This window comes from Quercus lobata, chromosome 7 (genome assembly GCF_001633185.2).
Source record: "Quercus lobata isolate SW786 chromosome 7, ValleyOak3.0 Primary Assembly, whole genome shotgun sequence".
In the NCBI taxonomy this organism is placed as follows: Eukaryota; Viridiplantae; Streptophyta; class Magnoliopsida; order Fagales; family Fagaceae; genus Quercus; species Quercus lobata.
In genome coordinates, this window is record NC_044910.1 from 34004497 (window position 1) to 34076585 (window position 72089).

The 72089-nt window shown below is 36.7% G+C and overlaps 3 protein-coding genes across 6 annotated transcripts in view; all 3 read left to right on the forward strand.

The window, feature by feature from the left end:
* The first annotated feature begins 22293 nt into the window (after positions 1 to 22293).
* Positions 22294 to 23084, forward strand: LOC115951942. The gene is made up of 2 exons (XM_031069056.1): positions 22294 to 22884; positions 22968 to 23084. Exons 1-2 carry the CDS (start codon positions 22294 to 22296, stop codon positions 23082 to 23084), a joined length of 708 nt encoding a protein of 235 aa, XP_030924916.1.
* Positions 23085 to 59144: 36060 nt separating this feature from the next.
* On the forward strand, positions 59145 to 59747 carry LOC115951943. The gene has a single exon (XM_031069057.1). It carries the CDS (start codon positions 59145 to 59147, stop codon positions 59745 to 59747), a length of 603 nt encoding a protein of 200 aa, XP_030924917.1.
* A 6788-nt stretch (positions 59748 to 66535) lies between these two features.
* Positions 66536 to 72089, forward strand: part of LOC115953826 (protein BREAST CANCER SUSCEPTIBILITY 2 homolog B) — an 8981-nt gene continuing 3427 nt past the window's right edge. For 3 of the 4 annotated variants that reach the window (XM_031071628.1, XM_031071627.1, XM_031071626.1), the window contains exons 1-12: positions 66537 to 66837; positions 66923 to 67069; positions 68040 to 69089; positions 69171 to 69295; positions 69384 to 69538; positions 69963 to 70085; positions 70169 to 70366; positions 70449 to 70530; positions 70628 to 70678; positions 70769 to 70844; positions 70961 to 71072; positions 71151 to 71222. In XM_031071628.1, coding sequence (XP_030927488.1) covers positions 66693 to 66837; positions 66923 to 67069; positions 68040 to 69089; positions 69171 to 69295; positions 69384 to 69538; positions 69963 to 70085; positions 70169 to 70366; positions 70449 to 70530; positions 70628 to 70678; positions 70769 to 70844; positions 70961 to 71072; positions 71151 to 71222 — 2336 coding nt within the window. In that variant the 5' untranslated portion in view covers positions 66537 to 66692. Of the gene's footprint in view, positions 66838 to 66922; positions 67070 to 68039; positions 69090 to 69170; positions 69296 to 69383; positions 69539 to 69962; positions 70086 to 70168; positions 70367 to 70448; positions 70531 to 70627; positions 70679 to 70768; positions 70845 to 70960; positions 71073 to 71150; positions 71223 to 72089 lie in introns of all 4 variants that reach the window. The other variant, XM_031071629.1, reaches the window with a different exon arrangement.

Here is a 72089-nt window from a genome sequence, read left to right on the forward strand (position 1 = left end):
CGCAATGGGGGCTGGACATTGTCGGCCCTTTTCCTAAAGCCATAGGAAACAAGAAGTACCTGCTGGTTGGCACAGACTACTTCACTAAATGGGTTGAAGCTGAGCCCTTGACTAACATCAGGGACGTAGATGTGAAGAGGTTTGTCTGGAGGAACATTGTTACGCGATTTGGAATTCCCCGAACTCTTGTCTCGGATAACGGACTCCAATTCGATAGCAATGCCTTTAGGGAATATTGTTCAGAACTGGGAATAAGAAACAGATATTCCACTCCAGCTTATCCACAAAGCAACGGGCAGGCTGAAGCTGTTAACAAGGTAATAGTCAATGGGCTTAAGAAGAGACTGGATGACGCAAAAGGAAAATGGGTGGAAGAATTGCCACATGTGCTTTGGACGTATCGGACAACACCACGATGTTCGACAGGAGAAACTCTCTTCTCCATGACCTATGGGGCAGAGGCCGTCATTCCCCTGGAAACTGGATTCCCAATGTTAAGGACCAGTACATACTCTTCGGGTAATAATGATGCGATGTTGGAGAAAAGTTTAGACCTGATTGAAGAATGAAGGGAGAGCGCGATGGTTCAATTAGCTTACTACCAATATAAACTCAAGCAGGGCTACGATAGCAATGTGAGGATGAGGCCGTTAGCCATAGGGGATCTGGTGCTGAGGAAAGTCCTGGGAGCCACTAAGAATCCAAATTGGGGAAAACTGGGACCTAATTGGGAGGGGCCATATCGGATCACTTCTATAGCAGGAATAGGAGCCTACTATCTAGAGGACCTAGATGAAAAACCTGTACTCCATCCTTGGAATGTAAATAATCTCAAGAGGTATTATTATTAATAAAAGTGTTTCAATTCAAATATTTTCTTTTAAACTTACGTCAATCATACATCCTGTACTTCTGCATCCTATGATTTATATTGAATTGTTAAACAGAAACTAAGTTATGACAGGTCCTCGGATCGCAAACTTAGTGGAAATTAACATCCTATGACATATATTGAATTGTTAAACAGAAACTAGGTTATGCCAGGTCCTCGGATCGCAAACTTAGTGGAAATTAACATCCTATGATTTATATTGAATTGTTAAACAGAAACTAGGTTATGCCAGGTCCTCGGATCGCAAACTTAGTGGAAATTAACATCCTATGATTTATATTGAATTGTTAAATAGAAACTAGGTTATGCCAGGTCCTCGGATCGCAAACTTAGTGGAAATTAACATCCTATGACTTATATTGAATTGTTAAATAGAAACTAGGTTATGCCAGGTCCTCGGATCGCAAACTTAGTAGAAATTAACATCCTGTGACTTATATTGAATTGTTAAACAGAAACTAGGTTATGCCAGGTCCTCGGATCGCAAACTTAGTGGAAATTAACATCTTATGACTTATATTGAATTGTTAAACAGAAACTAGGTTATGCCAGGTCCTCGGATCGCAAACTTAGTGGAAATTAACATCCTATGATTTATATTGAATTGTTAAACAGAAACTAGGTTATGCCAGGTCCTCGGATCGCAAACTTAGTGGAAATTAACATCCTATGACTTATATTGAATTGTTAAACAGAAACTAGGTTATGCCAGGTCCTCGGATCGCAAACTTAGTGGAAATTAACATCCTACGACTTATATTGAATTGTTAAACAGAAACTAGGTTATGCCAGGTCCTCGGACCGCAAACTCGGTAGAAATTAGCCTTCTATGTTGTGTATTGAATTGTCAAAAGGTCATAGAGTTGTGATAAATCTTCTAATCATAAACTTGACGGAAATAATGCCCTATAACATTTATTAAGGAGTCGGACAGAGAGCTTTGAACGCGAGATTGGCGCACAATAACGAAGGTGGTTAAAATGAACCCATGCAAAATTACAACGATAAAGTGAATGACTGCAAAGATAACATAGAGTCGCCAGAACGATAAGAAAATGAGCAAAAAAGTCCTCTATTAAGTGTCTATTTAAAGTTACAAGACAGATTCTACTTTTTTAATTTCAACTAGATCTGCGGGGTCTGGCTGGTGGGTAGGTCTGCCTTCGAAGTTGCGATTCCATCTTTGGCTTTGGTAATGGCCCCAGTTGGTAGAACCGTGGAGTCCAATTCCTGTTGAAAACCCTGGGAGGCCGTCCCTGCCTCCAAAGCGGTGGTGATCTTGTCTGGGGAAGCTCCTGGAGGGGCTGATCCCTCTTTAGTTGTTCCCGGTTGGCTGCAAGGAGGAGAATTTCGAGGCAAAACCTCCTCGTTAAGGTTAATAACTGGAGAAGGAGCGTCAGCCTGATAGGGTTGAGGAGCGGAGGGGCGTATCGCCTCGGGGTAATATACGTTCTCTAGCCTACGTAGCTTAGATGAGGCTTCAACCCTAGCACGGTTATGAGCCTCGCTCCAAGTTCTCGCACAGTAGATGCAGCATACCTCCGGCACCTTGGCTCTCAAAGCCTTTTCAGTTTCAGCTATCCCAATTTCGTAGCCTCTCTGCTGGGCTTCGTTCATTGCCTGTTCGGTGTTGATTTTCGCTTTCTCGGCTTGCTCTTTGAGCTTTTCAGCTTGCTCCCTTAGCTTCTGAGTTTCCTCTAAGTGCTTCTTAAGAATAAGAGCTTGCTCCTGAGTCTTCTTCAGCTCGGCATTCGCCTCGCGCAGAAGCCTTGCTTGTTCCTTGGCCTGCTTCTGGTAGCTTTCTGATGTCGATTCAGCACTCTTGCGAGCTTCCTCTTCAACCTGTAGTTTTTTCCTTGCGTCGGCCAAATCCTGTTCAGATTTGGACAAGGTCTGTACAGCCATTACCCTTCTTTTCCTTTCGCCATCTAGCTGATTGGAGCAAGCATTAAGCATCTCATCTAGCTTGAAAGTATTTTGGATGATCTGTAAAAAAAAAAAAAAGGGGGGGGGGGAGTTAATATTATAGTCAATGAAAAGTGCGTATTAGTGAGTAACAGTCATAGAATGAAACAGGGTAAAAGACAGCTTCTCACCATGCCCAAGTATCGTTTGTTGTCAAGGATGAGTTCATTCTTCCTCATATTCTTTATCTCGGCCATATCTTTTGGGAGCAATAAGGCTTCCTCTATGGCCGAGGCTACGTGACACCCAATGCCGCCGTTAAAGTCCCTTATAGAGGCATCGGCTCGCAGGGGCTCCCTACCGTGTATAGGTGCTGGCAACCACGCTTGTGGCTCAGGATGTGGGGAATCAGATTTCTCTTGGCCCCGCGTAGCTGGGTGCTTAGTTTTCTGCTACCTTGCAGCTCATTGGTCATCCTCCTCTCGAGTGGGACGAGACTTGCTCGTATTTGCCACCTCCTTGCCCTTCTGTTCCTTGCGTTTTTTCTGCTCGGCAGCGCTGAGAAGCGCTGGTTGTGGAGATGAACGAGGAGGGTGGCGAGGAGCTGGAGGAGGAGACCTGGCTGGAAGAGATGAAGCCTGGGATGGTATTGTTTTGGCAGGTGCAGACTTTCCCGGCTGACCTTCCATCAGCTCCAGCAAGCTTTTCTGGGGTTTCCTTTGTATCCCCATCTCGTCAGGGTCTTCCTCGGGGCTTGTGGGCTGATCAAAAATCTCGAAATCGTCCGAGGATTCAGATACTGTTACAATGGTTTCCTCGTCTTTTCCCTTTTTCCTTTCCCTTTTTGTTCCCTTTTTCTTGAGGGAAGGTAAGGGTGAAGAAGGTCCCACCGAGACGCTGGCCACAAAAAGAGGCTCTGTGCAAGGTGTGTATTGGGGAAGCGGAATACCCTCTGGAATGATAAACCCTTCGTAGGCAACACTGATACGGTGAAGCCGAGGATCACGTACTCTAATCACGCACTTCGGCGCCTGAAAGGCAAAAGAAATGGGTGTATAGCCAAGAATTAAATGTGCTGCCCGGAGCTGACCATCAGCTTCGTTTACGTATATTTCAGCTTTCAATAACCTGTCTAGGCTCGCCTTATTGACTAATCTGAGATTGGGCTTCGTGTAGCGCCTATCTGCAAAACCGTTGATTCTAAAGTTAAAGTTGTAGGATACAAAGGTAATAAAAGTAAGTAAAATGTGTTCACGAGCTAAATAGTGTAGATCTATAATTTCGCACCCACCTGGTGTTCCCTCTACTGTCGGACAAGGTAAACCATCGTGTCATTCCCCGAAAAAAATAAGGAAATCCTCTTTTAGGTTCATATTTGAAGTAGGGAGGCACTGAATTAGCCTTACTTCAGGATATCTCGACTTGAGATAATAGCCCTGGTCAGCTAGGTGGTGAAGGTTGTACACCCAATTCACGTCATGGTGGGTTAGCTTTAGATCCATTCTCTTATTCAGAGCGTCTATGCTTCCTAAGACCCTAAACATATTGGGAGCACACTGGGTGGGGGATAGCCTAAAAAAGTTGAGATAACTCCTAGTGATACTACCCATGGGGATGGTCATCCCGCCCTCAATAAAGGCGATCATGGGGATGACTACTTCCCCAATTTGCCTAGCATCAACCCACTCCCCTTGGGCTGCGTACCTCATCCCTACCGTTGGGGGGATCTTGTACTTAGAATGAAAGTTTCTAATACTCTCCTCGGATTCAACGAGACATCGAAATGGATTCTTCTGTTTCCCCATTTTCCTAAAAAACTTAGTAGAAAAGACTTTTGGGCTTGAAATGAAAGTGGTAAAAGCTTCAAGAGGACTTACAGGTTCAAAGGAAGGGCCTCGGACAACGTATGATTATTTGTAGTCACCAGGAGAATGACGAAGACTAAAAGAAGGCAAGTTCAATGTATGAGCTCTGGAACCATGTAACCATCGAAAGTAAAGTACGAGTTTAATTAGAGAGCGCCTTTATAGTCATGTGAGGGTTGTGAGCGGTGAAATTCCCGCTCACAAAACAAGGGAAGCCCTCTGCCGTTTGATTTAGATCTCACCGTCGAACGTGGGAGACAGTGGAGTTGTCAAAATTTAATGTTGCCAAAATCGGGATGCTGAAGCGTCAGGGGCATGCCCCAAAACGCACGCAGGTACAGGCTTATGACGTCAAAATCCACATTCTCTCCCGAGGAGTCGAAAAGTAGGATTTTGAGGGGCTATTGTGGGGACCGTTTGATCAATTGGCCCATAAAGTTCAGAATTGATTCAGGATTGTTGGGCCTGTGGCCCATCCAAGGATACATATCCGTTCGAGGACACCCTACTCCTCAGCAGTATGCGTTCGAGGACGAGCAGGACGTGGTCTTATTGCAACCAGACCTCAGAATTAGGTCACCGTAAAGGATAGAATAACCGACCAAGGATAAAAGAGATAAGGTAAACAAATATCTATAACTACAGCTGCCTCCGCATTAATGACCTCTCAACCAACTCTCTGGCCGCATTAATGTGGAGGTGATACCTGAACAGTAAGGAAGCAGCCTTACAGCTGCCCATAGGAAGTTCTAGGAGGTGCTAGATGGGACAGAAATAAATCCTCCGAACCCAACCTACACGTGTGCGGCAAGGATGGAACGAAAAGGGGGGTATATAAACTAAAAGAAGAGCATGAAGAAAGGAATCGGAACAGAAAAAAGAGAGAGGAGATAGACGTAAACAAAAAAGAGGATAGCAAGAGCAGAGAAAAAGAATTGCATTGATCACAAAAGAAAACGATCGTTGTACCGACTTTGGACCTTTAACATACTTGAGAGTGAATCTTTTGGGGAGAGACCACAGTTAACCTAGTTCTTTACACCTACGCTCTACAAATCATATTGTTTGAGCTTTTTTACGAGCGAGCCCAACACCGTTGCGGTTCATTACGAATCGTGTCCTTACAATATCTATTTGTGTTATTGCTCATATTTAGATCTGTAAGTTATTCCTTTTGCTTAATCAGAAAGTAAATTGTTGAAATATATCCAACAATCTTAAAGCATATTTTTATATTTTAATTTATTTTGTGATTTACGGTAAAAGGAATTTTGTGTTGGTTGAAAAATACTAAGGGTACGTTTGGTACACTGAATGTGGATTACAACAGGAATGGTAATCTTTATTACCAGGAATAAAAGGTGTTGTAATGGAATAACTAAACCTATTCATTAGTTTAGTTGTGACTTCTGACATTAGAATAAAACTTATGATCTATTTTAGGAAATATCTCATTCATACAAATATATTTCCTAAAAAATAATATATTTTAAATTTTAGAGAGATAAGTTATTTTTTGATGATTTTTTATTTCCATAATTGTTAGAAAATTTATTTATTTGGAAATATATTAATGTTAGAAATTATTACATCTACTAAGGAATAGTTATTACAATCCTTTTAGAAAGGAATAGTTATTCCTTATTTTAAAGAATAGTTATTCATAAGGAATGACTATTCCTTGTAATAAAAACATAACCAAACTACTGAATAGCTAAACCATAAGAATAACTATTACATTACAGTACCTATTACAGTCTACCAAACGTGCCCTAAATCGGCAGTTGTATAGACTCTCTGCAATATTTGGGAAAATTGGGTTTGTGTTTATCGTTTAGCATAAATATTTACTTGTTTATATTATAAATGGATTTTACTAAGATGTGTCTTAAAGGCACACAATAATATACCATTTTTGGAAAAAAAATTTATCGAAAATTGAAAAAAATTTGATAACTTTTTCAATTCCCCATTAATTTTTTTTGAAAACGGATTTATTTATGTATATGCTAAAGACATACATCAACTATACCCATTATAAAGAGTCATGCTAACAAATGCCCTAAGGGCACTTGTTAAGAATCTATTATAGGAAAATTTTGACATCACTTTTATTGGAAATGAAAAAAACTATTAAAACATTAATTACTTTTTTTTCTATAAAAACTTTATTTAACTGGATTCTTAATGAATGTTCTTAGGACACTCGTTAACATTCTCCCATAAATTAATTGTGATCTTCTAAAGTTGACTATTTGTTTATCTGTGCGGGTGATATTGATTTTTCAAGGCTATCCATCATCTTTTAATATTATAAAATTAATATGATCTTTGCTTTTTGATAAAGTTGATTCGTATCCGACAGTCGGTGGTTTTGTTTATCCAATGTCTTCCATCTTCTTTAATTATATTATATAATATTAGGATATTTGCCCTTTTTGGATTTGTGGTTGACTGGGCTTTGCGTAGATTTATTTGCTGGTTAGTACGTATTGTGCCTGCACTGTTTCTGCAATTTGGTTTTGAAAAATAGTTGAGTTGAGTTGACTATCTTTTTTACACAGTAACATATTTGAAAGTTAATAATTATTTTTCTCTCTTAAACTTGGCCGATGAGTTAAGTTCAAGTTGAACTTTGGCATGGATAACTTCAATTTTTCCATTGACCTTGCAGTTTCAATCTGTTTTGATCTTTGGTAGATTGATACATGTATATTATTTGAAGATAAATAGTGCTAGTCATCAAACATGACTTTAAGCTTGGAATTTCATGTTTAATAATTGATTTGAGAATTTTTGGATTTGTGTAAATCTTATACTATAATTCATTGTGTGAATATCCTTAGTATGTGTTTGGATCCGGATGAACCTGCGTCTGGCATTTTGCATTTTCCCCTTCTTTTTTTTTCTTTTTTTTGCATGCGTTTCAGCTTTAGGGGACAAAGTGCAATGTTTACGCACTGTTAAACACTATTCACACACTGTTGAGCCGTGATTTTTGACTTTTTTGTGCACACCAGTGGGTTTCATGCACTATTCACGGGACCCACAAACCTCACTTTTCAACAATTTTTTCATTAAAAATAGATCCCACGGTACTATTCACACATTTAAAAATTATTTTGCCACAATATTTTCAATTTTCAGTTTTAAATTTTCAACAAAATAAGCTGTATCCAAACGGACCCTGATATACATGATGCTTGACTGGTTTATAGTTCATAGTAATTGAATATGCTGTGAATGTCAATCATGTGTCCTTGGCCTTTTATGTGCAATGGTGTATGGGCTAAATGAATAAAGGAAATTGGGAATTTTATTGGAGATAGAATTTTTTTTTTGAATCCTTTTAAATGCTCTCAGAGTGTGGCTGCCATTTTATTTATTGGTTTTTTTTTTTCTATTTCATCAAGTGATCCACTAATTGATAATTAAAATAGCTTTATGAGAGCACTTATTAATAATTTCAAATGTGTGGATATATGCCCAATATTTGATAGTGTCAAACTTGAAAAAAAGAGACAAATTGCACACTAATGGGGCTGTAATTATGGGGTTTTACTCTTAATTAGAGACTGTATCATTCACCCCTAGGTCAAAGGTGTTATTTATTTATAAAGTTTAAGAGATAATTTTATGTATTGATATGGAGGATACATGATAGTTGTATTTAAGCACGTATAGACTTATTTGATTACATACATGTATATGTATTTTTTGCATGTGTGAACTTGATTGGATATAAATGTGTTTAAACCCAATATATGTTTTGTAATAATTCTTTGGATGATATATATGTTACATGCCTTAGTTGACATACTTGAGTTGTCAAAAATTTGGAATGCACAAGAATCTGTTATGAGTGCTTATTAAGCAAATATGAGACATTAGAGATGCCCAGTGCCGTAGCTAGGATTTTTCACTTGGAGGGGCCGAATCATGTATTTATAGGTTAGTCATAACTCATAACCAATAACCATATTTTATTATTGAAATATAACTATAACTATGAGGGGAAAAAAATTGAGGAAAACAAATTGGTGAAATGAGAAAAATATCAAATTTTGTGGAAAAAAAATGATGATTGTGGTGATAATGATGAGAAAAATAAATATATTAAATTTGAAGACCAAGAATGAAAAAGAAAAACACACCAATTCGAGCAATCCACATTGCATTTCACAATTGTAAACAATTTGTATGCTTAGAAAAAATGAAAAGAAAGGCCCCTGGAGGCTAGGGTTTTATTTGGTTTTGGTAAAAGGGTGTGTTTTGTTTGGGTGTACACTTGAGAAACTAACTAAATATTGAAATTTTAAATAGCTAAACTCGGTCATTGCTAGATTTTAAAGGGAAAAAACATAAAAACTAACACTGGACTAACATTTGTGACATTTTTTAAGGAAAGTCATAAGTTTTCATTATTCAAAAACAAAGCAAAACAATAGTAAAAAATGAGCGTTAATAGACCAAAAATGAATTGAGCCCTTGTGATTAATTAATTGATTAATTAGCTAAGCTTATTAATTAATCAAATTAACATGCAATGTACGTGGCAGCACAAACAAATCACCAATTAAACTAAGTATGCAGCGGAAATTAAATTTATACGATGATTTGTTTATGAATGGGGAAAACCTACACGGCAAAAACCCCACCAAGTGATTTTAAGGTCACCACTCCTGAAAATCCACTATTATCAAAACAAGCGGTTACAAATAAAGGAATCCCAGTACCTTATACCAACCTATAGTTGAACCTTTACCCCAATACCCAATTGGATTTGTTCTGTAGTGACAATCTCTTCTTTTAATGCACGGCTCCCAGTACGTGACTAATCAATTGCGTGGATTCTAGTACGTGACTTCAATCACCAACTAAAGAAGGTTGTTGGCTGCAAAATTCTTCAGTTCATCACACGATGAATATCGAGAAGCTCCTTGGTTACAAAACCCTACGGTGCACAAATACAACAATTTCTTCACAAGAAAGATGAACTAGGGCAAATTCTATCTCCGGTCACAATTTGGTTGAACAAACTTTGCTCAACACTTGTGCAACTTGTGTCACCTTTAATAGCCCTTAAAATAATTCTTTTATATGTCTAGGGTTGTGGGAAAATAAAGCTCAAACATATAATCACGGATTGGATGAAAAACAGAACAGAAAATCTGAATTTCATAAATCTCAACAGATACCCTATCTGTCGAGTTGCTATCGAGCCACGAGCTGGAACAGCTTTTCAAAACTTGATAGATGCTAGCTGTCGAGTTTTAATGAACAGCACTTTTCACACTTGAATCTTGGACAGACTTGCATGGCTTTAACACTTGAACTTGAAGCCTTGTTTCTTGAAGTATTAAACACATGTTAGATCTACCTAAATACAAGTAAAGTGCATTTGTCAAAAGATTAACCAAATACATAAAATAGTGACATATGTTCCTAACAAGTGAATCACATATGTCCTAACAAGCATTAACTGTGAAGATGATGAACATCTATAGCTAATTGGAACTCTAAAACTAGGGTTCTTTTATCCAATAGTTTAGAAAACTCAAGTTTTTTTGGCATGTAATGCAAGTAGGTGGACTGCTTGGTTATCTTTTCTTTTAGTATGATATGATTTAAGCTAAGTTAAGAGTAATCTTGCATTTGTAAAAAAATTTGGAGGGGCCAATCATTACATTTTGTAGAGGACCAATTTATTTTTATACAATACTGTAAGGATTTCAAAAATTTTGGGGCGATCATGGCCCCCCCAAGGCTATATGTCCCTCTGCCCCTAGAGATGTCCATTCATTATAAGAATGAAATTGAGAAATAATTCAATGAATGCAATAAGTTCTTGATTACCATAGAACTTGTGGGGGAAAGCTATTATTTCCACTTTATTTTTTCATTAAAATGCCTTAAAAGAAAACCACTAAGACACCTAGTGAATTATGGAAAAAGTGATCGTCTTTCTATAAATTCTTTAAATGTGGGGGTGTTTGATGAAGGTGGTGATTCCTATTCCTAAAGGATAAAGAACCATTGATTGTGTTTTCATTGGGTTATGGTCATAAAAGTAGTGCATAATGCTTTTCTAATTTATGAGTCTATTATTCTTATATGCATGAAAATTAATTAGAATATATTTCAAGTGTTAAACTTTCTTAAAAGAAATTTTGAGTCTATGTTTAGTATTTCTCATGATCAAGAGTTGATGGAAGAGAGTTTGAGCCTAATCATAGTAAAAGGACAAATGTCATATTCGCTTGGTCTAAATTTTCTAATTTAAATGTTAGAAGATAAACTTAAAGCCTCAAAAAAGCAATATCTTGAAAGATGCCTTCTTAGAAAAAAGATTTGTCAATAGTGCAATAAATTCATCATGGAAATTTATGCATAGTAATTGGTGGATCTAGCACCTAAGAATTTGAGAGTTGATGGAATTATTGACTATTACAAAGAAAGACTAGTTGTAGAAGGCTACAAACAAAAGGAAGATGTGAGTTTTCTTGATATACAATAAACCAAAAGAAGATGTGAATTTATGATTCTTGTACAAGGAAACAAATTGTGTAGGCTTGTTAAATCTTTGTATAGATTGAAGCAAGTTTCAATGCAATGACATGAGAAATTTGACAATGAGATGATGTCAAATGAGTTTAGGTTTAATGCGACTAGTGTGTTATGTGAAATATATCACAAGAGGCTATGTCGTTGTGAAATATGCTCGTGTATGTAGCAATAATAAAAGGCTACCAAGATGATGTTGACCATTAAGTTCAACTTGAAAGATGTAGGTGTTGTAGATGTGATACTAAAAATAAAATTTTCTAATACATCTCATTGACTTGTCTTGTCTCAATCACATGAGAGATGTAACGACAGTCTAATGAGAACACCTTGTGTGAAGATTATATGTGTTTTTGGGAAGTCTTTATAAACCTAAACAAACATGCATTGTTCGAGTGGAGACATAATACCATGAGACAGTTGCTCTCAAATGGAAGTGATTCCAGATTATAAAATGGATCCGTAATCAATTGTTTGAGTGGAGAGTAAGTAAATTGCTCATCGAAGGGAATGGGGTTAAAGCCTATGACCTAAAGTTTCCATGACAGTAACCCCACCTAGTTGATTGGAGATCCCAAGATCTAGGTTTTCAAATGGACAATAAAATTGTGGAGACTTGTTTTTATCACTATGGAGATTACATCTCCCACCCATTCCTATGATGAAATAGTGATGCCTGTAAGCGATGTTCAAGGTAAGTTTTGCTTTTAATGATTCTTATATCTTGTAAATCCAAGTGGGGTATAGCAGGATACTCTTAATAAGAGTCACCTATATGAGTGTGAAGTGGGCTATTTCCATGAGAGTTTGAAGGTTGAATTCCCTAAAGCAATTCATGAATTTACCAGGATATGTTCAGGGCCGAAATGAACACAACTATATGAACAAAATATGTTCGAAAAGAAATTGTGTGAATTCTATTGTCTTGGTATACACAAACGGCTAAACAGTTCAAGACATCATGTTCATTGGTTAGCCAGTATATCCGATAGTCTTTCACAAAGGAAAGTTCAAAGTCAAAAGCTACTTCTCTCGATACAGTAACTTTTCTTCTACTCTCTTTGTGTCTGCATCATCATTTGCATTGTATTTTATCAATTTCCATTCATGTGGGGGATTGTTGGAAAAATAGTATTGAGTGAACAAGAAATTGACGTTTCATTTGTTCACTTGAAGATGTTATTAAAAATGATGAAAATCCTGAGTCCCATATAGGAAAGGAAAGAGATAATATATGAGGTTTTATGCTTATGAGCCGGACATTGGGTTGGGCTTTGGCATATGTGGACTGGGCCCCCTTGTCCAAATAATAATTTCATTATTTTATTTTTTGAGTTAGTCAGTCTGTGCACAGCAGTTTTTCTTTGGACAGTGTGTCTATTCACTAACGTATATAAATTCATAGTCCCTCATTTATGAAAACTAACTTTTTTAAAGAGAAACTCTTCCAAGGAGAAAACTTTTGTGCATTCATTTGAGTCAAAGAGAGAGAAAGAGACATAGAGTAGTTCGCAGAGCACAGACCTTGTATGTTTCTTCTCCATGTTGTAGATCATTTTATCCTGAGAGGTAAACGTTCGTGAGTCTCAAAGCACCACAGATTGTGTGAAGGGCGAAATCTGATTTAAGGAGATTATATCAAACACAAGACTTGATCTGAATCATTCATCCTTCACACATGTCTGTGAGTTTTTAATTATTTGTAGATTTCTTCTTATATATTATATTTTGCTTTTGCCTATCATATCTATTTGTATTGTTGCTTATATTTAGATCCATATGTTGTTCCTTTTACTTAATCACAAAGTAAATTGTTGAAATATATCCAACACAAAGGATAGCCAATCGAAAAGGAAGTTGATAAAGGACCTCAATCAACACGTAACCGAGTTTTGATCGGATCAAATCATCCGGATTTTCTATTCTTCTTTTGCAACGCAAACCAAAAGAAAGGGTTGTACTTGAACTTGTACTTGACAGTCTTGACTCCACCATGGTATGCAGAAGCAAAGATAGGCTACCTTGGAAAAGGAGAAAAACAGGAGAAGTATTTAACTTTTGGGGTTTTTATAGGCAAACTTAAGGGTGTTCAGTTTTCTAGTCCAATCGCAATTGGGTCATAAATAATTAATTAATAATTTTAAAATGATAAATATGGTTAATAAAATAATATAATAGCTTTATTTCTTATATAATATTATGTTCAAAAAATATATAACAAATTTTGTTAAAAATATGTGAATTTAGACATCTTAATTCTTACATTCAAAAAATAAAAATAACCAAATATAAATAAATAATAAAAAAATTATTTTCAAAATATAAAGAGAAACCCTTTTTTATTTTTTCTCTCAAAATGGTATTTAACTTTTCAAGTAAAAGAAAAATTAAGAGAATTTTAAGATTGTTCACTTAATTAATTAATAAAACCATATTTTATTGAAACTTTATCTACCAATGAATTTAACGGTCAGATTTTGCGTTCTCATACAAATATCTTCAAATGTATATGAAGCTATGACTGAGTTGGGATTTTCTTTTATGTCCTCTTCAATTGGGCCACGAAGTTGAGGGGACTTTTTGCCTCTAGAGTTTGAGCCCAAGCCCAATTTTGACATTTTATTTTTGGGCTTTTTATTTTATGTATTATTTGAGGGTTTTGTTTTAAAAATTTTAAAATATAGGTGAAGCTTTTGAGTTGATCAAAAAAGGTAATTGGGCATGTTAGAACTTTTTATTGGGTTATGCACAACCTATTGAAATGCAAAATGCAAAATAGATGACACTAGTTGCATGTAAAATACTTAAAAATGGAATAATATACACACACATACATGTTGGAGTAAAAATATGTATTTTCTCTTGTTTTTTTCAATGGATTTTAATGGTTTTTTGAAAGAATTGGTCCATGTTTATATTTATTAAAAAACTTAAGTTCGTATGTGATTATATATTAATAAAATATGATGTTATTTCTCACTATTATGAATAGTATCAACATCACCATAATAAAAGCTCACATCATAAGAAAAAAAGAAGTCTAATCTCACTTAACCATTACACAATATAACCATTAGTCAACATGAATAAAAAATTTCAAAGGTTGTCATAATTACATAAAAATAAACGTCATCTAACATAATTAATATGAATTATATTGTGTTAATGCATTGGTTTATCTGTGATGTCGTAATGTAATTGTTTTCTCTACACTTTATTTATATAAGATATACAAAATAAACTTTTTGGTTGTGCACATACCCTCATACTCCTAACCAAACTAAGAATTTGATAATTGTAGGGACATGTTAAAGGGTGGTCCTCTTGATTGTTGTGAAAATAATGAGGTTTTTTTTTTTTTTTTTTTGAGAATAAAATAATGAGGTTGATATTGTTATTTGTTATTTTTGATGTTGTAGGAGGTGTTAGTATTGTGGTGATTATTTATTGTTATTGTTATTGTTATTCTTAAACATAATGATGTTATTTATTGTTATAAAATGCTAGTACTTTAATGGAGATGTTATTAAAGTATTAGCCTTTTTTTAGATCATATTCTAATGTTTTTTACTCATTCAATTTGTGTTTAGCTTAACATATGAATCTCATCATTACATAAACATAAACATAATATTAAAAAAAGATAAATTATAACTTTATTGTGTTAATTTATTTGATATTGTGGTGTAGTAATGCAAAAAATGCATTCTGGAGGATTTTATAATTACATAAATATAAACATAATTATTAATAAATTAAATTAGAGTCTTAAATTGACTAAGAAACCATCATAATATCAATTGGAAAGTGTCATCATTGACATATGTTGATTTCTTTTTTTATTCAAAATTTTGTGTTAATTTGATACCATCCTCACAATTATTGTTGAACTCATGCTGTCAACATAACTACAATAAATAGCTTTGAGAAGAAAATAGTTTTAAATTTAAAGAAGTTTAATTTTTTTATTTGGAATTCCTTCACATTTTAACATACATTTGTCTTTGACAATTATGTTGATTATATTCTTATTATTTACAAACTTTTAAAAAAGTCATCTCTCTCTCTCTCTCTCTCTCTCTCAAATAATTTTTTTGTTTTTTTATGTGGTGACACAGGGCTGCAAGTTACAACTAAGTAAATTGATAAACTAACAAAACCATCAATGCAAAATAAATAAATAAAAATAAAATAGGAACAACAAGAAAATTTTTCCAAAATAAGCACAATTCATTTCAATCAAATTCTAATCAAACAAATATCCACAATTGTTTTATAAAAAAAATATCAATACAATAATAATTTACGTAAAATTAATTTTTTTTAATTTAAAAAAAAAAAATCTCTTTTGGGTAATCTTCTAAGTAGTATGATATACTGCTTTCCAATTTCACAAGCATATAAATTAATAAATGATGACATAGGACACATTGATTCGGACTCTCTTATGGTTACTGGAGTCCTAAGCTCCATGTTAGGCACCTTTAAGGATATCTTCATCAATAACCGTAGTGGTCGATTATCGAGCCTAAGGAGATGTAGACATAAAATTCTTCTAATACAAATGATTTATGCTAATAAACATTCATCATTTATTATAACCCACTCTTTGATTTTTTTTTTTTTTTTTTTTTTTAAATAGCATGAATGTTCCAGCATTATATAATCTATCAAAAATTTCTTAAATGTTGCAATTTTATGAGCATGCCACAACCACCTTATATATAACCATCTTGCACAATGCAATTAAATTAAATGAAAAATTTGTCAACAAATATGTTATACATAGTGGTATTGTCATTTTTGTTAATATTATCAAACATCATAATAGAATTTGGTAAATGGTCAGGACATGTTAAAGTGTTGTCCTCTTGGTTGTTGTGAAAATAATAAGGTTGATATTGTTGGTTGTTATTTTTTATGCTGTAGGATTTGTTAGTATTGTGGTGATTATTTATTGTTATTGTTATTATTAATCATATCGATGTTATTTATTGTTATAAGATGTTAGTACTCTAATGGAGATGTTATTAAAGTATGAGCCTATTTTAGATCATATTCTAAAGTTTTTTTCTCATTCAATTTGCATTCATTATAATTTAGAGCATTTATTATAATTAGGGATTACTACATTTTTCAATCACAAAAAAAAAAAAAAAAAAAAAAACTAGGTTTGTGATGAGTATTATGTGTGGTGAAATAATTTTTTCATCACAACCCTAGGTTTTTTTTTGTGATTGGAAAATGTAGTAATCCCTAATTATAATAAATGCTCTAAATTATAATGAATGCAAATTATTAATTTATACCAAAAAATTGAAGAGCCTCACGCGCGTGCTCAGAGGCTAGTTATTCTTTATCATTATACTAAGACACAAACTTTTCACATTAAAAAAAAAAAAGGACAATTGTAAAGCTTAAATAAGAGGGTTAGACATGTAAACGTACTAATTTAAAAAGTCGTAAATTTTAGATAAGTTTGAAAAAATATTGCCTACAAAATAGGAACCGTCTCACTAACCCACTTATTCTAACACATGTTTCTAATATTTTATTCTAAAAAAAAAAAAAAACTCACATTGAGAAAAAAAACACACACACACACAAATAAATAGAGATTAAGAGCAGTTTAGGTATTAAGTGCTAATAGGGTTATACATGTAAAATTACTAATTTAAAACTGCTAAATTTGTACAAAGTACCCTCAAATTCAATTGTTTAGGAAGTGTAAACATGGTTAAACATGTAAAATTAATAATTTAGAACTCCTAAATTGAGATAAATTTGAAAAAACTGTTTCTTCTATCCATGTTTAAATTTTAAACCTTTTTAAAAAGATAATTTTTAAAAAATCACGCATCTCTTAGATCCTCACGTTCTATCAACTCCTTAAAATTAGGCTACAAATTTTTAGCACTCATCCGGACATCTCCAAAATGCTCTCCATGTCTAACCACTAAGCAGTAACCACCTCAAAAAGTTTTAAGTGTTTAACCGGTTTCTATTGCTTTATCCTTTCCCAAAGAAATCACTAATTTCTATATCATCCATACTTACTCTCTCTTCTCCTCCTAAATGAAATTGAAAATAAAAAACACAATCCTCTTACATGTTATCAAAGATAATAGCATAAGTTTGTTAAAGTTTGTGTTTGATTTAAATTTTGATGAGATTATTTTTCCTGAAAATCCTATTATTATAGACTCTTTAAAATCTTATCACCACATCATCAACTATTTAAATAAATAACTAATGGAGATCTAAAAAAAAGAAAGAAAAAAAAAGGAGTTGATGTGTCAAAATAACTAATGGAGATCTAAAAATAAAAAATAAAAAGGGAGTTAACATGATACATGTGGGGCCCAGCAATTCGTGGACCAGGCCCATTTGCCCTTAGAGAGTCCGAGGGCCCAATCCGAGGAGAACTGTGGCCCAAGCTCCATGACGCAGAGCACGGACCAATTTTTGGGAGGCAGCCGAGGACAGTCTAGTCCTCGGCAGGCCCATAATCCGCCCAGAATAAAGGGATAAATTCGTAAGGAAATCCAAAATACCTTGGGGCGATTACCCTAAATACCCTTCTGGATAAGGCCCAATGCCTGACAGAACCGTACTCTACAGCTTTATCAAGTCATCCCCAACAATTCCGGGATTAGACTGATGGGACCAATGTCAGTATTTGTAAAGACTGACCCTACACGTGGACGAAGGACATCGAACGCACACTAGTATAAAAGGAGAAGTAAGTGAATCTAGCGGGGGGGAAAAAAGGAGACTTCATGAAGAAGATCGCCGGAACGATCCATGCACAGAACAGAGAAAGTCCTCCGTTGGACAGCCGGAAAGGACCACAAGGGTCCTCGGATCAAGTCCGAGGAGCCCATTCTCAGAAGTGGCAGCATGGCGGGGCTTTAAACGTTTAGGCCCAGTCCATTTTCCACAGGGATCTTTCTGAAATCCAGACCGGACCATCCCCCCGTGACCAAGCCCAAGCTTTTCAAGCCCACTCTCTACAAATCGTATTGTGAGGGATCTCTCCCGCGTGAACCCAAAAATGTCACAGGGTCGCGCAGGAATCGTGTCCTTACAATACATAAAATAAAATTTTAAAAAAAAAAAAAAAGTAGAACTCAAGGTTGCTACATACCTAAATTAAAAAAATTTAATGCCAAAAACATATACAATGATGGTAAAAAAAAACTAAAAAAATTTAACGCCAAAAACATATACAATGATGGTAAAAAAAAAAAAAAAATTCTTAAAAAGGAAAAAAAAATACGAAGAAGGAAGGGGGGGGAAAAAAAGAAGAAGTAAGTGAGGAAGGAAATTAAAGAAAACGAAAATTGACATTGTTCAGTTGCAGCAAGAAACCCAAAAACCATGAGCCAAAAAATGAAAGTAACCTAGAACGTACCAGAATATATGGTTGCTTTTTATTTTCTTTTTCCTTGTTTTCAAAGTTGGGTACTTTTGAATACTTCTTTTGTAGCATAAAGCAGTCCTATCTTTGGATCATAATACCTACAACATGAAATTACAATTCATTAAAAAGTACAGTGGTAGAGTATGTGAAGGAACCATTCATTTCAAAATTACATTTTAAAAAAAAAAAAAAAAAGAGAGAGAGAGTTAATGTGATACCCAAAAAAAAGAAAAAAAAAAAAAAAGTAGAACTCAAAGAAAGTCAATCTTAAACAAAAGAAAAGAAAACAAAGAAATAAACAAAAGAAAACAAAACAAAGAAGAACTTGAAAAAATAGAACCTGAAAATTTATTGGAGCCTTTGACAGTAAATGTCTTTAATCTAAAGAAAAAGAAAGAAGGATGTAAAGCTAAACTAAATTTCTTCAATCTGAAGAAGAATGAGAGATAGAAAGTGAGATAAAAACTGCAAAAAGTACGTGAGTTTGTGGGTCTTAAAGTATAAGAGTTTTAATTTATATGTTTATCCTCGGTAGTTAAAAACTTGTAAATGGGTATGATGAGGGAATTTTAGGCATAAAAAATGAGGAATCCAAACAAGGGAAGCCCCTTAAATAGTAATTTCCATAAAAAAATCTCAATACAATAATAATTCCCATAAAATTAATTTTTTTAATAAAAAAAAACACATTCTCTTTTGGGTAATCTTCCAAGAAGTATGATATACCGCTTTCCAATTTCACAAGCATATAAATTAATAAATAATGACATAGGACACATTGACTTGGACTCTCTTGTGGTTACTAGAGTCCTAAGTTCCATGTTAGGCGCTTTTAAAAATATCTTCATCAATGACCGTATTGGTCGACTGTTGAGCCTAAGGAGATGTGGACATAAAATTCTATAGAAAAAACAACAAAAATTTCCCAAAATAAACACAACTCATTTCAATCAAATTCAAATCAAACAAATATCCACAATTGTTTTATTAAAAAAACTAAAAAAAAAATTCAATACAATAATAATTTCCATAAAATTAATTTTTTTTAATAAAAAAAAAAAACACATTCTCTTTTGGGTAATCTTCCAAGAAGTATGATATACTGCTTTCCAATTTCACAAGCATATAAATTAATAAATGATGACGTAGGACACATTGACTAAGACTCTCTTGTGGTTACTGGAGTCCTAAGCTCCATGCTAGGCGCTTTTGGAGATATCTTCATCAATGACCATATTGGTCGACTGTCGAGCCTAAGGAGAATCAGGAGATGTAGACATAAAATTATTCTAATACAAATGGTTTATGCTAATAAACATCCATCTTTATTATAATCCACTCTTGCATTTTTTTTAAAATATTATAGCTAATATTAAAAGAGAGCATGAATGTTCCAGCATTATATAATCTATCAAAAATTTCTTAAATGTTGCAATTTTATGAGCATGCCACAACCACCTTATATGTAACCATCCTGCACAATGCAAATAAATTAAATAAAAAACTTGTCTACAAATATGTTATACATAGTGGTAATTGTCATTTTTGTTAATATTATCAAACATCAAAATAGAATTTGGTAATGGTAGGGACATGTTAAAGCATGGTCCTCTTGGTTGTTGTGAAAATAATGAGGTTGATATTTTTGTTTGTTATTTTTTATGTTGCAGGAGGTGTTAGTATTATGGTGATTAGTTATTGTTATTATCAAACATATTGATGTTATTTATTGTTATAAGATGTTAGTACTTTAATGGAGATGTTATTAAAGTATGAGCCTTTTTTAGATCATAATCTAATGTTTTTTTCCCATTCAATTTGTGTTTATCTTAACATATGAATCTCATCATTACATAAACATAAACATAATATTAACGAAGATTAAAACTTTATTGTGTCAATTTATTTGATATTGTGGTGTAGTAATGCAAAAAAATGCATTCTGAATGATTTTATAATTACATAAATATAAACATAATTATTAATAAAATAAATTAGAGATCTTAAATTGATTAAGAAACAATCAATGAAACATCATAATATCAATTAGAAAGTGTCATCATTGAAATACGTTGGTTTCTATGGGGTATAGAAATTTAATAAGTCAATCATGCCATGTGTGATACACAAGGCCGAGGAGGCAAGAACAATTTCGAGGAGCCCATATGCTCGGACGGTAAAGCCAAAAAGGCGAGCCATTGCCACATCAAGGGCGCGTTACCAGAGGGGAGTCACACTATAGAGGAAGAGTTTCAAAGAGGGGGTTAGCCCTAACGTGATTGGAGGGATGGTAGCTGCCACCACATTTATTGCACCTCACCAAACCCTCTGGCTGCATTTATGTAGAGAAAATCCCTGAATAGTGGTGTCTTGGTTGTCACAACTTACAGAAGACTGGGAATGGCGTCTGATGGGACAAGCTCTCAAGTAATGGCCTGCATAATCAACAAATAGAGGGCCAGGATCAGCGAAATGATCCTCCAGGGATGGGGATCGAAAAAAAAAACCTGGAGAGAAAACACTGTAGTAACAAGAATTGAAATTATATCCAAGTCTAAAAGAACTATAGAGGAAGAGCTTCAAAGAGGGGGTTAGCCCTGACGTGATTGGAGGGATGGTAGCTGCCACCACATTTATTGCACCTCACCAAACCCTCTGGCCGCATTTATGTTGAGAAAACCCTTGAACAGTGTTGTCTTGGTTGCCACAACTCACAGAAGACTGGGAAAGGCGTCTGATGGGACAAGCTCTCAAGTAATGGCCTGCATAATTAACAAATAGAGGGCCAGGATCAGCGAAATGATCCTCTAGGGATGGGGATCCAAAAAAAACCTAGAGAGAAAACACTGTAGTAACAAGAACTGAAATTGTATCCAAGTCTAAAAGAACTATATTAAAAAACCACTCTCCTCATATTTCGTTGAGGAAGGATTTATTTGCATAAAGCTTGTCTTTCTTTGCTTCTTATTATCTATAATCCACTGTGCGCACTGCTTGATCCATTGAAGCCTAGTTTTTAAGCCCACTCTTTATAAATTCATTGTGTTGGGAACTTTGGTCCTGAATCCTTCTGCCTTTTAGGCTCAGGAATCAAAATGCAACCCCTACAATTGGCGCCGTCTGTGGGAAAGCTTAAGCTTTAGTGAGATCAACGTCTAACTATGGTAGGTTCGAGGTCCAACCGAGAGGAGTCTGTTGGTTCTTAACGTCAGAACCAATTTCTCAATCTTGAACAAAGGAGGGACCACGAGGTTAGTGTGCACATCACACATACTAGTAGGAGCCAGTCTTGAGGCGGGAGTTACATCTCTCACGAGGAGAACACTAGAAGTATTGAGTTGGAGATTGACCATCTTCGCAAGAGGCTACGCCGCAAGTGACGAAGAAGGACTCCTTCCAATTCTTACCCTTCTTCTAAAGATGACAGAGATGGTAGCTACAGGCCCAGGTCCAGGACTTCTCCCAATGAGTCCTTTTCGTATGATGATGACAGTCATTATAAGCAGAAAAGTAAGAGTCCATCTCGCAAAGGTCTAGGCAATGATGCTATGAGCAAGGCTCTTAACTAGATCTTTAAATCATTGTTTATGCGTAAAATTGAAGGGGGAAAACTTCCTTGGCAGTTTACCTAGCCAATGTTCACCATGTATAATGGCAGAACGGACCCTATGGAGCATGTTAGCCATTTCAACCAGAGAATGACTGTTTACTCCAAGAATGAGGCCTTAATGTGCAAAGTGTTCCCATCCATTTTGGGGCCTATGGCGATGAGATGGTTTGACAGCCTCGAAGAAGATTCTATTAGCTCCTTTAAGGAGCTTACTAGGGCGTTTAGGGCTCGTTTTGTGACTTGCAGTAGGGTTCCCCAACCTTTGGACTCCTTGCTGTCTATGACCATGCGAGAAGGGGAGACCTTAAAAATGTATTCCGACAAGTACTGGAAGATGTTCAATGAGATAGATGGGAATTTTGACGTCGTGGCTATAAGGACTTTCAAGGTTGGCTTGCCCGCCAAGTATGATCTGAGAAAGTCTTTGACCAGGAAACCAGTTAGGAGTGTGCGTCAGCTCATGGACCGTATTGATAAGTATAAACGGGTTGAGGAGGACCAACACCAGGTAAAGGGGAAAGTTAAGGTGGTCCCTCAAGATAGAAGGAATCTCAAGTTGGATAGGTGCAATAACAATCGACCTCAGAGAGATTTTACGGGGAATTCTAGATCTACTACTACTCAGGTAGTCAGTACTGTGTTTCGAGAGCCAGTACACCAAATCCTAGAAAAAATTAATAATGAGCCATACTTTCAATGGCCAAACAGGATGGGGGGAGACCCCACGAAGTGCAACCAAAGTCTTCATTGCTAGTACCACCAGGAATGAGAGCACACTACCGAGGATTACAGGACTTTGTAGAGCCACCTGGAGCAATTAGTTAAGGCAGGAAAGTTGAAGCTTATCAACCCAACGGATAGGGTGGTCACACAGGATCGGGGGCTCAAAGAGATGCTTCTACAAGACCACCTTTAGGTACAATCAGTGTCATCCTTGCTACTCTAGGAAGGACTGGTTCTTAAACATCCAGGGTGATGTTTGTAGCTAGGCCATCTGCAGATGGCTCGTCCCCTGATCCAAAAAGGAGTAGAATGGAAGTTCAGCCAGCTTTAAGCTTTTTGGATGAGGATAAGGTTGGAACCTTACAGCCACATGATGACACCCTGGTGGTCACCCTCAGGATAGGTGGGTACAATGTGAAGAGAGAATTGGTAGATCAGGGTAGTGGCGCAGAGATCATGTACCCTGACCTATTTAAAGGGCTGAAGCTAAAGTCCGAGGACCTGACCTGCTCTGATTCCCCTCTAATAGGGTTTAACAGGAAGATTGTCTTTCCGAATGGCTAAATTCGACTACCCGTTCAGACAGGGACAAAGGTCGTGGAGGTGAACTTCATCGTGGTAGATGCCTACTCCCTCTACACTACTATTGTGGTAAGGTCTTGGCTTCATGCCATAGGAGCCATACCTTCCACCCTCCACCTAAAGGTAAAGTATATGTCTGAGGATCGAGTTGAGGAGCTGGTGGGGAGCCAATCTATGGCCAAACAATGCACGGTGGCTGCGATTAGACATCAGACTGGGGGTGAGTCCTCAGCCTCTGCTGGGTAGGACTTATAGCAATCAAAGGTGTCAGTACTGTCCACAGAGGTAGAGGTAGGAGGGGCAAAATGCGAGCAATTGGTAAGAGTTATTATTGGTGACAATGAGGAGAAGTTCTTTCAGGTCGAAGTTCAGTTGCCTCCTCGGGAAAGGCAAGAACTAATGGATTTTCTTATAAAAAATATTGACGTGTTTGCGTGGAGCGCTTACAAAGCCCCTAGGGTGGATCCAAATTTCATTTACCATCGTTTAAATGTCAATCCATCTGCCATTCCCAAGAAGCAACCACCTTGGCATTCATCTAAGGAACATTTTGACGTTGTCAAGGGGGAAGTACTCAAACTCAAGCAGGCTAGGGCCATAAAGGAGGTATTTTACCTCGAGTGGCTGGCCAACACAGTGGTAGTGAAAAAGAAAACTGGGAAGTGGCGAGTATGTGTAGACTTTACAGACTTGAATAAAGCTTACCCAAAGGACCCTTTCCCCCTGCCTCGAATAGATCAATTAATGGACGCAACTGTAGGCCATCCTTAGATAAGCTTTTTGGACGCTTTCCAAGGCTATCATTAGATACCGTTAGCTTTGGACGATCCGGAAAAAACCGCTTTTCTTACACTCACTAGAAATTACCACTACAAAGTAATGCCCTTTGGATTGAAAAACGTAGGGTCTACCTACCAGATGATGATGACCAGGATGTTTGAGCCTCAGTTGGACAAATAGATGACCTTGAGAATATCTTCGAGATACTGAGAAAACACAAATTGCACCTTAACATCGCTAAGTGTTCTTTTGGAGTAGGCTCTAGCAAGTTTCTGGGTTATATGGTTACCCACCGCGGAATTGAAGTTGAGCCTAATCAGATTAGAGCAATTAACAACCTGCAGCCTCCTCGAAATCCTAAAGAGGTCCAAAAGTTGATAGGAATGACTGCTACTTTAAATCGATTCATTTCTCGGCCAATAGACAGGTGTAGACCCTTCTTCCAGTTGTTGCATAAGTGGAAGGGATTTGAGTGGACAGAGGAATGTTCCTTGGCCTTCCAACAATTGAAGGAATATCTTTCTCGGCCACCTATCATGTCCAAGCCCGAGGAGGAGGAGGTTCTATTTGCTTACATTGCTATAGCCTCACATGTGGTGAGTCTGGTACTGATATGGGTTAATGATTGGGTGCAGAGACCAGTGTATTATATGAGCAAATTACTACAAGAGGCAAAGGTTCGCTATTTACCATTGGCGAAGGCCATCTTGGCAATAGTATATGCTACACGGAAGCTCGCACATTACTTCCAAGCTCACATTGTTGTGGTTCTAACCCAACTCCCTTTTTGATTACTACGTCAAAAAGCTTATTACACAGGGAGGATTGCAAAATGGAAAACAATCCTAAGAGCTTTCGATATCAAGTATATGCCTCACACTTCTATAAAGAGTCAGGTCCTTGTAGATTTGGTGGCTGAGTTTACCGAGTCTTCCCTAGAAGAAAATGGTTAAAGGCCTAGCATAGATGGAAAATCAGTTGGGATGATCTCTTTGCAGGAACCTCTATCTTGGAAGGTGTATGTTGATGACGCAGTAAATCAAAGGGGATCAGGAGTGGCGCTAGTTATAGTATCTCCTTAAAGGATCATCATTGAGAAATCCTTAAGGCTGGACTTCTCAGCCACAAAAAATGAAGCCGAGTACGAGACTTTATTGGTAGGAATGGCTATGGTTAAGAAAATGGGAGGAAGAACAGTGGAGATATTTTCAGATTTGAGGTTGGTTGTAGGCCAAGTAAAGGGAGAACCGGAAGCCAGGGACATGAGAATGTAGGACTATTTAAGTCAAGTTAGACACTTGCAAGCAAGGTTTGAATCTTTCTCCTTACAACAAATCCCAAGGAGCAGAAACACGCATACTGAATCTCTTGCCACCCTTACAACCTCCTCGACGTAGAGTTTACCTTGGGTTATCCTGGTTGAATATCTATGCAAGCCTACTGAGACGAGAAAGTAGTGGGCCCTTATTCACCAGATCAAGGTGGGGCCTAGTTTGATGGATCCTATTATGCTGTTTCTTAAGGATGACATTTTGCCCAAGGAGAAGGGGGAGGTTGATAAAGTGCGAAGAAGAGCTCCTCGATTCTGGTTTTCCGAGGATCAAAAGTTATACAAGCACTCTTTTTCTGGGCTATATTTGCTATGCATTCATCCTGAAGTAATGGACCCACTCTTAGAAGAGCTACACGAAGGGATTTGTGGAAGTCATACAGGGGGCAGGTCATTGTCTCATAGGGCCCTTACCCAAAGGTATTGGTGGACAAATATGCAAAAGAAAGCATAGGAATATGTGAAGAAATGCGACCAATGTCAGAGGTATGCCCAAACATTCATCAGCCAGGGGGTGTCCTCAATCCTTTGTCTAGCCCATGGCCTTTTGCCCAGTGGGGCTTAGACATTATGGGGCTCTTTCCTAAAGTAGTAGGAAATAGGAGGTGGCTGTTGGTCGGCACTGATTACTTCATCAAATGGGTTGAAGTTGAGCCCCTGTCAAATATTAAAGATGTGGATGCCAAGATATTCGTGTGGAAAAATATTGTCACTCGGTTTGGGATCCCTCACACCTTCATCTCGGACAATAGTTTTCAATTTGATAGCAAAGCTTCCAGGAGTTACTGTTGTGATTTGGGCATTAAGAATAGGTACTCCACCCTAGCTTATCCACAGGGAAATGAACAGGCCGAGGTTGTCAATAAGGTCATAGTGAGTGGACTTAATAAGAGACTGGATGATGCAAAGGGTAGATGGGTGAAAGAGCTGCCACACGTTCTTTGGACGTATCAGACTACCCCTCGCAGGTCAACAAGGGAGACACCCTTTTCAATGACCTATGCAGCCAAGACTGTGATTCCTCTAGAGACTGGATTCTCAATGTTGAGGATGAGCTTATTCACTCTAGATAGCAATGACAACCTACTAGAAAAGCGCCTAGATTTAGTCGAAGAACGGAGAGAAAATGCCAGGGTTCAATTGGTCTATTATCAACAGAAACTCAAACAGGGGTACGACTCAAGTGTGAAGTCAAGACCGTTACCCTTGGGGACTTGGTATTGAGGAAGATTGTCGGCACTGCAAAAAACCCAGCATGGGGAAAGTTGGAACTCAATTGGGAAGGACCATACTGCATCACCTCAGTAGCTGTTATAGGCGCATACTTCTTAGAAGATTTAGGCAAAAATGTTGTGCCACGCCTATAGAATGTAAATAACCTACGAATGTATTATTATTAATGAAAGGCAGCTCTGCCATGTTTTTGTTAAAGTTATGTGTCATGTCGATTACTTGTGTGAATATTAAACAAAACCTTGGTTATGCCTAATTTCACAGACCACATACCTTGAGTAAATTAATATTATAATTACTTATGTGAATATTAAATAGAACCTTGGTCATGCCTGGTTCCTTGGACCACATACCTTGGGTAAATTAATATTCCTAATTACTTGTGTAAATATTAGACAGAACCTTGGTCATGCCTGGTTCCTCAGACCACATATCTTGGGTAAATTAATACTTCTCATTATTTCTTTAAATATTAAACAGAACCTTGGTAATGTTGGGTTCCTCAGACCACATGCTTTGGGTAATTTAACACTTATAATTATACGAACCTACTGTTAAATGGAGTACTAAGTGAAATTCTAAGTATGATAGCCTTCTTGGATTATATACTCTGAATAGACATGAACTTTACCTGAGATACACAAAATTTGTTTTTTAAAGATGAGTTACTAGATGCCAAGTGCCATGGACAAGGTAAAGTTATCCAATAACCCTGCTAATTACATGGAAGGTAATAGTCAGATTGTTAATTGCATGAGTAACTGTTAACTTTAAAGGTGAAAATATATCTTAATCAAGGTGACAATTATTTTTTTCACTATTTACATGGGCTCAATTCACTCGAGTTAGCAATGAATCATTACTGTTAGCTTTTGTTAAAGTATGGGCGTTCACCCTCAGAAGCATCATTAATTTAACCTTTCAGCAGAGGATAAAACAATAACTACAGCCAATCAGACGTAAGTATAGCAAGAAAAACAAAGGATCATAAAGCAAAAGTTTATATCTTTTCATTAAACAAAAGAAAGATACATTTTAAACAAGGCAAATTGCCACAACCAAAAAAAAAAAAAAAATTACATAACAAAAGAAAAAGACAACAACAAAAGAGGAAGGTCCTAAACTAGACCTTGGCTGGAGAAGGTTCCCCTTTGTTGCCTGGCTGGGAGATAGGGGGGTCAGTTGCCTTGGGACCAGCTTCCTTCGCCATGGGAGCAGCATCTTTAGCCTTGGGGGCAACATCCTTGACCTTGGAAGCAACCTCTGGGCCCTTAGTCTCTGGCAGGGGCTTGGTCTCCTTACCATTACCCTTGTCCTTGAGCCGAGAATCACCCTAGCCAGCCCCCTTTCCCTTGGCCATCTCTACCCCCTGGCCTTGGTCACCAACCTTGCTAGGCCTTTTGGAGAACTCGGGAGGAGGGAGAGAAACTTAGGCAGTAGAAGGCTGCTCAGAGACAGTTGTCGCCGAGGCAGCATCTACTCCAGGGCCCAAAAATGCTACTGGAGCTTTGCGGATGTTGGGGGATAGTAGATGTTCTCAGCTCTCCGCCATTCTGAGGCGACAGGGATGCCTGCCAGGTTGAGTGCCTCTGTCCACACTTCCTGGTACTCCCTGCAGACCTCAGCCAGCTCCTTCGCCAAGTGAGCCTCGGTTTCCTACACACCAAGGATGTAGGATTTCTGCTCCGAGGCCTTCGTAGCATCCTTGGCCTTCGTAGCAGCCTCCTTGGCCTTCCCTAGCTCTGCTTTCAAGTCTGCGACCTGCTGCTTGGCCGTGGCTAGCTATATCTCGACATAATGGAGCTTCTTGCATTGCTCCTCAGCTTGGTCTTGAGCATTCTTAAGACCGGCCTCAGTGCTCCTCCTCTCCTTCTCCTTACCCGTCAGCTTTACAGTCTGCTTTCGATTCTTCTACTCCGCTGCATCGAAGGCTTTACTAGTCTCGACGTGAAGATTATCCTTGACCCTAGCTTCATTGCAAACGTCTCTCACCCACTCCTCAACCGTGAATATCACCTGGATGGCCTGTACAAAAATAACAAAGAAATACGTTATTGAATAAGAAAAAAGTAACCTAACGAGATGTCAGTAAAACGTGCCAAGAAACTTACCAAGGCCAAGTCCCTCTTCAGGGCCAGAAAAAGATCTTGATGCCTCATAGTCTGCAGTGCAGCCATATCCTAAGGTAGCAGCAAGGGTTGCTCTAAAGCCTCAGTAAGGTAGTGGGCGTTCCCCCTTTGGAACACCCTGGTGGTGGAGTTCTGGGGTCTGCCTTCAAGTCCAGACCTGCTGCTTGGCCGTGCCCAGCTATATCTCGGCATAATGGAGCTTCTTGCGTTACTCCTCAACTTGGTCTTGAGTGTTCTTAAGGTCGGCCTTAGCGCTCCTCCTCTCCTTCTCCTTAGTCGTCAGCTTCATAGTCAGCTTTCGATTCTTCTACTCCGCTGCACTGAGGGCCTTACCGGTCTCAGCGTGAAGATTGGCCTCGACCCTAGCTTCATTGCAGGCATCTCTCACCTACTCCTCAGCCATGAATACCTCTTGGATGGCATGTACAAAAATAATAGAGGAATACATTATTGAATAAGAAAAAAGTAACCTAGCGAGATGTCAGTAAACTTACCAAGGCCAAGTCCCTCTTCAGGAACAAAGAAAGATCTTGCTGCCTTATGGTCTACAATGCAGCCATATCCTTAGGCAGCAGCAGGGGCTGCTCTAGAGCCTCGGCAAGGTAGTGGGCGTTCCCCCTTTGGAACTCCTTAATGGTGAAGTTTCGAGGTATAGCTGCCCCATCTAGTTCCAGCCGAGACTTCCACATAGGATTCTGAAGATGCACCTCGACCGCACTTCGGTCCTCCTTACTTTCAACCGAGAAGGCCCTTCCCGTGCCTTTGGTCGTCTTTTGTTGCTTGGGGGAAACCCCCTCCTTTTGAGAGACCAACTCCCTCTCCTCAGCCACCTCCTTCTCCTTCTTCCTCTTTTTCAGGTTGGCAAAAGCAAATGGGTTAACTGGAAGAGGAAAAGGAGGCTAAAACCCCAAGGTATCCTTGAGCCCCGACCCCCTAGCCTTGAGGAGCTCACGTAAGCCCTTCTTCCTATTATCCAATGGCATTTCATCATCTTCTTTCAAACTACTATCTACGCATGTAATAATGAGCCTGGGGGAACGGACGATGGAAGATATGTCGAGCTTGTCTTCTGAGTCCCAGACTTGGATCACAAGCTTTCCCTATTCCTCCCTGTCTTCGTCAAGTTGAAACTAATCTATCTCTGCCTCAAGTGACAGGCGAGAGGAAGCTGTTTCTTCTCTCGGAACCGCAGCCTCAAGGGGAGCATGGTGGGAGGGCAGTTCGACTTGCACGATATCTTTTCGGGCTAGGAACCCAAGTACTAAGACGTTTATTCGAGCCAGTCGAGGATCACCGGCTATGATTGCGTGACCCACATCCTGGAAATTGTCAGATAGGGGGTTGAAGTCGAGGATGAGATAGATAACTCTCAGCTGTCTGTCCTCGCTCACAAACACCTTGAACCTCAGCACCTTGTTGAGATTGTGGATGTTGACGGAGTTAAGGTTGGGAGCCATGTATCTTTTATCTGCAAAAATAGTTAAGAAGCAAAACCACGATCAGAATAATGAAGCCCTCCATCAGAAAGAAACAAAATACTAAAGGAAAGGAGAAAGCAGCAAAACTACAAAACTAATGCCCATGTTAAAAGACCTAAACCTAGGGTACCCCACCTGGCTCTTCCTCCTGGACTGGGCAGTGAAGATTGTCATGCCATTCACCTAAGACAATCAGAAAGTCATCTTTCATGCCCTTGTTGGATTTGGGGAGACATGAGACGAGCCTAACAATGAAAGACCTAGACTTAACATAGTATCCCGAATTTGCAAGTAAATGACATTCGTACATCCAGACGACGTCGTGCTAGGTAAAGCCTAATCTCATTTACTCGTTGAGAGCATCTACACTTCCCAACACTCTAAATAAGTTGGGCACGCATTGGTGAGGGCAGATCCTATGGGCTATCAAGTAGTCCCTAGTCACCCTCCCCATGGGTAGCCTCATTCCCCCTTCTATAAAGGCGATCATGAGAATAACTACAAGGGTCACTTTAGGAGCTTCTTGAAAGTTTGAAGATTTGGGTACTCTTGAAAGTCTGGGGATTTGGGAAGTTTTGAGAGTTCGAAGATTTGTAAAGTGAGAGAAATGAATCCCCCAGGCACCTTATATAGGAGGCGGAATTGGGTGGAAATTATCCCGCCCAAAATTTTAGGAGAAATACCAGCCACAGGATCTCCATCTCACCATAGGATGTGGGCAACAAAGTGTCGTTTGGAGCATTTAATAAGACATCGTGGACTCCGAAGCGTCAGAAATAGTTACAAGACACACGAATCGATGTTCTCACATGGGAAAAACAAAGAAGCGCGTGGAACCAATCATTTAAAGTCAAAACCCCACTTTTTCTCCTTGAACAAAAGGGAAAAAGTGAAATTTTGAAGGGCTATTATGGGGTACAAAAATTTAATAAGGCAATCATGCCACATGTGATACCCAAGGCTGAGGAGGCAAGTACAGTTCCGAGGAGCCCATACCCTCGGATGGTAATGCCGGAGAGGTGAGCCATTGCCATGTCAAGGGCGCGTTACCAAAGGGAAGCCACACTATAGAGGAAGAGCTTCAGAGAAGGGGTTAGCCCTGACGTGATTGGAGGGGTGGTAGCTACCACTACATTTATTGCACCTCACCAAACTCTCTGGCCGCATTTATGTAAAGAAGACCCCTGAGCAATGCTGTCTTGGTTGCTGCAACTCACAGAAGACTGAGAAGGGCATTTGATGGGACAAGCACTCAAGTAGTGGCCTGCATAATCAACAAATAGAGGGCCAGGATCAGCAAAATGATCCTCCAGGGTGGGGATCGAAAAAATACCTAGAGAGAAAACATTGTAGCAACAAGAACTAAAATTGTATCCAAGTCTAAAAGAACTATATTCAAGAACCACTCTCCTTGGACTTCGCCAAGGAAGGATTTCTTTGTATGAAGCTTGTCTTTCTTTGCTTTCTTATTATCTCTAATCCACTGTGCGCGCTGCTTGATCCATCGAAGCCTAATTTATAAGCCCACTCTCTATAAATTCATTGTGTTGGGCACTTTGGGCTTGAATCATTCTGCCTTTTGGGCTCAGGAATCAAAACTCAGCCCCTACAATTTCTTTTTTATTCAAAATGTTGTGTTAATTTGATACCATTCTCATGACTATTGTTGAACTCATGTTGTCTGCATAACTACAATAAATAGCTTTGAGAATAAAATGGTTTATACAATAGATAACATTTTAAAGAAGTTTAATTTTTGATTTGGAAGTCCTTCACATTTTAACATACACTTGTCTTAGACAATTATGTTGATTATATTCCTATTATTCACAAACTTTTAAAAAATTCATATCTCTCTCTCTCTCTCTCAAATGATTTTTCGTTTTTTATGTGGTGATATAGGGCTGCAACTTACAACTAAGTAAATTGATAAACTAACAAAACCATTAAAGCAAAAAAATAAAAATAAAAATAAAAAAGGAAAAACAACAAATTTTTTCCAAAATAAGCATAACTCATTTCAATCAAATTCAAAACAAACAAATATCCACAATTTTTTTTATAGAAAAAAAAAATCTCAATAAAATAATTTTTTCCATAAACTTAAATTTTTTTAATAAAAAAAACACATTCTCTTTTGGGAATCTTCCAAGAAGTATGATATAACGCTTTCCAATTTCACAAGCATTAGATTTAACAAACGATGACACAAGACACATCGACTTGGACTCTTGTGATTACTGGAGTTTTAATTTCTATGTTAGGCTCTTTTGTGGGTATTTTCATCAACAACCTCAACGGTCAACTATCGATCCTAAGGACATGTAGACATAAAATTCTTCTAGTACAAATAGTTTAGATAATAAACATTCATCATTTATTATAATCCACTCTTGAATTTTTTTTTTTTAAATACTATAGCAAATATCAAAAGAGAGCATGAATGCTCTAGCATTATATAATCTATCAAAAATTTCTTAAATGTTGTAATTTTATGAGCATGCCACAACCACCTTATATATAACCATCTTGCACAATGCAATTAAATTAAATGAAAAACTTGTCTACAAATATGTTATTGTTGGAGCATTTTAATATTAAATAATTAAAATGAATATGAAAGATGAGGAGTTAGTGAAAATATTTAATCCCACATTGAAAATGAGAGAGACTATTTTATTCTTTTTAATTGTAGTAATTAATGGGCTAACATGAATTGTCTTAGATATTGGACTAGATACGTACGCAAGGGGGAGGTGAAGGGTGGAGGTATCAAAAATGGAAATGAATCAGTCTCTTGGATCCTACATCATAATAATTGACCTAATTAAAAAAATAGAGAGGTTCACGGTTTGCACCGGTTACAAAGTTTAGCCAACCAAGAGCTTGAATCTCCTTAAAAAGAGCGAGTCTCGCGCCTCAATCCAAATAGTGTCGTGTAATTTCTCTCTTTAAATTAATAAAATTCAGAAGTATTATTCAGTTTATCTTGGTGTTATTTCCATTATCATTGTATTTGCACCAACAGTTATACATAGTGGTAATTGTCATTTTTGTTAATATTATCAAACATCAAAATAGAATTTGGTAAAGTTAGGGACATGTTAAAGCGTGGTCCTCTTGGTTGTTGTGAAAATAATGAGATTGATATTGTTGTTTATTATTTTTTTATGTTGTAGGAGGTGTTAGTATTGTATCGCACTAATAACATCAACACTAACTTTGTGCTAGCTTATAGCCCTGCCGTGGATGTCCCCAATAAGTAGCAGTACAAGATTATCAAGTTTGCCAAACATTGGTTTGTTTATTTATTTATTTTGTGAGTCTTGTGAGTAATGGAGTATTCGTCTAATAGCCTTCAATACTTTGGAGGTCTATTTTGAATCCAGAGTGTTCTAAACCATTAGATCATATTTAAAAAATGGAGGGAGGGGATAGAGACAAATAGAGTAAATTTTGACTCTTTCGCTTTAGCCACTCCAAGAGAATTAAAAGGAAACAACACCCTCTCTCTTTTTTTGACTCTTCCCCCATTTTTATTTTTATTTTTATTTTTATAATTCGATAGTTATTTTTATCCATTCATAAATTGACTGATAATTTGTTAACCAAGGAAACATAGAGCAAGACATTCTTGCAATGAGGTATTTAAAGAGTACATGAATTAATGGAAAACGATCTTCTCTAATTTTCTAAGGTTTTTTTTTTTTTTTTAGGGTGGCCAATTTTCTAAGCTGAATGTGCAATATGTGATATTTATTTAATTTTTAAATATCACATATCTTACCTCTAAATATAAATAGAAAATAATTAAAAGATTCAATAAGAGAGAATCTTATCTTAAATTTATAGTTTATTGACAATCATTACAAAAAGAGGAAAAAGAATTATCTAAAGGACATCTTTTGCTCATAAGTTATTTTGTAGGAAAAATATTTGACACAAATTTCCACCACAAAAGTTGAAGCTTATCTTGGATCGTTAAATTCCATAGATGTTGCCATCATAGTCTTGCAATGCACTGTGTCAAAATTCATCTTCCTTTCACCACGAACATGTTTTCAACTGACTTTTAATTGTACTTAAAAAAATACAAACTTTCCCTTTTTCCATGTTCTGATTATAGCACTTTGGGGAAGAGTAACGTCAACCGACTCAGGCTATAAAAAGATTAACCCTTCTTTTATGTATTATTTTAAAATATAAAATATTAAAATTTAAATATTTGATAAATTACATAATTATTAATCTTTGATTAACTTAAATTTACGACGGTACAAGTCTATAAGAAGACAATTTAATATATAATGAATTTGTTAAAAAAAATTTCTAATAAAATTTTTTTTGAATAATGTACTCTTACTTAAAACTACACCACATATAACTTGAAACCAACTCTTATTAATACATTCATTGGATTTAAAATTTTCCATAATCATGAGCTTTGTAGACTTTTTGTTGGTATAAACTTGCCTAGTTACACGGCTCAAAACAGATATCTATAAGAGGAAAAAAAAAGTCTAAATATATATATTTAAAAAATTAACTAGAGGGGGTAAAATAATAATGTTTTTCTCCCTCCAATTTTATACACACATTGCACTGTGTCAAAATTCATCTTCCTTTCACCACGAACATGTTTTCAACTGACTTTTAATTGTACTTAAAAAAAATACAAACTTTCCCTTTTTCCATGTTCTGATTATAGCACTTTGGGGAAGAGTAACGTCAACCGACTCAGGCTATAAAAAGATTAACCCTTCTTTTATGTATTATTTTAAAATATAAAATATTAAAATTTAAATATTTGATAAATTACATAATTATTAATCTTTGATTAACTTAAATTTACGACGGTACAAGTCTATAAGAAGACAATTTAATATATAATGAATTTGTTAAAAAAAATTTCTAATAAATTTTTTTTTGAATAATGTACTCTTACTTAAAACTACACCACATATAACTTGAAACCAACTCTTATTAATACATTCATTGGATTTAAAATTTTCCATAATCATGAGCTTTGTAGACTTTTTGTTGGTATAAACTTGCCTAGTTAGAGCATCCACAGCAGTGGAGCTAAATTTTTAGCAATTTAGCTCCACCAAAAGTTACTTTATCTATTTTACCTATACACATACTACAACAGTGGATTTATTTTAGCTTTCAGCATAATAAAATAATATAAATATCACAATAAAATATTATAACTACTACAATAAAATAATATATTCTACTACCAAAAAAAATATTACACCACCAACCTCAACCACCTCTACCATCAACCACAGACACAACCACCACCAACACCACCACCACCACCACCACTACCGGCAGTCCACAGCAAAAAAAAAAAAAAAAAACCACAACGAGCACAAGCCCACTGCCACAAACACAAACACAAGCCCACTTGCCCACAACAGATCGGAAAACATAAACACAAACCCACATCGGCGCTGGGCCTCGCAAAGAGAGGGTGGAGCTCGGTCGGCGCTGGGCCTCGCAAAGAGAGGGTGGAGCTCGGTTGGCACTGGGCAGTGAGGAGTGGTCGGCGCTGGGTTGGGCTTCGATCGGCGATCGGCGCTGGGCAGTGAGGAGTGGTCGGCGCTGGGCTGGGCTTCGATCAGCGATCGGTGCTGAGGAGTGGTCGACGTTGGGCTGGGCTTCGATCGGCGATCGGCGCTGGGCAGCGAGGAGTGGTCGGCGCTGGGATGGACTTCGATCAGCGATCGGCGCCGGGTAGTGAGGAGTGGTCGGCGTTGGGCTTTGGAGCAACGGACTGAGCAGAGAGGTCGGTTTGATTAAATGGAGGACTGGAAGAGGAAGAAAGAGGAAGAAAGAAGAGACACCGGAGAGAGAGAAAGAAAAAGAAAATGGAAAAAATATTTTTTTAATAAAAGAGGAGAGAGGAATTTAATAAAATAATATTTTTTTCTTTTAGATGTTATGAACAGTGCACATCTATTTATAGATGTGCACTGTAGCAATGGAGCTAAATTTTTTAGATTTAGCTCCACTGCTGCAGCAAGGTTTTTGGGTTTGAGGAGATAAATTTTAGTATTATAACATTTTAGCTCCACTGCTGCAAATGCTCACACGGCTCAAAACAGATATCTATAAGAGGAAAAAAAAAGTCTAAATATATATATTTAAAAAATTAACTAGAGGGGGTAAAATAATAATGTTTTTCTCCCTCCAATTTTATACACACATTGGACGGATAATGTTTGACGAGCATCTCCATCCACCTTTTTTCTTTAGTCCCTCAAACTTAGTTGAGGCCAAACTTTGCCGTTTCTTTTATATTACTTTCACCTCACTAAATAGGACAAAACTTCATTCATTTGTTTTCTTCTTTTTGTCTTTCACGTCCTTCCAACTAACAAAAGCCAAGTTTTTGGTTCTAATTTTTAATGCATCCTTTCCATATTAGTCAAAGTTAATCATATCAGATTATTATTTTATGTCATTATTATTTTTGAAGTTAAACTTTTTTTGCTTCATTACATAACATGTCATTTTCTACTGCTTCTATTAATATTATTTTTTTACCACCGTGCACCTTTGATACGATGGTCACTCTATAAGTATATGTGCTTGAAGAGTATAGAGGCCAAAGACCAAGATTCAAATTTTCAAAAAGAAATTTTACGTACATATACACTTATATTTAGAGTATAATTTATATCTTGTATGAAAAAAAAAAAAATTAATGTTATTTTTTGTCTTTCTTTACTTTATTTTTTTCCTCAACTTAAATCAACTCATTCTTTCTCATCAATGCATTATTTACTTTTATAACATAACCAAACCATCTCAATCAAAATATCTAAATCTTTTTTATTTCTTTGTGACCATTTGGAAATTGGAATAGTTTAAAATTGTTGACTTACTTGACTTTAGTAAATAAATAAATAAAAGAAGAAGAAGAAGAAGAAAAGAGTTAGATAGTACCAGTTCCCTACAAATCTAAATTACACGTTAAGAAAAGAGAAAAACACCACCTCTACTCCAAGCCATACAAAGACTTGAAATCTTCAATTCAAAGACTTCTATTGCGGCTCTGCAATAATTGCGAACTCAAAGTCTTTACCTTTAAATTTACTTTGGAACTTATACAAACAAAACAGATCTTTATAACTCAAATTATAAACTCAATATTCATGATGCCTGTATTAGTAGCATTACAAATAAAAAGTCAACATTAACGACCATTATGAACCAAATCATTTACTTTTAGAAGAGATTAGGTGAATTCCTTGAAAAATTTTCATGCCACACTATATATTAAGACTTTATATATATATATATATATATATATATAACCTCTTTTTCTTGATGATTTACAAAATTTAAAAAAAAAAAAAAAAAAAAAAAAAAAAAAAAAAAGGTTTTATATGAGATAAAAGTTCATTGGCTAAGAAAGTGATAAATTTGGCCCTTTATAAACCCAACCTTTTGCCTTTTGCATTACTGAAACATCTATTAAGTGAGTTTGATATGAGGAAAAAACTTAATGTAACTCAGGTGCAGCACATGGGGTCTTTCAATTAAATTCAAGCACATGAATGTATTGATCAATGAAACACAAACAATGATTTATTTTTTAAAGATAAACAAATTCAATACAACTATGAGTTTGAATTTAATTGAAAATTTTAATGTAATGCATCTAAATTTGCATATGAGTAATTAAGTTAAATAACTTTTAAAAAATAAAAAAAAAGTTAAATAAAACTCACAGATGAAATTCAATAAATGTTCTTATGGATTATTTCTTTTGAGGTAGCTATTAGCTTCTTGAAAAGATAAAGTAATACAACATTGCACAATTCCCTATCTTTTATTTAAATGTAAGGCACGTGACATTTAAAAATCAAATAAATGTCACATATCGCTTATCCCACTAAAAATTGGAATGAGTATGAAGATTCAATTAATTTAGAAGATATCATTTCCCAAATATTACTCTAGCTCTTACAATTTACATTAAACCAACAACAATATAAACAAAATCAAATGGTAAATTAAAAAAAAAAATAAATAAATAAAAGAACCCCCAACTGTGTGGTAAATTCTTCCAAGTGACATTTTAGTGGATGTGGCAAAGGAAGCGTGGACACAACCATACCTGAAGGTGGGGAAAATATCAGAAAGGTTGAATTGGGTGCAGATCTTGCAAAATCCAATCCTTTATTTATGGGAATCGAAATTCGAAAATGAAAGATTGAGACTGTGACTACACAACTTAAGTTGGAAAATAGTCAACATCCCATACTCTTGTCCTTATTTTCCATGTGAATTTGTGATACTTGTACTGATGGATAAGTCCTGGAATATCAACTTCGATCCTCTTAAATATTTTGGGTACACCCTTAACTTTGTCTCTTTACTTCAACAAAAAAAAAGGACCTTAACTTTCTGGAGTCAGAAATTTCCACATTTGAAATGGTTTTATTTTGTAGTTCGAACTACTTACTATACATAACAAATCTAAAGTTGTATTCAGGAAGTGAAATCGACAAAACCTATTCCCTAATTCTTAACTCGATTGATTATGATGTAACTCAAAATTCTAGATGTTTATGAACAGGCACCACTCTGTAATGAAAGTCAAAGGTACATCAAAACTTGGTATAATATTGTCATATATAACACAGAGAAATAGAAAATGAGAAGCTAATCACTGATTTCAAGCACAAACCCAGATCTCATTTTGTCTTGAAGAAGCTCTGATTTACTTCTTCTTAAAAAAAACTTCAAGAACCTTACCAAACATAGAAGCATCATAGACTAAAACAAGAAAAGAAAGGTCACAGAGAAATTAATGAAGTAACATTGCGTACCACACATCGAACATTCTTGGTTTTACTTAGCTGAAACTGCTACCGATGAGAGTGAGCAAGAAGAACCAGTGAAACTCAGGATGGATAGCGCTAAAGAAGATCCAGGAAACCCTGTATAGATATTGTTGTAAAGACCATCCATGGCGCTATCCCTCCTGAGCTTAACAGACTCTTCCATACTTGGAACTTGGAAGCTCCTCAGAGCCATCAAAATATTCTGATAATATTGGTGGGGAATGGGTTATATTTATAGCAGTTAGAGAAAGAAACGTGGCAATAAACTAACGTCAAGTCTCTCTCCTAGAGCCATGAAAAATCTTGACTATTCCTATACTACTACCAATTTGACAATGTGAGTGTAACTGTGTTTGTGTTTGCGCGAGGACACATTTTCCATTCAATATACTTTGGTCAAGGATATCTTTTTAATGCCCTTGCCGACTACGATACTTTCCAAATTTTGACTAAAGTAGTATTATACTATAATACTTGTACTCCAAAATGACCGTATTCATATATATAATATATATTACACCTATGTCCAAAACTATTGGTACCCAATTTCTCTCTTCTCTTTTAGGCCTTGTTGAATTTTATGGCACAATAAACTCTTCCATTCTTTTGCTTCATGATTGCTTCTCTTTATCTCATTAATCTTTAGATTAATGATTAGTTGATTACTATATATAATGCATATATAATGCATGATGTACTTTCATCACTTTGATTTTGAGGGATAGTTGAAGCCTATGATAAGGTGATTTATATTTTATTAACATTTTGGTTAAGTATAACATTATTAGCATAAAAAGTGGGTCATTTGAGTATATTTCAATCACATTTCTTTCTATTCTCTTATTATCTTTCTTCATTCCAAACATATCGAATTAAAAAGACAAAATGATTACCTCATTCTTACTTCATCTTTTTTTAAAAGAACCTTATTATTACATTTAATCTTACAATTATTCTCTCAAAAATATTTACCCGTATAAACTATCAATTCATTTGAAATGCCTAATTACCCAAACATGTATAAATGTTAAACTATTTTGGATCTAGCATTGTATCTTCTTGATGCTATAAGATCCCGCTAGATATTTGAAAATTATTTCTGAATAGTGATGCATGAATCTAATAAGATTAAGAGCTCCTATGTGTGCGTTTGGGAAGCGCGTTTGTGTTTCCCAAACGCACGTTTTGCATTTTCAGTTCTTTTTATTTTTATTTTTATTTTTATTTTTTTTGCACTCGTTTTGGCCAATTTTTTTACTGTTCATTCACTGTTGCGCAGTGATATTTGACTTTTCTCCGTGAACAGTGCACACTGTGCACTGTTCACGGACCCACAAATTACACTTTTCAGCAACTTTTTCATTAAAAATGAGTCTCACGATACTATTTACACATTTAAAAATTATTTTACTATAATATTTTTCAGTTTTCAGTTTCAGTTTTCAATTTTCAACAGTATCCAAACGGACCTATACAAAAGAGTTACCAACTTCAACGAAGTTTAATCTAGGTTATTTACTATTTTTTAAAAAAGCCAAAAAAAAAAAAAAAAAAGATATAGGTTGTAGATATTTCACGTGTCAAAATCTCACCAAATTGCACCAAGTCTTAATCGTTGAACATAATAATCTCAATCGTACATTTTTTATTAAGTGGGACCAACGAATGCACGATTAGGACTTCTTCGGTAAAAGCATCGAGCCCAATTGTTTTGGTGTAGGCCCGAGAACTTTTATCAAATTAGGAATAAATCTTATTTTTTTATGATATGCCATTCATCGAATGGCATGAGCTGTTGTACTTTCCCATCATTATCATAAGCGGACCCATAATTAACCATGGTCAATATTTTTTGTCACAGTTAATGTATTTGGTCAGAGCTGTTTTTAGTAGACGATGACAAATTCCTAGTGTGAAAAAATCATTTTAAAAAAATGAAATAACTTGTTTTTGCTGACTTTAGCTATGTTTCCTAAGATATATGGTTCATTTTATTGCTTTGATATGTTTCTATTCTAGCTACTTTCTCAACAACAAAAATATTCTAGCTATTGCCTCTAGCTATCATTTTTTTCTTTTGTCAAAAAAAAAAATCAAATTAGCTAATGTGGTTGATAAAACTTAAACGTAAAGTTAAGTAAAGGGAAAAAAGGGTTAATAGCAAGAACATTTTGTTAGCAAACCTCAACAATAAACTTTGAGTAATGCTATTTTTAAAATATCTTTCGCAAACTATTCACAAATGTATTATCTTTGTGTTTTTTGTTCTGTTACCATTGTTAAATTTTGTATTTTATTTTTTAATTTAATTGTGGACATGATCAATTATGATCAATGGTCAAAGTTAATGTCCGCTAAAAGTCAAAAGTCCAAAGTCAAAGGTATGGTTTGGTTCACTAACCGCCTAAATCCGGTTCAAATTCGCAACTTAAAAAAGATATGATTTGAGATTCGAATCAAGTCGAGGCAAGGATTCAAGTTAAAACCGATTACTATTGGCATAGCATTGATGTGGTAAGGAATGTTGACATGACAGTTGATGTGGCACTTGAGACCAATAGTGACGAATTGGAAACATACTAAAAGGCTGTGGAAGCGCATAATGGATCATCAGATCAAATCAACATTAATCTTATACAGTTAAAGTTGCCAGAAGTCAAAGAGGAGACGATTGTAAAGTGGTGGGTTGTACTAGTGGTGTTGGGTTACTTCCTGCGGCACTAGGCCCAAGTTTTCTGGATAAGGGAGTTGGGACCGGTCCAACTGCAACTCAAGTTGGTCCGGCTTGTGCGCAAATTAAGCTAGGTTTGCCAAGAACGTGCTTGCGACAGACAGAGCTGTTTCAAATAAGTTGTGGCAGACATAATAATAATAATAATAATAATAATAATAATCAAATATCTGGCTACTCAGTGGGAAATGACCAAACAACCCTTAAACACAATTACAACAATAATAATCACTTTTACAGAAGGAAAAGAATAGAACAAAAGTGAACAAATATTAATATGTATGGGTTAATCAGAAGATGAAGAAATCAATTAAAATCTGGTTTGCATGAGCAAAACCAGAGAGGAAAAAACGTTCATTCTCAACGCAATTAATCTCTTAGGAAAAGTCCTACCGTGGAGATTAATTGCCCTGAGAGAAATGGACTTGAATGGTTTTATGCACAGAGGCTCCTTGTGGTTTTCACAGAGAGCAGGATTTCATGAGGGAGAGAGAGAATCATTCTACCGGTGCATACCTGCCGTTCTAAATCTCACTTTATTTTCTTTCTGGTTGTTTTCTTTCTTTCCTTCCCACTCATTTCTTTTTCTATTTCTTGGTTTCCCTTTTCAAATTCCTATTTCTTAGTTAAGGTTCCCGTTGTTGCTCTGTTTTTCTGTTCACGGCAAGATCCTCTTTTTATAGTGCCTACCGTGACCGGATTTTACTGTTTTAGCCCTTAACCTCCTTTGTTTGGTCTGGGTGTACTGGTCGACCATCACTGTTTCGTCTGTGTGCCACCCCCCATCACCAGACAAAGAAGGGTATTTTGTTTGCTTGTCTGTCGTGGCACCCTTTCCTGCTACGGTCTGGGTTCTTTCTCTCTTCCTATCCCTCATGGCATGCACCTAGTGGTTCCAACTCAGCTTGCTTCTTTTAGGTAGTAAGTCATCCTAGCAGGACACTTCCTTGAAAGAGCCTGAGCCGAAACCTCAAAAATAGATTTTTCCCCTCTCCCCACCACCAAACCATGCCCTTTGAATCTCTAACCTCTGACTTCACCATGCCCTGTATTGGCTGGGTATAGGCTGGTGGTATCTAGGCCTTGCGTGTGCCTTCCTTCCATATGTGTCCAAAATTTGCCTGTTGCCCATTCGTCTGCTATGATCTGGAGGCTTACCTGCATAGCCTGCCATCCGTTTTCTTCGATCTTTTATGTGGGCTCCTTTTCAATTTCCCGCTCCTCTTAGAGTTGGGCCTTATTTGATGATGAACTTTACATTTCTTTGGCCCACTTCTTGATTTTCCTCATTTCCTGTCATATTGTTCTGTTATTCCTACTGTAATGACTCAATCCTGCTAGACTTCTTTAGGCCAGCCATTTACTCTTTCCCCCAATGGCTTGATATGACTATTGGTTTTCCTACTTACGGGCTCCTATATCCCTTTTTGTCTTTCTCTTGGGCATCCTTGGCCCACTTATTTTTTTTGGGCTTCCTTGACCCTTTTACTAACTCTGCATTCCCATGGGTTTTTACTAATTTCATTAGGCTTTCCTGACCCAATTACCTTATTCTCATCCTTGGGGTTCATGGGCCTGCTATAAACCCCTTACTTTCTTTGTTTGCATTACTTTGGGCCTGCAGCGGCCCTTTCTCACTTTTCTACATTGTATACTGCCTATGAGTATGCTATTTCTCTCTTTTCGGCCTTCTTTAAGCCCACTTGCCTCTTTAAGGCTCATTTGTTTATTTCATGGGCCTATAATCCATTATTTCTGCCGCTTGGGCCTAATAGTTTTGCTATCTACTTGCCAATTCTTTGCCGCTCTTATTGTTGGGCTTTTCTTCTTTCTGCTTAGATTCTCATAAATGACCCTCAACAACGGTTAAGGTTCATTTCACCAAAAATCAAAGGGTGGAGCTTGATTTTTGAGATGACGAATCGTTTTTCCGTCCTAAATTGTTGGTTATGTTTATAAAATCTAACTATCGTTTAATATATTGTCTTTTGATTAAAAATGTACAAATTTTCAAAACTAGTTTCATTAATTTGTATTTTGGTAAAAAATAAATGATAAAAAATAAATTTTATTTATTAATCTTTCAAAGACACGTCGGGGCATCCCAAAAGGAAAAGGAAATGGATGAACAACCATTTGTGACAAAAGGGAATAAAAAATTAAAAAAAGTTTATATCATATGGCAATGTAGTAGTTTTATAAAATGTTGAGGTTCCTATGTTTATCAACTTTTATGGGAAAATCCAAACGCTCCTTAACCTGGGAAAAAGGAAAAGAAATAAGAAATAAAAAGTTATAAAAAGAAAAAGAAGAGATAATTAGACAAGTATATAGCCTCTCCACTGGCTCACTGGGGTGCCTAGGAAATTGCACAACCCTGACGTTCATTTTCTCCTTCCCCATACTCCTAGGTACATGCCTTACAGAAATGAAGCCAGAATTCCAGACTCCCCTCTCCATTTCCAAGGCTTTCTCTTTTTCCTTTCTTCCTCTAAGAGAGCGTTTGGATTCGGCTGGAAAAAAATTGTGTTTGCGTTTTGTCTGTTTTTTTTTTTTTTTTTTTCACACGCGTTTTGGGTGTTGCGGCTACTGTTCATGTACTGTTTAATAAACAGTAGCCGCAAACTTTGACTTTTCAAATTTTTTGGACCAATCACAGCACATTATGTACTGTTCACGGATCCACAAATTTCACTTTTCAGCAACTTTTTCATTAAAAATGGGTCCCACGATACTATTCACACATTTAAAAATTATTTCGCTACAGTGTTTTTCAGTTTTCAGTTTCAATTTTCAGTTTTCAGCTGTATCCAAACGGACCCTAAATGTCCCCTCCAAATTTGAAATTTCACTCCCGAAATTCATGTTGAGTTGTGACTTGACAGCAGTGTACTATTTGAAAATATTTATTTTTATTTATTTTTATATATATAAAAAATTACCATATTTAAACTCTAGATAAACTGAAACTTTTTAGTTTTTTTTTTTTTTTAATTTAACTAAATGTTCAATTAAATAAAGAATTTTATTAACAAATGCTTTTAAGATAATCGTTAATAAATTATTTCAAAAAAATTTTGACACTAATGTTATGAAAATATAAAAGAAAAAACCTTCAAAAAATTAATTATTAATTTTTCCATAAATTTTTTTTAAAATATTTCCTAAACCATTTTAGAGCAATTGTTAATAAAAAAAATTAGAAATTTTTTGACACCATTTTTCCTGAAAAATATAATAAAAAAACTATTAGAAAAAACTAATTGTTTTTGTAATGTTTCTCTTAAATAAACAGAAGTGTAATGAGTGTATAAATGTATATTCAGGTCGGAAAGGACCAAAAGTATGACCGTCGTATAATGAGGGCATTTTGGTCATAGTGTGAAACCTAGCCATCCATAATTCTCTTTGGCTATAATTTATGAAGCGACCAGCCCTACTACTACGTGACGCACTAATGGTTTTAGATGGTTGCTCTCAGCCTCAAGTTTGATGGGATTCAGAATTCTGATTATTTTAAATATGGATGACTTTGAGTGGTCATAGAATTGCTAGGAAGTTCCTGTCCGTTTGATTCAACTTAGAGGAACATCCAACGGTCTAAATTCCTTGTATGTTTTTCTCTATTTCAATTGAGAATTGAGTACTTCATTTACCAAAATGGAAAACTTGGATTGGATATTGAGGTGGAGGCACATCCCCACACCCATAATTCATGTATTTGACACCTTCACCTTACGTTTAAACCAGGATATTGGCCTTCTGCCCTTATTTTGTAAAAAATCTAGCATAATATTTTTGTTTTGAAACTATATTCCTGTTTTAATACTCGATTTAAAAAAAAAAAATCTAGTTACAAGTGAAACTCGACATTAGCAATGTCGAGTTCTATGCATATTTTGTCACTTAAATTTTTTTTTTTTTTTTTTTTTAAAATTAAGTGAAACTTGACTTTATTAAAGTTGAGTTTCAATTAAAAATTTACATATAACTCGATTTTGAGGATATCGAGTTTTATACCGAACTCAATTTTGTTAAAACTGAGTTTAAAAAATAGTGACACAGACCTAAATAGTTTCAAAATAGGGATATATTGCTGCTATTTTTGTAAAATAAGGGCAAAAGCCCAATATCCCAGTGTTTAAACATTACATCAAAATTTCATTTGATATCTCATTATTGCATGGGAATCGAATAATATCAAACTTTGATTTGTAAAAATCATTGGTTGTCTTTCCTTTAGCATTACTCCTAATGTATTTGATTGTGGAAATTGTTGTCATTGAAAAGTAAAATATCCATTCATCTATCAAAAAAAATTTCGATGAACAAAAAATGGGTAAGAGGGTGACCTGAATTAGCGTCTTTCACTTGAACATGACCATAGTAATACTCAACCTGCTGGGTCTGGGCCTGCAAGAGAAGGGGATACAGATGATCCATAGCTGTGCACCCAATCCCATTGAGGATGCTAGTGATCATGAGCTAAGAGTATGAAGTTTTTTTTTTCCAAGCGCTTCTCATTGCAGGATTCAAACCTAGAACCTCCACCTTCAAAACCCTTAAGAGTGAGTCCATGACCACTAGACCAACCACCCATAACTATCCATCAATTTTCTTATTGGGTATAAGCATGAAAATGAGTTTCTAACTGCCTCACATGGAGCCAAGGTTGTAAGGACATTATCCTTGAGATAGATGGATCTCTATGTTTACTAGTGTTCATACTTTCTCATAGGATGAGCTAGTAGCCCCACCATAATCATTTGCAATTGACTCTAATCGTAGAAAATTCTTCGCTAAAGACTCAATAATTCTGAGATCATATATTTTTTTCACAATTTTCCCATATTGTGATAGAAAAAAAATGATTAGTTCATTTAAATGCGGTTACCACCTGCAACATAAAATAATTGTGAAAAATAGTGTAATAGAGATTTCGGTCGGAAATGTGATGTATGACATGTATATCAAGAACCTAACTTTTGTGCCAGTCAACTCAGTACTCAGAGGAGGAACAATTTCTCCGGCTTTTCTTACATCACACCTTTTATGAGATGCCATGTATCAAACATCCTTAAGATATACACGTGTTGCTAAGATGACATATTCATTCCCTTATTCTAGCTAGGGTGCTTGTATATGGTATGAATATGTAGACCCTTTCTCCAATAGGAAAGTGGGTGAGATTAATCAATAATATAATGACATTTCTTTTTTCGGTAAATGATAAAAAAGTACAACTTTTTTTATCGTGTATCCACTAATAGTGACAATAATGATATAGTGGCATTTCTTTATTGGGTAAATCATAAATTATTACTACTAGTCCATTGTTCATGTATTCTCTAGGAACGTGGTTCTTCACGTTTCTAGTATAACATAGGAGAACAAATAATTGTTTTTCAGCTTATTGTTTTCATTTTGACCAAATTCAAAAAGCTAACATATATAATATAGGGATGCATAATTGCTAATCGAAAATATTAAAGGTGTACAATTGAATGGGTAAAGAATTAGTGGCCTGAAAGATCCCAAATCAATATTAGATGGTTGGGGTCAGTCTAAGCGAGGAAATGGGTGATGATGAGCTATTTAGTTTTGTGTGAATCACGTGGCATAAGTTGCTATCTGAATATCTTATATCTAGATTCTAGTGTGGATTTGGATATAACTTATTTGCTTAGAGGTGAGATTAAAATTTGTTTATCATCTTCTTTTTCCTCTTAGCTTTTTTAGCTTATAAATTTGTTTAGATATAATTTTTTCTTAGGTTTTTAAAACCTAACTTATTGGAAATACAACTATATATACTTTAACTATTTTTAACAAATATTTAATCAACAATCAGTAAACAATCATTCAAACTCACGCAAAAAGTAGTTTTAAGTAAGTAAGAGTTCCACATCTGTCTCACTTTTAGGGTCTGTTTGGATACAACTTATTTTTACTAAAATTGAAAACTAAAAACACTATAGCAAAATAATTTTTAAATATGTAAATAATGCCGTGGGACCCGTGAACAGTGCACTTTGTCTCTTGCATTGTGAATCCATGTGATGTTACTGTTCACATGCTGGGGAAAAAAAGAAAAAAAAAAAAGAAAAAAAGAAGGCAGAAAACGCAAACGTGATGTTGAAACATGAATCCAAACACTCATTTAAACAAATAAGCTAGTTACAAATATTTTTTTTCTTTTTTCTTTTTGTTAACACTTTTAGTTTGTATTTTTTTTTTCTTTTGTCTTATGTGTGTGTGTTGAGATATATATATATATATATATATAAAGTTAGGTATTAGTTTTTTGTTAAATATTTAGTATAATTTTTTTTTTTAAAAAGCTATATATATTGTCTCATATTTAGCAAATAAACTACCAATATACAAAAAATATATATTTTTTATAGAGTTTTAATTTATGGCGTTTACTTTTGATGATTGTGTTTTTTATCACTAAATTAAGACACTAATCAAATTATGTAATGTATTATAAGTCTGTCTAAAAAACTCTATATATTACTTTCATGTTTATATATTCTAATAAGTACTATTATTTTCTCGAAAAAACTATTAGAAAATTTATCAATTGAGCCACCTGAAATCCATATTTTACATTAGGTAAATGCATTAAACTTGGTGTATTGAATAATTTATAGAATTTCACCACAATGGGGCCCAAGTTTGTCATTATTGGACTTATCCTAAGATCCACAAGTAGGTCCAATACAGTTTTTGACTTCTTTCACAGCTTCCTCAACCCCTTAAAAGCACAATTTACTTTTTCCCTATAAAACGGCCCTGTGGACCTGTGGTATGAATCTGGACTCTAGAATGGAATCCACATTTTTATTACATTCTAGACCGGACAAATCAAGGAACTATACAATACAATGTACATGCCAAAAATAAAAGCAATGATCTTAAAATATATCATCATCATGTTTCTGTGTAAATGTGATCATCATAGCTATTGTGGACCCAAAGCACAGCCCAACAGTATATGAGTAAATGCACCCAATGCCAGAACCGGATCAGACGCTTCCTTCAATTTTATGAAGCAATTGTGATGATTATTATACAGTGCAAATACTGCCAATTTTTTCATATTCTTGGGTGTTTGGTACAACAGAAAATAAAAATCAACTAAAAACTAGTTGGGTGGTCAATCAGAAACAAGTCCCACGCAATTCAATTAATTTTTTTCAGTCATTTTCCATAAAACATACTATTCTACAAGCAAAAAGTCTGGTCTATCTTTTAACTTATACTCACCCATGTATGGTTTTTCTATTAGTCTATTACTTGAGAGAAGTTTGAAAATCATGCTTGATGAGATCAAATCTGTTGATACTTGATGGAATTATTGCATTGTTGGAACTTGGAATGGAAAAATAGGGCAACGGTTTTGTTATCAGGAGGAAGCAAATTTTGTTAGGTGCATGACAGTTTTTCGTAGGCTCTCAACCAAGCTAATTATGTTGTTCAAAACCTTGACCTCTAGTTTGAGACTTTGAATTCTAGTTTCTGATAGTTGCATATCAATTTGAGGTCAATAAGGGAGACTTTAAAAAGTGAATCTATGCTTGGAGTATAAACTATTACCGAACATCTCTATTAAAAACACCAGTTAAATTATAATGCTTTTAATATTTAATGCACTTAATTGGAAAAGAACCATTTGGGGCGGTCGACTTTGTGTCTTTAAATATAATTTTCAGGTTAATTTTCTATATGCTCATGTGATATTCATATTGTTAATAGACTTTTTTGCTCAGTCGATTGTTAGCTATAAGATTAGTACAAACATTTTCTATATGCTCATGTGATGTTCACGTTGCTGATAGACTTTTTTGCTCATTCAATTGTTAGCTATAAGATTAGTACAAACATTTTCTATATGCTCATGTGATGTTCATGTAGTTAATAGACTTTTTTGCTCATTCAATTGTTAGTTATAAGATTAGTACAACATTTTCTATATGCTCATGTGATGTTCATGTTGTTAATAGACTTTTTTCTCATTCAATTGTTAGCTATAAGATTAGTACAACATACATAAATATATAAAAAATTTAGAATGTTTGAACTTCATTTATATAAAATACGATTTTCAAGTTAATTTTCTATATGCTCATGTGATGTTCATGTTGTTAATAGACTTTTTTACTCATTCAATTGTTAGTTGTAAGGCTAGTACAACATGTATTGTGCTAGTGCATATATATTAGAATATTTGAACTTTATGTATAGTAGCCTTATAATTCAACTGGAACACTTTCTCTCTTAACATTTCTATGCGCACATATCTAATCCAATATTTGCTCCAATATGTTTCAAATTTTCAACATATTTATAAACACACTTAAAAATCAATAAAGGAGTTTCTCTAGTCTCTCCTTATCAATGCAAGATTATATATTTGATTAACTCTCTGTCTTCCATACTAACTCTCATGTATTTATATCTAAATTGCCAAATTTTTGTTCATTTTAATTATTTAATAACAAAATGCTAAAACGTTTTCTACGTAAATATTCAATTTAAATCTCCTCTTCATTGTAACTACCAAATTATCAAACAAAAATTCATGCATAAATTACATGTGTTCAAGTTATATGATGCAACAAATTGAGAATGAACATTCTTCTTGTAATTATTGGTGTTGATTTATTGTGGGTTGCAATGAAAATTATTTGTCTTTGGGCTAGTTTCCAACGTATATCAAATTATCTACCACAACCACTCCTCCACTTTTCTCATTATTCATTAGTGTTCGTGTGAATTACTCAGGAAAAAAAAATTCATTGCAAATTTAATAATTTATCACGGGTCCAAAATTGGGGATCTGACATGAATCATGTTTTTTGCATAAATGTGATCACAGTATCTATGGTGGGTCCGCAGTATACAATCATATATTATGATGATACTGTCCTCGTGTGAGTAATGCACCCAACGCCAGAACCGGATCAGACGGTCTGTCATTGAATAAGGACTAAAGTGATAATTATAAGGTGCAGCTAATGCCAATCCGTTTTTAATGGACCTTACTTACCACTCAAACCTTGAAGAGAATCATAAAAATTATAATTCATAGGCATAGCAATAAAGTTCACCGGTCGAAGTTCCTGAAATCAGAAAAAATAGCATACTTCCTCGCATTCATGCCCAATCAATTGGGAAGGTCAAAGTTATTACAATGATTCCCAATTGGTCTCTACAATGCATAGTTATAGAGATTGCAGAGTTATGATTCCCAATGGCCATTGTGGGGTGAATGAGCTCCTATAGGGCATAGTTCATTGTAAAGGGTATTTGAAAAAAGTTTTAAAACCGAATAGGGAGAATCTCCTTTAATTTATTGCATGATGATTCATAAAATAATATGTATTATTTAAACAAGTCACATAACTCATTAAATAGGTCATATAACTGAAAGTATATGTTGATTGTTTTATCAGTTTATAATAAAGGCGAGGGTGAGTAGTCTTGTTAGCGTGACATCATTTCAGGTTAGTTAAGGGGTTATGCTCTTAGTAGGGTTGACCACGGGTCGGTCCGAGTCGAGTTTGGACTCAACCCGAACTCGACCCGTTCAGGTTGGGTGGGAGAGGATCAGATTCGTAACCGACTACCGATCACCATAGGTCGAGTCATATCAGATTCTTAAAAACGATCGGTCGGTCCGGTTGAAACTGACGAACAGTAGCGACGAGCGGAGGAGAATGAAACGACGTCAAATCTGGTTGGAGGAGAGCAAAATGTCACTGATCTGAGCTTAAACATCATCAGATCTAAGCTAAAGTTACCGATTTGAGTTTAAACGTCATTGATTTGAGCTTAAACGTCATCGATCTGAGCGATTTTTTGAAAAATATTGCCGAATTTGAGCCAAAATCATCGGATCTAAGTAGATTTGAGCAAAATCGTTGCCGAATCTAAGCGAAAGATGGCTAATCTCACGGGATCTGAACGGAGGATGGTTCATCTGAAGTGGTGGTCGAGCAGGTTAGGTGGCTAGGGTTTTAAAGGAGAAAACCCGCCACTTGACCCGTCGGAATCTAGTTTGGAGGATTGAGACTCGTTGCTGACTGTCAGAGTTGTCGGATCGGGCAACGAGCGTGTCCGTCTGGTTGGTTTGGTTGGGTAAATTGATTGCTTGGACACCCCTAGCCCTTAGGTTGTTTGCCTTGAGAAATTATTCATTCCTACAACAGGAGTCCCCCGCCCCCCCCTCCCCCCCCCTCCTCTCACAATTAGTGTAGGCCCCTACATGGGACCCTTGGTGAGCCCCACACTTCTTGTAATTAATTTTGGTTGTCTTAATGTGATAAAAGGGATGCATTATTATTCATTCCTACAATAGGAGTCCCTTCCCCCCCCCCCCCCCACCCCTTCCCTCCTCTCACAATTAGTGTGGGTCCCTATTGTAATTAATTTCAGTTGTCTCAATGTATTAAAGGGATACATTTCTTGTAGCATTTAAGGTAAAAGGAACACCACTGCACATCTTTAGTGTAATGGTCATTTCATAAGTATAAGTACTTGTGGGGTGTAGGGGGCAACGAGCGGGATCAAGTCTTCAGGAGGGAGTTTTACACAAATATACACTTAGATTAATATAGAATAAATTTTTTATCTTGTATTCAAAAAAAGTAAAAGGAGTGATTACTCAGAGTAATTAATGTTGACACAACAAGTTGAGTGGCTTATTTCATGTGCTACTTTGGAGGTAAGTGTGCTTGGTACTCTAGCATAGTGCAAGAATTGTGGGTTTGGCTCGATAGGCATAGACTAATGGCTATCGTCTGCAGTCGTTCAATAAATGTACTATGTTTGGGAACTTGATCGGCCAATGAGTTTGAAAGCTCAACAAGGTGTCTTTAGATTGTCTAAAGAGTTGTAAGCTTTGTGGCTGACTCTCGGGCAAGATTCTCATCATTCATATAGGTTAGGTTCAAGCTTACTCAAAGGAATCATTTAGTTGTTTTAATGCAATTTCATGTATGGATTTTTATGTTTATTTTTTATTATTTTACCTTTGGTTTGATACCTCTTTGTTGTGACTTTATATGAATAATTGTTTTTTTCTTTTTTATTTAAAAGAGAGAAAAGTTACGCAAACTTGTAATTTGCTTGTAGAACACGAAATCTTCCTTAAACGCTTACTTCATGTGATATTGTTTCGCATATAATCATATTTAGAGATGTCTATGTGTTACATATTAGCTATTCTATTTAAAAATGAAGAAGTTAGGTGTCATTTTTAAATATCTAAAGTAATCTTAGAGAAAATTAGGTACCTGGTACTCATAAGTAACATAATGCAACATGTTGAGAGTGACTTTTTTTTTTTTTTTAATTACCACAATTAAGCTTGAGTTCCAGTTAACTTAATTGATAAAGTCTCTTATGGTTGAATAAGAGATCTGGGGTTCAATCCCCGCCTACATAAAAAATCAATTGGTGTCTTGGTCTAATGATAAAGAGTCATCATTAGGAGCAGACGCTATAGGTTGAAACTCTTTAAAAAAAAAAAAAAAAACTTGAGTTCCATTGTGGTAAGGAATGGGACCATAAATTTTTTACGAGTGGGCCAAGTTATGGTACCAAAATGACATTACATGGATCTCAAATCACAAATTCATACACATGTACATAATTATAAATATGTTTATCTTGCTTGAAAATCATAATGATTTATTAATTTATTCAAAAGTAATTTGTGTCATCATGCACCTCTCCTAACTATAACCCAAAAAAAAAAAAAAAGATCTTGCAATTGGTTGGAGTTGGATCACATTTATTTTCGGTTTATTCTCAAAATGAACAACTAGCACACACTCCGTTTCCCACCCCCCCCCCCCCCCCCCCAACCCAAAAAAAAAAAAAAATCATACTTTGTGATAGATGACTAATGATGACATTAGAAAAACCACCTTTAGTAAAGAGAGAGACCAAAAAAAAAAAAAGGGAAAAAGAAAAGAAAAGAAAAAGACATTATAAAAACCACTAAAAGAGTGTTATAAAAAAAAGGGGGGGTTATTTTACTATATTATTTAAAAATAGAACATATTAAATTTAAATATAGTTAAGTGTTAAATAATTGAATATAAATTAAATTTAAAATAAACTCAAATTTTAAGCTAAGTTAAACAAATTATAAATTATCTAGACTAATCTTTATTAAATAATAGCTCATTGGATAATAAGATATTTAAAAATATAACATATTATAATTAGATGAAGTTTTAAAAAATTGTATATAAATTAAAGTTGAAAAAAACTCAAATTTGAAGCTAAGATAAACAAACTATAAATTATCTAGACTAATCTTTATTAAATAATAGCTCGTCGGATCAAGTTAAATAAATTTATTCTGTTTACTTAGCTAGATACATATATTTAAATTCTCATTTTTTTTCATTTATTTATTTATTTTGCTATAAATTATATATAAAAAAATACTATGAAAATAAAGTATGACAAATTCATTGTAAAATCTAAAATTTTCATTTCAAATAGAGTTTTCCTTGAAGCCCTTCAAATTTTCCCACCTATTCAAAATGTAAAAGACATTTCCCAACTAAAAGTACCTGAAAAGAAAAATAAAACCAAGCCTTTTAGTTTTAGGGTTCACCATTGTACACTTGTTCTTTACAAAACTCAAATCACGCCGGCAACAATTTCGGTGGGAACTTTTCAAATGAGACCTCCAAATCAAACCCGATTATGATTCACCAAATGCAAGAAGCACTTGTATCCAAACTCACAACCTTAGCTCTCAACCTAAACCTGCCTTTTCCATTATGTAAGTGCACAAAAATGGATTGAATGGACCAAAGTGGACAAAGATGGACTGAAGTAAACAAAATAGGACTAAATTGGACATAATAGGACCAAAGTGGACCGAATAGAGTTGAAGTGGACCAAATAGGACCAAAGTGAATATAATGGACCGAATGAAACCAAAGTGGACAGAATGGACTGAATAGGCTGAATTGGATCGAAGTGGACTTAATCGGACTGAAGTGTACAAAATGGACCGAATAGAACCAACGTGGACTGAATTGGACCGAATAGGACCAAAATGGACCGAATTAGACCAAAGTGAACCGATTGGACCTAATAGGACCAAATTAGACCAAATAAGATCAAATAGGACCAAAGTGGAAAGAATAGACTGAGTAGAACCATATTGAACCGAATATGACCAAATTAGACTAAAGTGGACTGAATAGGGCCAAAATGGACTAAATAGAACCAAAATGGACAGAATAGACCGAATAGGACCCAAATGGATCAAATAGAATCAAATTGGACCAAGTGGACCTAATAGGACTAAATTAGACCGAAAAGACTTATTAGGACCAAAGTAGACATAATAGACCGAATAGGACCAAAATGGATCGAATAGAACCAAAGTGGATCGAGTGGACCTAATAGGACTAAATTGGACCGAATGGGACAAAATTAGACCGAAGTGGACCGAGTAAGACCAAAGTGGACCGAATATGACCAAAATGGATAGAATGGTCCAAATATGATCAAAGTTGACTCATAATCTCTGGGTTGCCTTTTCAATGGGTCCATTTAGTGGACATAATCTCAATCATTTTTCATTGACTATGCTATCTTGCTGATTGTATGCTAAATAATTTACCGTGTTTTCTTTTGTAGCATGCAGTTTATCCAAATTTGGACAATTACACCTCTTTTTTTGGTGTTTATGATCATGGAGGTTAGCATTTGACTTTCATTTATTTTTTCCATATTTTCTTCCCATCTCATCACAGATTTCTTCCAACTAATAAAGTTGATTTTCAAATTGAAGTTTCTATCCTTTTTGGCTGGTGTTAGCATTTTTTTAAAATTAAATTTCATTACTACTAAGTTTTAAAGACTTCATTAGTTAGTTGATCCATTGTTCACCCCTTATGTGCCTCTTTTGCTGTCTTTACTATAAAATTCCACATATGTCATTAGAGAGATATCAATTATCATACTTTAGCAGCATAGCATTGAATTCACATTCTCATCTAAACGCGGGTCCCTCTCTCTCAAATTCTTCACATTTTGTCATGCTATGTAGTGAGCACTAAGAGCCTGTTTGGATTGAAGGGGGGGAGGGAGTGGAGGGAGGTAGAGTAGAGTTGGTTGAAAATAGGCTAATTTTGAGTCAATTTTATTCTACTTTACTCTACTATACTTTACTCTCCTTCCCTCTCCCTCAATTTAAATAGACTACAAGGATTTTCAATTTTCTGTTGATGAGATCAGGAAAATCGTGTTTTCTTACTTAAAGTTATTTTGTATATTTACTTTTATATGAATCCATTAATGATATCTTAATAAAAAGTTGTGCTCCAAGCATTGTTTATGTAAAATAGCAAATAGATGTTAGGTTTGGGTTATTGGTTCATGACCACATAATCTAGATCACCTGATATACTTCAAAATTGTACATATCTAGTGTGATGCAATTTTTTGAAGGGTAAATAGTAAATAAACTTTAACACTGAACAAAAAGTAAATAAAGCATGACAAATCTATATATATATATATATATATATAACCGAAGCCTTTGAAACTTTCACAATTTTCCACGTCAGCATAATATTTAAATAAAATTATTTGACTTTTTAAAAATAAATAACACACATTCCTTTTTCAAAACAAAAACCTAACTAGCCACGCTTCTCCTTCTTGAGATAGGGTTTCAGCCATTCATACTTTTCTCCTTCTTTAGCACTCCCTCTCCAATTGCTACATCTGAAAAATCAAATCAAGGTTAGGCTTTTTCTATTTGCTAAAATTTTTTATATTGATATCTAGGGTTTAGTTCAATAAACATTAGCAATTTACAAATCTGTGCAACCGACAATACATATTTATAAGTGGTGCAAGTGTTGAATAATACTTGATTACTGATTTTTACAAATCTGTGCAATAGACAATACATGTTTATGAGTGGTGCACGTGTTGAATAATACTTGATTGCTGATTTTTCAACCTTCAATGATAGCGTACAATTCTAAATCTTGCAATGAAGTTTAGATATTTGTTTACCATGACCTGATTGTATTAATATCGTTACATGATGAAAATTTCTATGATTATAAATCAATAATTCATTTTTTTTTAATCATTGATTTGTGCCCTTTGTTATAGATTCAGTTTTGCAAATCTCTATGGATTTCACCGATTACTTTTTAACTATGGATTTTCGGTTGCTGAGTGAAGGCTTAGTTATTGGTAGCGTGGGGGAGGGAATCAATCTTATGAGGTGATGTCAACAATTATAACATACTGTATGAATTTTGGTACAACTACGCTTCCTTAGCAACTTTCTTAAAATTTTTTAATTTCTATTAATAATTGTTAATTGGAATGCTAATTTAATGTAGTAACTATGGCTCTCTTGCTTATTTATAAAACTGTTTTTGTTTTTGCAATTGGAATTTACAAGTACTTCGGTGGATTTGTGGATTACATCGATTGGCAGAAGCTTTCAACACCTTCAAAACCCACACATGCGACCATAGCCACCTCACCTAATGGTTCTTCTTATTTATAATTTCTGTTGATATTATTCTTAGTTGAGAAAGGAAAGAAAAAGTTACCCAACATAGGTAATCGTGTTAAATTTAATTTTACTATATGGCTGAAATAGGTTTGCATTTGATTTGATTTTTTTCACTTGTAGTTATTTTCGTCAATGTTGAATACTTTCTTGAATTCCAAATGCATTAGGATTATGATTGTGGGGACTATGGCCCAAAGTAACAGGTTGGACCTTGGACCCGTCCGAGGACACCAGCCCATCCGAGGAGTTAACGTGGCTTAAGCAATCCATGTTAAACATATCACTGGAAATAAAGAAAACAGGTCCGAGGAGGAATTTCTCCTCGGACACTGAAAATCCGGAGCGAAAGGACATCCAAGCCACTAAAGCCCATCTCCTAAATATGTGAAAAGGAAGGAAACACAAAATATCTAAGCAAAAGCTGCCGCCACCACATTGAATGCACTACAGCTACTTTCCTGGCCGCATTAATGTGGAGAAGACCCCTGAACAGTGCTACCTTGGCTACCGCAACTCACAAAGAACTGAAAGAGGTGTCTGATGGGATAGATGCTCAAGTGGAGGTTTGGATGATCGACAAGTGTAAAGCTCAGATGATAAGAAAATGCCTATATAATGTGTAAAAGCCCCCATAAGAAGGGGAGGGGAAAAAGGGAAAAAAGAAGATAGAGTACTGTAGCATGCAAAGGAACCCCACTGCATTGATTTGTATACGCAAATTAAGTTTTTAGCCCTATCAGATTGTGTGATTTTTCAATATAATGGCTTTTGTTCTTGTTCATGTGTTACTTTATTCCATGCAATACCCCGTTTAACTTATTAAAACCTAGTTCTTCAATCCATACTCTACAAAAAATTCATTGTGTTGGGCTCTTTGGACCAAAACTTATAAAATAGGGGTTTGTGCTCCAAATTGTGCACCTACAATTGACGCCGTCTGTGAGAAGAACTTGAGTGTTAGTAAGTACGACGGTTAAGCATGACAGGATCAGGTCCACACCAAGAGAATCCACGCCAACCTAACCCTCAGCAGACAGAACTTATTAGGCCTCAGTGGTAAAATAATCCTCCTAACCCTGAGCTAAATCTAGGCAATGGAAGAAACCGAGATGGAAGCGTACATACTACTTAGACGAGCCAAAGCCACTCTCAAGTAGGTAGTCGCATATCCCAGAGGCGAAACAACTATCAGGCCATGCAGCGAGAGATAGACGACCTAAAAAGGAAGTTGCGTCGTGCACAACGAAGGCAGTCCCGTTCCAGCTCAGATACATCCTCTAACGAGGAGGAGGATGTCAGTTACAGGCGGGGGTCAAGAACTCCCCCAAGTGAAACCTTTTCTTACGAGAAGGAGTCGCGCCCTGAACGAAGATGTAAGAGCCCATCTGGTAAGGGTTTGGATAATGATGCCATGAACAAGGCACTGGATCAGTCTCCAAATCACCCTTCATGCACAGGATAGAGGGGGCTAAATTGCCCCAGCGTTTCAATCAACCTACATTCGCCATCTATAACGACCGAGCAGACCCCGTGGAGCACGTGAGCCAGTTTAACCAGAGAATGGCTATCCATTCCCAGAATGAGGCTCTGATGTGCAAAGTTTTTCCGTCTAGCCTGGGACAAGTCGCGATGAGATGGTTCAACAGTTTGAAGACGAACTCCATAGATTCCTATAGGCAGCTCACTCAGGATTTTTACTCCCACTTTATTACAAACAACAGAGTCCCACGACCCCTAAATTCGTTATTATCTCTGTCTATGCATGAGGGGGAAACCTTAAAGGCGTATTCGGACAGATATTGGGAGATGTATAACGAGATGGACGAAAGCCATGATGACGTCGCCATCAGCACGTTCAAAAGTGGTCTCCCCACCGAGCATGGCTTAAGGAAATCTCTAACTGGTAAACTCGTCACCAGCGTTCGCCAACTGATGGACAGGATTGACAAATACAAAAGGGTGGAAGAGGACCAGCTACAAGGGAGAGGAAAGGAGAAGATCATCCCCTCCAAAGGAAATGATTACAGGTCGGAACGATATAACAGTAACTAGCCGATGAGGGATTTTTCGAGACAGGCTGGACAAACTAACATGCAAACGGTTAATGCCATATTCAGAGAGCCGATGCAACAAGTTTTGGAGAGAGTAAAAAATGAGCCTTTCTTCAAATGGCCGAGTAAAATGGCCGGAGACCCCTCGAAGTGCAACCAGAATCTGTATTGTCATTATCATCAAGACCACGGGCATACCACCAAGGATTGTAGGAATCTATGGAATCACCTGGATCAGTTGGTCCGAGAAGGAAAGTTACGTCACCTTTTACACCCCTCTAGCGGTCATCTGGGCCTAGTAGTACAAGAGCCTCGGAAAGATGTATCTTTGAGACCTCCCACGAGAACGATACACGTCATCCTCGCTGCCCTAGGAAGAACCGGCTCTTTTCCTTCTGGGGTGCTGTCCGTCGCTCGGCTCCCCGCTGAGGATGGTGAGAGGGAGTCCAAAAGATCTAAAAAGGGAAACTCATTAATATTGGGGTTCTCGGACGAGGATAGGGGGGGAACTATCCAACCTCACGACAATGTTTTAGTGGTTACGTTGAGGATTGAAAGTTTCGACGTGAAGAGGGTACTAGTAGATCCCGGCAGTGCAGTGGAAGTAATGTACCCTGATCTGTACAAGGGGCTGAACTTAAGACCTGAGGACTTAACGGCTTATGACACTCCTCTTATAAGTTTCGAAGGGAGGACTGTCGTATCAAAAGGCAGATCAGATTACCCATACAGACCGGATCAGAGGTGGTGGAGGTGGATTTTATTGTGGTCGATGCCTATTCACCCTACACGGCCATAGTAGCCAGACCTTGGCTCCATGCCCTGGGAGCTATGTCTTCTACGCTTCACTAGAAGGTAAAATACCCGTCAGGGGGCCAAGTGGAAGAAATTCGTGGAGATCAGGCCATGGCTAGGCAATGCATGGTGGCCACCATCTCACGTCGGTCCAATGCCGAGTCCTCAGCTCTTGTGAAGAGCTTATAACAATCAACCACCTTGGCAGCACAAGTCAGCGAACTAGCCAAGGAGATAAAATGTGAAAGTTTAGAAAGGGTTGCTGTTGACAATAATCTAGAAAGATTCTTCCAAGTCGGCTCAGAATTACCTCTTCAAGAAAAAGAAGAACTGGTAGGGTTTTTAAGGAGGAACGTTGATGTGTTTGCATGGGACGCCTACGATGCCCCGGGGGTTGACCCTAGTCTCATTTGTCATACCTAAACGTTAACCCATCCTCTATTCCAAAGAAGCAGCCACCCCGGCGCCCGTCGAAAGTACATGTCGATGCTGTTAGGGATGAAGTGATGAAGCTGAAAAAGGCAGGGGCTATCAAAGAGGTCTTTTACCCCGAATGGTTGGCAAATACGGTGGTGATAAAAAAGAAGATAGGGAAATTGCGAGTCTGCGTAGACTTCACAGATTTAAACAAGGTGTGCCCGAAGGACCCGTTCCCGTTGCCTCGAATAGACCAATTGGTAGATGCGACTGTAGGCCACCCCTGAATGAGCTTCCTGGATGCCTTCCAGGGTTATCATCAGATACCACTAGCTCTAGAAGATCAGGAGAAAACGACGTTCATGACACCCGTCGGAAATTACCACTATAAGGTGATGCCTTTCGGTTTAAAGAATGCAGGGTCAACCTACCAAAAGATGATGACCAGAATGTTCAGACCACAAACTTAGGGGAAATTAACAACTTATGGCATCTATCCAAGTTTTAAACAAAACCTAAGTCCTGCATGGCTCCTTGGACCACAGACTTAGGGGAAATTAACAACTTATGACATCTATTCAAGTTTTAAACAGAACCTAAGTCCTGCATGGCTCCTTGGACCACAGAATTAGGGGAAATTAACAACTTATGGCATCTATGCTCCTCGGACCACAGACTTAGGGGAAATTAACAACTTATGGCATCTATGTAAGTTTTAAACAGAACCTAAGTCCTACATGGCTCCTCGAATCATAGACTTAGGGGAAATTAACAACTTATGACATCTATGCAAGTTTTAAACAGAACCTAAGTCCTACATGGCTCCTCGGACCACAGACTTAGGGGAAATTAACAACTTATGACATCTATCCAAGTTTTAAACAGAACCTAAATCTTGCATGGCTCCTCGAACCACAGACTTAGGGGAAATTAACAACTTATAGCATCTATTCAAGTTTTAAACAGAACCTAAGTCCTACATGGATCCTCGGATCACAGACTTAGGAGAAATTAACAACTTATTCCAACCATAGACTTGGGAGAAATTGATAACTTAGAGTTCCTATGCAGTTCTAAGGTATGTTCAGCCTGACATAATAACATTTATTGTTCAAAATTCATTGCACCGTTTTATTTCTTCTCATTTGTCTATATTGATATGGCTATTGCAAACATGAATTAAAGAAATAGTTACGTTAACTCGGAACAATGTAATAAAATTCCATCAGCATTAATCATAAGACAAAAAAATGAGAAAAAGAACGTTTGTATTGATAAACCAAAAATAATACAATGAGAGATCTTGGCAAAGGAACAAAATACAATACAACTTTTGTCCAAAGCAAATAAAAAAAAAAATTTCCTTCTATATGGCAATAATAAAAAGAGCCCTAGGAGCTAAGCCTCAGCATGAGGATCTTCTTTCTGCTCTAGATAAGGAGGAGGGACGTCCTTGACTTGGGGACCTGTTCCAGGATCCTCAGCCTCATTAATTGCATCCTTAGCAAGATCCTTAGCCTTGGAGGAGGTTTTCTTTCCCTTACCCTTGCCTTTACCCTTCTCTTCCTCCACATCCGCAGCCCAGACGGTGACTTGACCAGAGCCCCCGGTAATCTCAGCAAGGGGGATGGCATCAGGAATAGTTGTGGGCTGCTCGGAAACTTCGGTGGCATCGGTAGGGAACTCCTAGATCTCGGGAGGGAAGAAAACGTTCTGAGACAGTTTCAAGGTAGAGTCTGCAGGGATCCCTACTGCATTAAGGGCCTGAGCCCATGAAATACTGCAGTAATCCCTGCATACCTCCGACAGCTCCTCGGAGAGTCTTGCCTCAGTCTCTTCCGCCCCTAGTTGGTAGGCAGCCTTTTTCTCAGCCTCAGCTGCTTCCTTGGCTAACTGAGTTGCTTCCTTAGCAAGCCGGGCCTCTTCTTGAGCTTTCTACAACGCGGCCTTGAGATCCAATATGGCTTGCTTTTTAGTAGCAATGTTGGTCTCAGTCATATACAGTTTTTGGCGTTGATCTTCGGCTTGCCTTTCAGCAGTCTTCAAGCCAGCCTCAGCACTCTTACGGCTTGACTCAGCCTCCTTGAGCTTCTCAGACAGCTTACAGTGCTCCTACTTAAGGGCTCCCAGATCCTTCTCCACCGGCACGAGAGAGGGCTTCAGCTTCAGGTAACTTACGGTTGTCGCGACACCACTCCTCGACCACAAATACTTGTTGAGTGATCTGCCCAAGGAGTGAAAAAATGACAAGTTAGAATAAGACATGACCCAATAATCTTACTAATGAAAGGAGGAATTGCCTTACCATCGCAAGATCTCTCTTCAAGGATAAGAAGAGTTCAGGCTGTGAAAATCGCCTGTAAGCCTCTATATCCCTCGGGAGGAGAACGGGCTGCTCTAGGGCTTCCGCAATATAGCCCGCTCGACCCCAATTATATTCCCAGACGGAGGCATTGTAAGGAATGGATGCTTCGTCCACTTCGAGTCGAGGGCTCTAAGTGCGCTGAGTCATTTGCACCTCAGCCCGCTCCATTTCTTCTCGGCTCTCCACAGATGGAGCCCTTCTGTCCTTGTGCTCCCGAGTAGTTTTTTGTTGTTTGCCTCCTTGCCGAGGACCTACCTCGCCTTCCTCAAGGGACTCAACTGGCCTTTTCTTCTTTAGGTCGGGATTAGCTTTCAGGCCGAGGTCGGTAGGGACTTGCGGAGCAACAAGAGGGAGGGAAGAAGTCTGAGACTTGGCTGGCGCCTTCGATGATTGACCCTTGCCTCGAGCAGCCATCAACTTTCGTAAAATTTTTCCTTTGTTGGAGGCCATATTGTCCACCTCCTCGTCTGAAGAGTCATCTGAGCAGGTGATAATAAAAGGAGTGTCGATCACGGAGTTTCTGTCCTGCTATTCCTCAACATCCGAGAGCTGGATCAGTGGAGCTTTTGGAATATCCTCTTCGAAATAAAACTTGTCTATCTCTTCCTTAAGAGAAAGACGAGATGATTCAGTCTCTTCTTCAATAGGCGCTGCAGCTTCGAGACTGTCTTGTGGAAGTGGTTGTGCAGTTGGCTGAGGATTCTGAACAGCAGGCAAAACAACCGGCCTAAGATCATTTCGAGCTAAAAACCTTGGCTTTGACATGTCGATCCTAGTCAACCTTGGACTACCGACTCTTATGGATTGGCAATGTCTTGGAAAGCGCGGGACAAGGGTTCATAACCCAAAATTAGATGAGTTGTTCGTAATTGTCCGTCCTCGTTGACGTAGATCTCTGACCTCAAAAGGTAGTTCAAGGCCTGAACGTTTACATGGCTGTGCCGAGGAGTGACGTGTGATCTATCTGCAAAATAGCCGAGAAGGAAATTTTAGTTAGGTTACAAAAATTTTGAATCTTCGATAAAAAGAAAATAAAACTAAAGGGCTGAACCCCCCTTCCCAGGGGATTGATCCTAAAGGTACTGCACCTGGATCTCTTGCCCGAGTTGGACAGTGAAGACCGTCGCTCCACTCTCTTGAGGCAATAAAGAAGTCATCTTTCATACCCTTATTGGATTTAGGAAGACAGGAGATTAGCCTAACGATCTCGGACCGAGATTTAAGATAGTATCCCATCTTGTCAAGATGGTGGCATTCGTACATGTGAACTACGTCATGCCATGTAAGGCCTAGACCCATCCGCTTGTTCAGGACATCTATGCTGCTTAAGACCCTAAACATGTTGGGAGCGCACTGATGCAGTGTCAACCTATGGTTAAACAAGTAGTTCAGGGTAATCCTACGCATGGGAAGCGCCATTCCTCCTTCTATAAAAGCGATCATGGGAATGACGACTTGACCCACTTCCCTATCAGTCAGCACTCCTTCCGGAGGACAATACTCCAAGACCACCCCTTGCGGGATGAGATATTTTGCCCTAAAGGCCTCCATGGCGGCCGGAGTATCTACTAAATACTTGAATCTACCCATCTAGTCAAACCGGTGGGCCGAGAAGGAAGGCCGAGGTGAAAATTGAGGTTACAAAGAGGAAGTAGAACTTACGAGTATCCTTACGACAATCTCTGAAACTCTTAGAGATTTCCTTCAGGAAAAGTTTCTCACTGAAGTAATCACGGAAATTTGAAAGCCTGGAATGTTAATGAAGGATTGGGCGCTGAAATTCTCTGGCAAATTGGAGCATTAGTATAAAAGAAAAGCAAAAAGAGCTTCTTCAAGACCTTATATAGCAAGAGAGAGAAGGGAAGGCCATTCCCGCTCAAAATTCTAGGAAGAATGTCAGCCGTTAAATCTGCGCTTCACCATTAGATGAGGGAGACATAAAGCCGCCTGGAGTAATAAGCCGCGCGTCGTAAATCGTAACGTGTCAGAAGCAACTGCCCCCACACGTGCGAACTGGAAACTAATTGATCTTATCCCTTGAAAAGTCAAAACCCCGCTTTACTCCTCGGAAGGAGATAAAAGTCGGAGTTTTGAGGGGCTATTATGGGGACTATGGCCCAAAGTAACAGGTTGGGCCTTGGACCCGTCTGAGGACACCAGCCCATCCGAGGAGTTAACGTGGCTTAAGCAATCCATGTTAAACATATCACTGGAAACAAAGAAAACAGGTTCGAGGAGGAATTTCTCCTCGGACATTGAAAATCTGGAGCGAAAGGACATCCAAGCCACTAAAGCCCATCCCCTAAATACGTGAAAAGGAAGGAAACACAAAATATCTAAGCAAAAGCTGGCACCACCACATTGAATGCATTACAGCTACTTTCCTAGTCGCATTAATGTGGAGAAAACTCCTAAACAGTACTACCTTGATTACCGCAACTCACAAAGAACTGAAAGAGGTGTCTGATGGGACAGATGCTCAAGTGGAGGTTTGGATGATCGACAAGTGTAAAACCCAGATGATAAGAAAAGGCCTATATAATGTGTAGAAGCCCCCATAAGAAGGGGAGGAGAGAAAGGGAAAAAAGAAGAGAGAGTACTGTAGCATGCAAAGGAACCCCATTGCATTGATCTGTATACGCAAATTAAGTTTTTAGCCCTATCAGATCGTGTGATTTTTCAATATAATGACTTTTGTTCTTGTTCATGTGTTACTTTATTCTATGCAATACCTCGTTTAACTTATTAAAACCTAGTTCTTCGATCCATACTCTACAAAAAATTCATTGTGTTGGGCTCTTTGGACCAAAACTTACAAAATAGGGGATTGAGCTCCAAATTGTGCACCTACAATGATTGTCTCAAGTGAAAAGAGACATTTTTTTAAAAAAAAAAAAATTTTCATTCAACCACCCCCTGTTGGTGCATTTTCATATTTTGAATTTATATTGATCTAATTGTTATTCCTATCTTGCATGCTTTCTTTGTAGCATAATTACTAATAATGATAAGTTTGCATATGTAATGTGTGGTCTTATTAATAGTTAAATATACATGGGGAAGTATATATCTTAACTTACATTTTAGCCTAACTTTCGTTTTTATGAATTTAGAATAGTTATTGATACTGCATATTTTATATAACTATTTTGTGCATTGGACGGGTGGCTGGTTCATTATAAAGTCTAAACTCGTCATTTCAAATAGAGTTTTCCTTGAAGCCCTTCAAAATTTCCCGCCTTTTCGAAAATGTAAAACACATTTCCCAGCTAAAGGTACCTGAAAAGAAAAACAAAACCAAGCCTTTTTAGTTTTAGGGTTCACACCATTGTCCACTTGTTCTTTTCGAAACTCAGACCACGCCGGCAAATGTCGACCTGGCAGATATTCTCCGACGCCGGCAACGATTTCCGGTGGGAACCCTCCGATCGAGACCTCCAAATCAAACCCGACGATGATTCACCAAATGGCAGAAGCACTCGTCTCCCTTCGATGTCCGATCTCGCTCTCCAAGGCAATTCTCTCTCTCTCTCTCTCTCTGTCAATCTATCTGATAGCTTTGTTTTCTGTGGCTCAATTTCTGATTTGGTTCGCTACAGGATGTGCGAAACTTCTGGAGAATCGCAGCGAAGGATTTGGGAGTTCTCCGATGTTCCGAACCGGGTCGGGGAAATCGGTTGCGGTGAAACAGTCTTCGTTAGCGAAGGCCTTATCGGTTCTTGGCGACGATGCGGAGACCAATTCAGGTACCACAATCTCACTCTTTCAATTTTCATGTATGTGTTTGAATTAAATAAAAAAACCTACTGTTTTGGTGGTATCGAAGTTTGGGAAATTCCTGTGATTTTTGATATACTAATGTGTTGTAAAGTTCTCCTGTGGTGTATCAAATTTTGGCTAGGATTTTATTTAATTTTTTGGGCACCAAGAACAATTGGGGGCTAACATTTTATTGCTGTGTATGTGTATGGTTCTTAATAAAGTGAAAGACCCAACTTGATTGCAATTGTACTAGTGTGAAAGACTTAATATGGGTTGGCTTTTGCTTTATTGAAAGCTAACAATAATTGAGAATAAGAAACTCACATTTATTTTCTTCTTTTAGTTAATTTTTTGTTAATGCTTTTGATAATTCGATAGTTGGGAAGGGGGGATTTGAACACCGGATGTCTCTAATGGAAACGTCAGGATGTGCCAGTTAAGCTACTAGCTCTTGGCTTGTTAATCCTAGATGTATAACATCTATATTATGTGCCTCTTTGATTTATCTTATTTTCATCGTAGAAGAGAACTTACACCTTTTTAAAACTGCACCTTTTATAAGGTATAGCTATACTTATGCCATTTTATTGTTTAAGTGAAATAAGCTTAATGAAAATTAGCTATAGTCTAATACTTGCTCACTCTGTCCCTTTTCCTCTCTCTCTCTCTCTTCTTCTTCTTCTTCTTTTTTTTTTTTTTTTTTCCTTTTCAGTTTTAAATCGTGACTCTTAATTTAAACTAATGGAAAAAGAGTATTGGCTTTTTAAATAAAGTAAAGGGTAAGTTAGGAAAATTGTCTATGTCAAACTTTTACTAGTGGACAATATTTTGAGAAATTTGAGAATGAAATTGTGGACAAACGAAATGGGATGGAGGGAGTACTCATTTGAGACAATCATGTAGTTATGCCTTGGTCTTTTCAAGAATTTTTGTGAACTCATGCATGATGTGCAGGTCGGGTGCTAGCTAGAGATAATGGATGTGGTTCTGCAAATTCTCTCTTCCAGACAGGCTCAGGGAAAATGGTCAATATATCTTCAGACGGCCTTGTTAGAGCCAAGACATTGTTGGGATTGGAAGAAGATAATGATAATTGTGTTTTTCAAGGCCTTCAACATTCAGTGAAGCCGTGTAACACCAATGGATCATTTGGATGGAAAAGTTCATCTGATATGGAAATGAGAGAGGGTGTGAACAATTGTGAGATTAAGAATTTCACATCAGTTACAGGGTCTTCGTTAGTTTCTAAGATTGGTTTAGAAGCAACTAGGTTGTTGACAAATCAGGAAAATCCAAATCTTATGCAACCCGAAATGTATAATTCAGCTCTCAAACCACCTCCAATCAAGTTCCATACTGCAGGTGGAAGATCTATTTCTGTCTCTAGTGATGCACTAAAACGTGCAAGGAGTCTTCTTGGTGACCCAGAATTGGGAACTTTCTTGAATGAAGGGGATGGAAATGATTCAGTTTTTTCATTTTCAAAGGAGACAAGATTCAATGGTGCTTCTTCAAATGACGGAAATGATCCTTGCACTCCCTTTTCTTATAAGGAAATGGCAGAGAGTAAAAATATGTCGAAAGTTTTTGTGTCCCCGTTGCGATCATCTTCAAATCAAGTGCGGTCGTCCGTCAAGTCAAAACATATTGTTTCTGGGAATAACTTGATCGAAGAATTTGATGCTGTTCAACAGGAAAATGCTAGTGGGTTAAATATTAATGCGTCTTCTCTACAGAAGCCCCTAAGCAACAGCCATGTTGATCCTAATACAGTGGCAAAAAGTTCTTTATCAAATGGTATCAGTTCAAGGATTAATGCACCTCGAAAGTCACCAGCCAGGCCCTTGGTTGATATTTCAAATACTATTGTCACAACTTGCAAAAATACTGGACAAATGAATAGCGTAAAGAGAATACTAGGAAGGAGTTCTGTTTCTCCATTCAAAAGGCCTCGTTCCAAATTCTCCACCCCTTTGAATAAGGATGTTCCATTTATTTCCAATGGTAAAATTCATGCTGGTTTTTGAAATAGCTTTGTGTTTTTGTTGATATAGTGCTCCTCAATTCAGCTACATGTTCCATCAGGATTATCTACTTTAGCATCTGATCATTCATGTTGCAAAAGAAGGATTTCTGAACGATACCCGTTTCAGATGTCGAGAATGTATGTCAAGGAATATTTTAAAGTGCCTCTGTCAGATCAGAATATGGTACATAGACTATCAGTGCTGATATTTATCCTCTAGAGTTTCTTTGCTTTTGGCATTGATTCTAATTTACGTGTCCACATGAATACAGTTGGATCTTTTGTCAGACCAGGTTCGATGGATGAAATCAATTGATGCAGAAAAGTACATGTTTCATGATGTATCTGGCTTAAATGGCATTGGACCAGAAGCTTTTCTCCACATGCTGGCTCAGTCTGGAGCATCCTTGCAATATGCTTCAAAAGAGTAAATTATCTAACTTATCAAAAAGAGTAAATTCTCTACTACATTTCATTTCTACTCTTTTACACCCCTCCCTCTTGTGGGCTGGAAGAACATTTTTTAAAGTTACATTGCTTCTTGGTTTGCAAATGCTATATTGATCTTTGCAAACTTTGGTGACAATTTTAGCTTTACGTAATGTATCATTGAGTTGCTTGTGATTGTTGACATTGAGTTGGGCTGCCCATTTTATTATTAAATAGGTTTGGTCCGGTAATATGGATTGGTTGACTTATGCAGCAACCTTGAATTTGGCTATTGTGAACACTGTTTATGGGTCTTCAGCAGTGCTGTTGTTGATGGCTTAATGCTCTTTTATTAGTTTTAAAAATATTTTTATTCTGTATCTTAGTTTTTGTTTAGCATTTTAAATTATCTGTCTATCTAGATGGGTCATCAATCACTACAAGTGGATTGTTTGGAAACTGGCATGTTATGAGAGATGCTATCCAGAAATAGCTGCTGGAAAATTCTTGACAGTGTCCAACGTGCTCGAGGAATTGAAGTATAGGTATCTAATTATTGCATTGGTTATACATTTAGTCCTGTGTGTATAAGACATCCATGAGAACAATATTGTATGCATTTACATAGATATGAAAGAGAAGTCAATCATGGTCACTGTTCTGCAATCAAGAGAATTCTGGAAGGGGGTGCATCACCTTCTTCAATGATGGTTCTATGCGTTTCAGCTATTTGCTCAAATTCTGACCTAAAGAATGAGACTTGTTCCATGGCAGTAATTGGGGCTGAAAATAGTAATGTGACAAAGGTTGAACTAACTGATGGGTGGTAAGAATATGCCTTGACACATGCTTTGATGGTTACCCTACATCTGAAGTTCTTTGGCATGTAATATCACCTTGTCTCACAGGTATGCAATGGATGCTGTACTGGATGTACCACTGTCAAAGCAGCTTGCTGCCGGAAAACTGTTTGTGGGGCAGAAACTTCGGGTAAGACGTTCATTAGTATGTTTTTTTTCTGCCTTCCTTTGATTAGAAGATTTCCTTTAGAACGCCTCTTCCTTACAGTTTATTTTTCCCTGTGAAGATCTGGGGAGCAGGATTATGTGGCTGGCTTGCGCCTGTTTCACCCCTTGAGGTTCTTTCTGGTTTATTTTTTGTTGTTGAATTGTTGGAAATGTTTACCTTGTCTTTACAGGCTTGTCTGAGGCTTTTTCTTCAATTTCAGGTGTCGAGGACAGTTAGTCTGCTATTGCACATGAATGGCACATATAGAGCTCATTGGGCTGATCGGCTGGGATTCTGTAAGCATTGTTTGGGTTGTCTAAATTTTTGTTTATTTCCAGTCTTATATGGTGTAAGACATATGCAATTTTTCTTCTTGCCTTCTAATGCATGGTCCTCAAATCTATAACCTTAGGTAAAGGTGTTGGTTCTCCTTTAGCATTTAGGTGCATTAAGAGTAACGGTGGTCTAGTCCCTCAGACTATAGTTGGAGTCACACGAATATACCCTGTCCTCTACAAGGAGAGGTAATTTGAAAATGATATAGTTTAAAGTTCTCTTCAGTACATTCTGAATGATAAATTGTTCCTTTTGCTTTCATCTAGGTTAAGTAATGGCGGGTCTATTGTCAGATCGGAGAGGATGGAGTGTAGAATGGTGCAAGTATATGATCAGAGGTGACTTTATTCTTCCATAAGAAGACAAATTTAAATGGTTTACTTTCTTGGAAATATTCATTTATAGTGTTTACTTGATCTATAAGTAGATGTCTGTGTAGCCTATTCAAAATTTTAAATATTTATTCACTCTAGTAGTTCTATGATTTTTTGTCATTGAGCTATGTTCATTAATCATGTCTGTCATACTTTTTCTGATCATTCAGAGTCTAAAGCATATTGTTGCACTTGGTCTTGCTAGAAAGCTTGGATAGGGATATGGCAAATGGGTACAATACATAAAGATCTTAATGATACAAAAGGAGAATTCTCACTTATGCAGAATACGTGAGTTAACAGCAAAGAAAAAGATATATAGACTATAGAACCTATGCAATGAATATACGGATATACATATAACAATGAGAAATCAGTGGAATATGTCTACATGTGGGGCACACTCCTTAGAGTGATTTGCTCTGTTTGATCTTCCAATATTAGAGGTGCTCGTTGACTTGGTTTCTGCAGTAGCCATTGGGTTTATATATGGAAGAGAGCTTGCTGTCATAATCACAAAATCAGCACTATCATCAATAGGAACTCTTTCCTTAACACAATACAATATAGAAACATAGATATGAGAATCCTTGAAAACGTAGGATGCAATATAGCAAGGATATGCTAATGAAGTATCATATTTGTATAAGCAAATGTAATGTAATATCTATTTCAAATGTGGCCCCCTTTTACTTTTCGGTGCACTTAGTATTCTTTTGAAGTTTAAACAGGACCATGGCAAAATGAGCAGTTTATGAGATAATTCTCCTCTTAATGATGCAAAAGCATCTCTAACCTACAGTAATGACTCTGAACATTCATTTTGCCTTT

Excerpts from the sequence above, each read along its gene's own strand:
- LOC115951942 (XM_031069056.1), top strand. The coding sequence starts at position 22,294 with ATGTATAATGGCAGAACGGACCCTATGGAGCATGTTAGCCATTTCAAC. Across the intron at positions 22,885-22,967 it reads CTAGATCTACTACTACTCAG|GATGGGGGGAGACCCCACGA; the intron begins GTAGTCAGTACT and ends ATGGCCAAACAG.
- LOC115951943 (XM_031069057.1), top strand. The coding sequence starts at position 59,145 with ATGCACAGGATAGAGGGGGCTAAATTGCCCCAGCGTTTCAATCAACCT.